General features: G+C 42.3%; 2 protein-coding genes across 4 annotated transcripts in view; both read right to left on the bottom strand.

Annotated features, from left to right (window-relative positions):
* RAB29 (RAB29, member RAS oncogene family) overlaps window positions 1–10,423 on the bottom strand; it is a 15,385-nt gene extending 4,962 nt beyond the window's left edge. The window contains exons 1-4 of one of the 3 annotated variants that reach the window (XM_081323159.1): window positions 10,094–10,423; window positions 9,780–9,960; window positions 3,235–3,306; window positions 791–972 (exon numbers count right to left, since the gene is read on the bottom strand). In XM_081323159.1, coding sequence (XP_081179285.1) covers window positions 791–972; window positions 3,235–3,306; window positions 9,780–9,906 — 381 coding nt within the window. In that variant the 5' untranslated portion in view covers window positions 9,907–9,960; window positions 10,094–10,423. Of the gene's footprint in view, window positions 1–790; window positions 973–3,234; window positions 3,307–9,779 lie in introns of all 3 variants that reach the window. The other 2 variants (XM_081323158.1, XM_081323160.1) reach the window with 2 other exon arrangements.
* Window positions 10,424–24,209: 13,786 nt separating this feature from the next.
* Window positions 24,210–68,617, bottom strand: SLC41A1 (solute carrier family 41 member 1). Its single transcript, XM_081325417.1, has 11 exons — window positions 68,530–68,617; window positions 64,809–66,128; window positions 54,906–55,013; window positions 42,903–42,974; window positions 40,176–40,320; window positions 39,942–40,088; window positions 35,209–35,356; window positions 33,644–33,723; window positions 31,308–31,442; window positions 29,698–29,846; window positions 24,210–27,353 (listed from the first exon to the last, which is right to left on the bottom strand). Exons 2-11 carry the CDS (start codon window positions 65,181–65,183, stop codon window positions 27,168–27,170), a joined length of 1,545 nt encoding a protein of 514 aa, XP_081181543.1. The 5' UTR covers window positions 65,184–66,128; window positions 68,530–68,617; the 3' UTR covers window positions 24,210–27,167.
* Between the last annotated feature and the right edge of the window lie 3,472 nt (window positions 68,618–72,089).

Raw genomic sequence — 72,089 nt, 5'->3', positions numbered from 1 at the left:
TTCATTTTGTCAGTTATAACATCTATTTCACTAACCCTTGCTCAGTTAAATTCCAACTCAGGAATGCTCACAAAATGCTTGAATTTCGCACAAAGCCCAGATCTGAGATGAAGTCCAAAAGTTCAGGAATGCATGCTGCCGTGCAGAACAATGAGTGGTTCATCAGCAGGACTCCCAACTTGGCAATCATAACTTACTGCCAGATCACAATTAAAGCATCTTAGAAAATCATTGCTACCCTACCTTTCCTGCCCTGGAACTGCAGCTGGTGTAGGAGGGCATGCCACTGAGGATGTACCCCTATCCTTGCCCAATACATGCAGCAATTTAATGCCAAGCAATCCAGCCTTACAGACTCAAGAGTGCTTTGCACAAGAATTTATCTATGTGGATGCTAAGAGATGACAATGAATTGACACTTAATCATCCAAAATTTTTATACTACTCTTTTAGTCTTTGGTCTAACATCACACCTGCATCTCCAACATGAGGTTGCCTTTTTTATGAAATCCTTTTCTGATGGAATCCCTTACCTGACTCATCCATTCCAGAGATCCACATACTCTATCTTTAAACAGCATAAACACACACACACACACACACACACACACAAAAACCCCATAGTGATACACAGAAAAGCATGGCAACCCCTCTCTCTCTTTCTAAATGTATGCATCCATTTGTATGCCATCTCCTCAAAAGATTCTATGATTCTACGATGAAGTAAAGAATGCATATCTACAGTCTCTTGTAGTAATTAACAAGTTCTAGTAAGTCAGTATTTATTTACCTTATTAGCCAATAGCAGACAAGGGACAGGACTTCCATCTTGCAGTTTCACCTTGCTGTCCAAATCTTGTTTCCATTTCTGGCAACTGGTGAATGTGCTAAAATTGGTGACATCAAACATGACAACACAGGCTGATGCCTCCTTGTAATACAGTCGAGTCATTGATGTGAAACGTTCCTGACCTGTATGTTAAATAAGAAATGTTAAATCTGTGTCTTAAAGCAAGTATTTTCTGATTTAACTGTTTCAGGGTTTTATCTTTGGTATTTCACATTAAAATTTTCTCAATCAATCCAAATACAGTCACAAATAATCCAAAATAAAATGGAGGTTTCACACCATTAATTGTGCTGTTTATTGACCCATAATTCATAATGTGCTAAGTAAATAAGCATTATGCCTGCCAGGCTGGGGAAATGACAGATTAGGGTCCACTGAGAAATCACTGAGTGGCTTTTAGTAAATTAGAAGGTTGTGATTTCTCATTATTGGGCAAGGGCGTTGACTTTCAAATTTTCTTTCCCAAAATCTAAAATGAAAACCAATTCCTAGGCTAAGCATTTGCTTCAAGATACACTTTGATGTTAAGTATATGTCTGTCTCACTGGATCACCAAGCAGAAATGCCTTCAGATGTCCACTAGAATCCTTGAGCACACCTCTCACAGACGTAAAACACTGGTCAAAAGGAAGAGACTCTCAAATCAAGTGTGACAGTTGACAACTACATGTGTGCAGCCATGAAATTGTGCAAAAGTTGTGCAGAAGTGGCTTGCTTTTGCCTTCTTCCAAAATGTTTTTTTTTATCTTTGCAATTGTACCTATAGCTCTGGAATTTTCTGATGGTCTCCTATCTAAGTATACTTCCTTTTTTGAAACAGCCATATTGCTGTAGCGGCTTCCTCCTGCTCTAGGCTCAAACGCCATTTCCTCGGTCATTTTTAATATAAGAAAAAGAAGGAAATTATAACTATCTGTAAAATAAATAAATATACATATAATATGGTGCAGAGACATGTTTTTACACATTTATAGAGGGCCAAGAGAGCAGCAGCCCGCCTCACCTTGGGGGAAAGTGTTCCATAGGGCAAGGGCAATGGTAGAGAAGGGCAGATTTTCTTGTTCAAACAATAAGGGAGTGCTCAGCTTACAACCGCAATCTGAACTGGAATTTTGGTTGCTAAGTGATTTGGTCATTGATTCATCCATCACCTGACTGGACCTGATTTTATGACCATTTTTACCCAATTCTCCCATCCAAATGCTAACCAGACCTAAGCCTACCTAGCTTCCATAGCTATCAAAATTGGTCAGGCACTGCCACCTGCTGAGACCATAAAAGAAGTACAAGACATAAACATTTAAGTGGAATATTATATGTTTTGAGTCCCCCACCCCTCATAACAAAGCTTTTCAACCTTTTCACAGATTGTACCACTTTTAGGACATGACAATATTCGAGTACCACCAGTGTTTAGCAAGGTGTCAAAAACTTGACTTAAAAAAAGGGGAGGGAATTTTCTGCTATACTGATTAGATTGATTTTTTGTTATAGAAATGGTTAGTTTATAACATTATGGAAAAGTAAAAAGTTGAGGGTCGATGGTAATGCTTCATTCTACTGCAACAGAGGAAGTCGGAAGTCAATGCCTTTTCTTTTCCCCTTCTCCCCCTCACTTTTCTTTCCTTTTCCTCCCCACTGTGTACTACTATTTGCTTTTCTATTTTTGTATTTTGTTCTATAATGTAATAAAATGTTACATTTTTACAAACCGTAAAAAAAAGAGGAAAAGTACTGGTTTAATTCCTCCTTTTATATCCTCTCTTTTCTCCCCCCTCCTCCTTTTCTCTTCCTGGTGCGCTGGAAGCACCGGTCAGCTGGAGCTGCACATGCCAATCCTGAGCTCCCAGCAGAGCTCTGGCAACATCGCAGCTCCAGCCGAATCTACGCCCGAAGACTGTGTGCGGCTGTCGTGTGCATCAACCCTCAGCTCTCAGCAGAGCCCCAGCCACATTGCAGCTCCAGCTGACTCTCCCCACAGGCCTCTCTGGTGCTGCCACCGCGTCAGCTCATTTACTTTTACCCTTTTTTTACAGTGCTTTTCAAACTGTCATATGCGTACCACCTGCCAGGTGCCAAAGTACCACCAGTGGTACGCCTACCACGGGTTGAAAAGCCCTGCCTTATAGTATAGCTTAATTGTTAGGTTGTTTAGGAGAGCTGAACAAGTAAGGTAAATACAATTACTCTAAAACAGGGGTCTTCAAACCTGGCCCTTTTATGACTTGTGGACTTCAACTCCCAGAATTCCTCAGCCAGCTTTGCTGGCTGAGGAATTCTGGGAGTTGAAGTCCACAAGTCATAAAAGGGCCAAGTTTGAAGACCCCTGCTCTAAAAAAAGGATTAGAAGCAAAAAAAAAGGCAGGTAACTTTTTGAAACTCACCAGCAATATCCCATAGCTGTAACCTCACTGTCTCAGACTCTGACCATTGTACCACCTTCAGAGCAAAATCCACTAGAAACAAACACAGAAAGTGAGAGAGAAAAAAGCAAATGCCACTTATTGCTTACAGTACTTTCTTTCACACTTTGTATCAATGCCGATTACCCAGTGTGTACAGATACCAGTACTATAAAATACATTGTCTGTTGCAACAGCCACAACACTTCCGACTTCATGGGGAAAACCTTTGTAAATTACGTTGAAGAACAGTGAAAACAAACAGCCCCAACTGTATTTCCTTTATACTGCATGGGCACTGTTCACTGCAGGACAACCATTAGATTCTCAAAATTGATGGAGTATATTAAGCAATTTTAACTTGAAGGGATGTGCACACCACATAGAAACAGTTTGAATGACATATGCATTATGATCTCTACCAGCACTGATCTTAAATGGAATAAATTTCAAATTGACCCCAATTTTTGGCAGCAGCACATATTTCTTATTTATTTTGAGGTAAAAGCTACATGTTTCTCAAGACAACTTCTTGCAACATTCTTCCTCCATCAGTACACAATAAGTGTACCAACGCAATCTTATCTGCTTTAAGCACCATTGTTTCTACGAGTGATTTAAATAAGTCTTCTACTTAAATGTTAACACATGAAACTTTCCAGAAAAACTTAAGACGAGCAGCTGTGACTCATTATGTCTACTGTCATGACTATCATCGTATAACACAAGTAAATTTTAGAAATATTCTACTACAGAACCACAATTTTATTCAGAAGTGTGCTACCTCCAATTAGTTAAGGAAGGGCAGATGTGTAAGTAGGAAGGAAGGATTGAACAAGCTGACTGAATGTTCCTGAGAATAAATCTATACTTTCCCCCAAAGTGTGCTAAAAGTTTATACACATTATTTATGTGTTTGATTTATATAAATACTCACCTCACTTTTGGGTGGCTGTAGGTAGCTGCTAGCCTTACAAGTTAGACCACACAGATGAGCTATTTCTAGTTTACTATAAAACTTCATTAACAGAAACTTGCAAGTCTGAAAGTACTGTACAACTATCCCCACCTGGGTCTCCTTTACAACCCAAGAAACTAGGGAGGGTCTCTTCTGAGCCTCTTGCCCCACTCACATTCCTGCTGAAGGGTCAGCTGCCTTTTATCAGGCCATTTCCTTGCTTGTGTTTCTTTGCCCTATCTCCCAAGATCATTCCCACATATCATTACAGTGGGTTGCAATAAAATGAGACACATAAAATAAACAATATAAAAACAAATAAAAATAAAACACATAGCATAATCCAACCAATTGTCCACATAGCCAGGAGATGGGCTCTATCATATACCCAGGGCCTCAGGTTTGTTATTGTGAGTATATGAGGGGTACAGGTAACTTCTTTGATATGAAATGGCAGTGCTGATCATCATATAAATGTAAAGAATTGTTTGAACGTGGATCATACCTCTTTACTATCCCTATCTGTCTATAGTCAACTGTGGGAATGGTCTTGGGAGACAGGATGAAGACCTGTAGCCTAGGTAATGAACTGATAAGAAGCAGCTCTGTGTGCAGGTGTGGGGGGGAAGCATGGGAAGGGACCCTCTCTAGTTTTCCAGAGACTGGAAAAAAAAGAGATGAGAAATATTTTCTGTCTTGCAAGATTTATGTCAGCCTTGCAAGATAGTTCAGTCAGGAAGCCCTCTCAGATGAACTAATTCTACTTTTAAGGTTATATTAAGAAAATATTCTAGGCATAGGGAGTGAGTATTCTGGCATTTTTTTTAAAAAAACTTTTTTTACTGGCTTTATTCAGTTTTAACTGTATGCTGTCTAGAGTCATGTATGAGATGTGCAGCCCACAGATTTACTAAATCAATCAATGCACTGGAACTGATAAGATTTCATAGCAACTATTTTGCAAGGGGATCATTCACCATTTTGCAAGAGCACCTACATGGTCTCAAAATTCCAAAGCCAATTACCAAGCCAACTCTACCCGAGTCACAAATTTCTGTGGTCTTTTCCCTCTCACAGATTAAAACAAACATATTTCACTGCAGGAATTAGACTTTTAGGATGCCCACTAACATCCTGCATTTTCCCCCACAATGCAAGGGAACCAACACTTAAAAACTGAGCAATGACTATTATTTAAATCCAATGTTTCAAGTCCAAGGAAGTCTGAGAACAAAAACCTCCTACAATCTGCAAAGCATCTCCATTTTAACTGGTTAGTGTCTATTTCAGGAATGAAACTGTGCCCATTAGCATGTCTTCAGTGGAGCTCTTTTTTACTGATCTCTGAAATTCCTCTTGTACAGCAATTCTGTGGTACAAAAATCAGTTTCAACAAAGGAAATTGGGAGATTTAAAAAGTAATGGTTGGAAACTGATCAAAAAGAGAAGCAACCTAGAATTAAGGAGAAACTTCCTAACACTGAGGACAATTAACCAGTGGAACTGCTTGCCTCCAGAAATCGTGGGTGCTCCATCACTGGAGATTTTAAAGAAGAAGCTAGAGTACACAGTCACTTGTCTGAGATGGTATTAGTTTCTCCTGCTTGAGCTGGGGGGCTGGACTAAAAGACCTCAAAGGTCCCTTCCAGCTCTGTTCTATTCTATTCTAATCTGGGCCAAAGACAAAGAATTATAAATAAAATGGGTGGGATGGAGACAGAGAACTCAGAATGTAAGTGTATGTATGCACTGTATGTATTTAGCTAGCCTTCAAGTCAATGTAGATTCCTGGTGATTGTCTGGTCAATCCAGAATAACTGAGAAGAAACTGATGGGATCTAAGATATGTATCATAGAATGTATAATACATATCCAAGTATGGGATGTATTGGTGTATTGTGGTAATGTATTTATTGTCCCTGCAATTTTCTTGGCAAGATTTCAGAAGTGGCTTGGTTGGTTTCTTCACTGCTCACAGCAGTGATTGGCCCAATGTCACACAGCTGGCTTTGTGCCGTAGGCAGGCCAGAACTCACCTCTCTAGCCTGGTTCTGCAACTACAGAAAAGCTTGTCAGCAGCTATGATTACACCATTGATATAGGCCTGGGGCAGGTGTTAAAAACTGTCTTCAGGACTTCCTGTTCCTGTTTACAGCGAAGCAGTCGGAAGATTCATAATGCCGAACACTTCAGCTGAAATTTCTTTCTGTTGGGGACCCTAAAGGGGCCAGAAGAGGTGGAATGAAGGAAGAAAATCCCAGGAACTTAGGAGAAACGGCGGTCTCCCTGAATGGTCCAGGAGAAGCCTTCCAGAAACCAACAGAAGAAAAGGCTAGCTAATTCCATTGTCTAGCCATAGCTGAAAACAATGGAACTCACAAGCTTTATATTAAGCTTTATATTACGCTTGAATCTGGTAAGAATATTGATTTTCTCTGTCCTACCTATTTTCCTGAAGAAGAAAGTCCCAAAAATAAGAGATCTCCGGGGAAAAAAAGAGGAGGGGGTTTCTACTCCCTCCTTTTGGCTACTGGAAGCTGTGAAACTTAACCCTTAGAGTTTCTCTCTAGAAAAAAGACTAGAAAGATCTGAAAAATGAGCAAACGCTGACACCTACTGGTGGGTGAGGATTTTTGTCTCTGACCTTCAAAGTTCTTAATAAGTACAGCTGTGTAAATAAAGTGAGACTAACAAAACTGAAGCAATGAATACTTCACAAAAGGAAATATATGATAAGCGGCAACCATTTCGAAGGACAATGATTTTAAACTACAAATACAGAACAACTTTTAGAGCATGAATCAACCTATCTCCAATGTAATTTTCACTCCAAGAAATGTCTCAAGAAAATACAGCAGAGATGACTGAACATAATTCTGAGGATAGAGACTTAAAGATGGAACCGTATAAAATAAAAAATCATGATTTAATTCAAGTGGGAGATATTTTAATGCATCCAAGCAACTTTGAAGATAAGAAAAAGAATGAGAAAAAAATACTTTAGAGAAACGAATGATGCAGCAAAATACACTGATTAAGAATGGGAATTGCCAGAGAAAAAGGATTAAAATGGAAACCAAGAAAATAGATGATGGGACTTATCAGAGACAATACTTTAAAAAGAAATGTTTGTTTGAATATGGCTAAAGAAATGGAAAAACTTTGGAATATACCACTCTTAGAGGGATGAATTTTTTAACTAATACGTTTTTTTTCCTTTCTGTCAAAAATAAAGCTGAAATGATTTAAACAAACATTTTAGTTATTTAAATGTGACGATAAGAAAAGCATTAAAATGTGTTTTGAATTAGAGTTAAAGGATTAGATGATTAGATTTATTGAATGGAATGCTTAAAGTTTAAATAGATTAACTATATTCTCAGCAATGGTTAAAAGGAATAAGAAATTGAGGGAATAAATATATATTAAATTAGGAGGGATACATATTTTTAGTAGTATGTTATCTTTTGTATTTCAATGCTTTTGTCTTTTTCCCCCTCTTTCTTCTTTTTCTCCTCTTTTTTGTCTCTCTCCTCTTTTCTTTTCTCTTTCTACTTTTTTATCTGTTGCTTAAGAAATATAAAAGTATGAGAGGGCTTATATGGAAAAAATAGAATTAAATCCACCAAGGTAAATATAATTAATTGTTGAGAAAACTGTCACTAGTAAGAAGATTTAGAATTTGGGGGGAGAAATAAACTGAAATAAGCATGGTAACAGGATTTATGATAAAGCAACTAGAATGATTAATAGGAATATTGGAAACACTATATATTAATTGTTATCAAAATGAGAATTGTTTTAATCTAATGTTTGCAAAGAAGGATACTTTGGTGAAAGGGGAAATCAACTGAAATTAACATATGGAATATAGATTATAGAACTTAATTGTTAAAGATTGTTTTATAAATGTTACTCAGACAACATACTGTTTACAAATTACTGAATGATTTATGTTCTGTTAAAAAAACCATATATATAAAGTGTTTGTTAAGTATTTAGAGTACCTTGCTTAGGCCCCAAACATGGGACAAATCTTATTTCCTGTTTCAGCCTAACCCAAGGCCATCCACAGACAGTAGTCACAGCAGTGACAGCTCATATTTGTGTAAATTTTTTGGATTGCTAACAAAGAATTAAAGGGAGACAGATATGATCATTTCAAACTTATTTGTTCTCATCAGTCAGCCATACCCTTCTGAGATTCGAACCTGGGCCAATTGCACCTTAGGCAATTGTTCTAACCTTTAGGCCACTGGCTCTTTCTCGCTTTGTTAGCTGAGAAGCAAGGGAGATATGTGTTAAGTGTTTGTTAAGTATTTAGAGTACCTTGCTTAGGCCCTAAACATGGGACAAATCTTATTTCCTGTTTCAGCCTAACCCATTTTTATATATATATAAATACTATCTTCAGGGCAAAGATTTCACTTTGCCTTTTGAGTTACAGTCTCCCAGGAATACACTCATGTGTGTTACTGACCAGCACACAAATCTGGTCAGAAACTAAATTTGATTTGATTTGCATCTATCATTAAAAAAACACTCAACCACATTAAAAATTCTAATTTGATAGTGACTTTCAGAAAACTCACAACTAGCTCCAAATTATGCATCTTTGGTATAAATATATCACATATTCTTGGCAGTAAAGCTTACACATAAATCACTGGATACTGATGATGCCTAAATAATGAACTTTAAAAATAATTAATGCCTTGTTTCATTCAATGTGTGCACCCACATTCAGATGTCCTACATACATATTTAGCATTAATCGTATAGAATTTTCATTATTTTCATTACCTATAAAATAAGAATAATTTATCTAAAAGTAGTCTTGAAAAAGAGACTATTTAAATACAAAAATACATGTATATCAGTGGATGTTAAAAAAGTGTGCAACCTGCTCATTTGTGGTATTTGGGATTTATGCTGGATTGAATGGAACTGACAACAGTACATTCTGAGATCATACACAGATTCTTTAGATGTAACAGATTGCTCTGATTTATAGATTTTAAGAAAACATGTAATTCAGATTAATCAGAAAAGAAATGAAATTAGAAGAGCAGAGCAGATAGCCCATCTTAGCATAGAAAACGATGCTTGATTTAGTTTATCTTTTCTACAGCAACAAAAGGCTGCACAATCAGAGCTTATGAAGCAGACTAATTATTTAACAACCAACCACAAACTATGAGTAAGCATGGTCACATTTCACTATGATACTTTAGCAACAGAGTAATTGCCAAAGTGAGGAAAAATAGGGTTTCATATCAAGGATGGAAATTCCGCAACAAAGAGGAACTAAGTATTTGTAGTGCAAACATTCAGATAAACAGGAATTATCGAAATAAGGTAATATCTTCTGGGGTAACTTCTCTTGCAGAAAAGTTTCAATGCAAGTCTTTTCATCAGACAAATCTTTCCAATTGGGGAAGAATTTAGTGCACAAGAACCAACCACCCTGTACATTAAAGCCCTTCCCTGCCACTGCCTCCCCTCCAAATATTTTCACACGTTACTGTAATTTCCTTGCGGAGTCCTGAGAAAAATCCAGAAGACTCACCTCCTACCGTAGACTTGTAGTGCTTGTTGAAGCTATCATTAGCATATCGCTGAACTAACGATGTCTTCCCGACTGTGGCATCACCAATAATTAAGACTTTGAACATGTGGTCGTGATGGCCCACCATGACTGGACACCAAACCCAATTCAAAGAAGCGGGTACTGCCTCCTCTTCCCTTTCCTGAGGGGTCAAACCACGTGAAGGAAAAAACAACAACAACAACCGAAGTACAATTCATGTTATTTACAGAGGGGGAAAAAACACACACACACGCGTACATTCAATCGTAGTTTCTATAATACAGGGAACTCACAAAAGGGTCGCTTCCTGGTCTTTCCGGCTGCAAGGATACCACTTTCCGAGCAAGCACACCCTTAATTTAGGGGCATGGGGACCAAATTTACCACTCCCAGAAACGTTGTTTCAGTCATATGAATATCGGCGGTGCTGCGATAGGAATTCAAGCGAAAGACTCGTCCGCCCTATCTTGCTTGCTTTCTAAGAAAGAAACGAGCACTAAATGATGAAGCACTAAAAGCGACACAACCGCACCCGATGGGGCACCCAAGCGCGTTTACTGGGTAGGCAGGCAAAACTTAAGAGAGGAGTCCCGCGCGCACTTCCTTCTCGCTCACTGCTTCTGACTTTGGTTCGCCAACTCTTTTCCGCATTCGCCTTTCTGTCATGTGAGAGAACCTGGCGGCAGCTCTGCCCCCTTTAAAGCCCCAAACTACATTACCCGGCATGCATTTGGGGAGTGGGTCTCGATTACTTGGTTATAGTGCTTTTAATCTACTCCGGCGGGCGCTGCAGCAAGTGTTTGGTATTAAGTGGAAGTAGTTTTATAAAATCGTGCCCTTCAGCTTTTTTTGCAGATTAACTGCTCTCTGTGCTTTTCTTGCCGTATGAAATGGATAAATACGGGTGTAAGGAAAGCGAACTGAAAATGGATTTAAAGGGAAAAATGCTGATTTTCCATGTCACTCATTGGAAAAAAAAGGGGGGGGGCATATAAAATGTATATAGGCCTAAGGTTTATAGGCAACCGCTAATTCCCTTACTGGTCTGCAACGTTCTACACTACAGAGAGAAATGGCATGTGAAATTAAAGACACGAAATAAGAAACCCAATATTGTTTTACATTATGGTTACTAAATATATGAACATCAAAGGAGAATCCAGACAATTGAAAAGGAGGAAAAATGGCTGGGGAAGAGAATGAGAGGGTACATTAACTGTTTTCTTGACATCTGTCAGAAAATTTGCAATGAAAAACTGTCAAAAATGTACTTTGGCCTACACACAAAAATATTTTCTCCTGTAACAGACTTTTGGTTTTGCAAGGGCAGGAATGTGCTATGTCAGGTTAAGAGGCAAAAAGCCTTCAGGTATTAAGGTCAGTTGCTGGATTTCAAACAGGACAAACTGGCTGCAGGATACTAATCAACTAATGAACAGAGTGGACCTTGTTAATTTGCAGTTAGTATTTATTAGGGAAGCACCTCAGAAAAAAGCTTCTCAGGAAGAGATATACAAAAAGACTGATAATGTTTCATTTTAAAGCTATGCCTGCATACCAGGACAAAAAGGAAGTCATGTCCCTGTTGCCCAATGTCCAGTAACCCTATTTTATATCAACATTATTAATTATTAATCAACATTAATTGGGTATCTTTCTATGTTGGTGGGCCCTGACAGGTTACCTGTGGCCTACCTGTCCAAAACCATGGATGCTGTGGTGAAGGGATGGCCTGGTTGTCTCAGAGCTATTGCGGCTGTGGCCGAACTGGTCACCGAAAGTCAGAAAATCATATTGGGAGCTCCTCTGAAGGTTTACACCCCCCCATGTGGTTCAAGTATTATTGGAGCAAAAATTGCCAGCATAGGCCACCTCTGCCTGAGTTGGACGGTATGTGAGCCAGATCATAGAACAGGAAAACGTTCAACTTTGCCGATGTGACACCCTTAACCCAGCTACATTCTTGCCTGTTCCAGAAGAAAAATGCAGAACCCCATGACTGCTTAGAAGTTTTACAATCAATCACAGGTGCTAGAACTGATTTAAGAATGGAACCCCTTGGAAACCCAGAGGTGTCATATTGGACTGATGGCTCCTCTTTTGTGGAAGATGGGGTCCAATACTCTGGCTATGCTATCGTCACTGATGAGCCCCCTGTTGCTCTTGCTGCCATTCCTGCCTTGTTTTCAGCTCAGGCTGCTGAATTAAAAGCTTTGATCATTGCTTGTGTGTTGGGCCAGGGCAAGAGAGTGAACATTTATACTGACAGCCAATATGCCTTTTTGGCCGCGCACACCCATGCTGCTTTATGGAAGGAGAGGGGTTATACAGGCGCTGATGGAAAGTCATTAAAAATGAAGGCTCTTTTGGAGGAGCTCATGGTTGCAATCCAATTGCCAAAGGACCTTGCTATTATCCACTGTAAAGGACATCAAGTGGATGATGGTTTTGTAACTAAGGGCAAACGAGCTGCGGACTATGGGGCTGGGCAGGCAGCTTATCAGCCAGTTGTCATCACTGCCAAGACTTGTCCCCTGGTACCAGTAGAGGATTGTGACACTTTCCCTCCCATATATGATCAAAGAGATCAACTGAGAGATGGAGGGAAATGGATCAATGGATGGTGAGCAGTTGATGATAAAATCCAGCTCCCTACTGCCCTCGAGTGGAAAATTGTACAGCGAACTCATGATGCTTTTCATGGTTCCCTGAAGAAACTTCATTTTTGGCTAAAACAGTGGTATTGCAATCACAACCTGCGAACTCTGACTCAGCAAGCTTCTTCCCAATGTGAGATTTGTCAACAAAATAACCCCTACAGGAGGTAAACCTCTACCTAAGGGGGCCCTTTGTGTTGCTAAATATCCTGGAGAAGCATGGCAAGTAGATTTTACAGAAATGCCAAGGAATGGGGCCAAGAGGAATCTTTTGGTTTTTGTGGACATGTTCACCGGATGGCCAGAAGCTCTACCTACTACCACTCAAAAGGCTTGTGAAGTATCCCAGGTTATTGTTGACCAGATCATCCCAAGGTTTGGACTTCCTAAATCCATTGAGTCTGACAATGGCCACCATTTTGTCTTTCAAGTGGTTCAGGGGGTGTGCAAATTTTTGCATAGAATGAAGGCTATTGCTAAGCACATTGATTTGTGCTTTAGATTGTAAGCCACCCTGAGTCTTCGGAGAAGGGCGGGATATAAATGGGATTAAAAAAAATTTTTTTTGCACATTGGCTGGCACCTTCACTCATCATACAGGCCCCAGGTGTCAGCTCAAGTGGAACGCATGAATAGGACCTTGAAAGGTCACATGGCAAAGTTGTGCCAGGAGACTTCCTTGACTTGGCCCAAGATTTTGCCCATTGTCCTGACTGTGTAAGAGCAACTCCTCGGGGGAAGCTCCAATTATCACCTTTTGAAATGATGTATGGTAGATCTTTTGTTTCCAAATGTGTTATGGGGGTGGATGAAGGTTACAAATGTAATAAATAAAATGTAATAAATAAGGGGAAGGGAATGTTTCTTTGTATTTGCAGAAATTGCCACAGGTGTTGTCTTCTATCTCCCAAAAGGTCAAAGCTGCCTTTCCAGTGATCCCAGACTTGCCTCCTATTATGGAACCTGGAGAGTAGATCCGTGTGAAAGAACTCAACCCCTCAAGCATTGCTGCCAAGTTGTCAGAACCTGTCCAGGTGCTACTCAGCACTTCAACGGCTGTGAAGGTTCCTGGCATAAAGGCGTGGAGTCACTGTTCCTGTATAAAGAAGGTTCCAGCTCCCAACATCCAATGGCAAAGTCAACAGTTGGAGGGTTTGAAACTGCAGTTATCCAGACTCCCTTCAGATGTGCCTTCCTGCGATTTTCTACTGACCTAAAATTCCAAAGTATTTGCCTGTACCCTCTGAAGAGTGGCATATTGGTGACAGTGCAGAAGAAGAAGAAGAAGAAGAAGAAGAAGAAGAAGAAGAAGAAGAAGAAGAAGAAGAAGAAGAAGAAGAAGAAGAAGAAGAAGAAGAAGAAGAAGAAGAAGAAGAAGAAGAAGAAGAAGAAGAAGAAGAAATAATATAATAACAACAACAACAACAACCACCTATTCTATTAATGGACAAACCTATACTGAAGATGATGAGATGCGAGCTGGACGAAGAAGACTGGGACACTCTCCTTGATTGTGAATTTGGTGATTGGGCTTGTCTGGATCCCGGTCACTGGTTCCAGTCAGAATGTGACTAATGATGTCCTTGGTAGGAAACCAAGGAATGTGTTGTGACTCAGGGCCAGCCTGTGGGTCCGACAGCCGGGTCCGATGTATCGGAGGACTCAGATGTGGGGGAGGAGGGAAACGAACCGGCTGATGATGATTTGGAGGCTTTGCAGAGTCCTCAGCCGGGGACCTCTTCTCAGCTGTGCGAGCCCGAGAGTGCGGAGGATGATGACCCACAGCTGGCCCTGTTCAAGGACGCCCGACGCAGGAGGCAGACGAGCAGGGACAAACAAAGAAAGACTATGGGACTCCTCGGGAGGAGGCACAGGGAGACCACGCCCTGAGCTCTCTATAAAAGAAGTGTTTGGGGAGGGGCTGGTTGCTGAAAGCAACTTTTCCGCTTGAGAAGACAAGCTCTTGTGTTTTTGTTAACTGCGTAATTAAATCTTGGCAGAAGCCTTTTAGCCTTGGACGCTTTCCAGACTCTTCTTTTAATTAGGGGTTGCGAGAAGAGGGCTGGTTCAGAACAGTTTGCTTTCAGCCACCCACCCCTTAATACTACGATGGAGCAGCTTCTTGCCGAGAATGCCCAGCTCACCCAGCAACTCACCTTGCTGGCCACTCAGGTGGCACAACTGCAGGCTCAGGTACATGCTGCCCCCCCACCCAGGAGGAAATGTCGGATAGCTATGCCGGATAAATTTGCTGGTAAACCAGAACTGTTTCCTGCCTTCCTGGGACAATGCCAGCTTTATATCAGCGTGAGAGCAGCTGATTTCCCCACTGACCGAGATAAGGTGGGATTCGTGTTGAGCCTTTTGTCGGGAGATGCAGCTCGTTGGGGCACGCCTCTGTTGGCACAGCCTAGCCCTTTGTTGGATAACTTTGGGGGGTTTTGTGACCATATGCGCCTCATGTACGAGGACCCGATTAAGGCGCAGACCGCCACCCGACGTCTGAAAGCTTTGAGGCAGGGTCAGCGCCCCCTACAGGCCTATATCAGCGATTTCCGGCTGCTTAGCCAGGATTCCGCCTGGAATGAGGCTGCGCTCGTGGATGCCTTTCAGGATGGCTTGTCAGAGGAGATGTTGGATGAGCTGGCCCGCGTGGACATTCCCTCAGACCTGAATGGGCTGATCCATCTTTGTCTGCGGATCGATGCCCGGCTGCAGCAGCGTAAGAGTCGCCGTGCCACCCCACAGACCCCTGCCGCCCCTGTTGTGCGTGAGCCCCCAGTCCAGAGGGAGGAGCCAATGGAGCTGGGTGCCGCCAGGTCCCGTCTATCGGTGACGGAAATGGACAGACGACGATCGGAGGGGTTGTGTTTTTACTGTGGGGACCCTGGACATTTGGCTGCTTCTTGCCCGAAGAAGCGTCAGCGGGCGTCAGTGACCAAGCCTGCCCCGAGAAAGTCCCCTGCTTTGCTATCGGGAAACGGCCCGAGCCCGATCTAGACGGTGTGAAAGATCGGGCGACCCACAACGATCACGCCGAGCGACGCCGTTCCGACGGTGCCTGTGAACCTCCACGGCATTTGATTTTGGAGGCACGACTGATCCTTCCTGGCAAGCCAGAGGGGATTCCGGTCCATGCCTTAATTGACTCTGGGGCTACCACTAACTTTATGGATTCGGCCTTTGTGGCCAAATGGGCTGTTCCCCAGTGTCCGGTGGATCCGCCCATGCTTGTGGAGACCATCGATGGTCGAGTGCTCCTGTCCGGGCCTATCACGGCCGCCACGCAACCCGTGTGTATGGCCATCAGTACCCATGTGGAGGCCATTCAGTTTTACGTCACTTCGGATCTGCACTTCCCCGTGGTCTTGGGACTGGCGTGGCTCCGGGCGCATGATCCACAGATCTATTGGTCTCAGAACTTGGTCACCTTCCCAAGTTTGCAGTGCGTGGACCACACCCGCCATATCTGTGCCGGCCAGGTGGAGGGTTCCTCAGGGGTTTCCTTGCCTCCCGTACTGTCCGACTTTGCTGACGTGTTCAGCGAGTCAGAGGCGGACCAATTACCCCCGCACAGGCCCTACGACTGCTCCATTGACCTAGTCCCTGATGCGCCTCTCCCAGTGGGGCGTTTGTACTCCATGTCGGAGCCCGAGTTGGCTGCATTGCGGGACTTCCTGACAAAGAACTTGGCTCGTGGTTTCATCCGGCCCTCGTCCTCGCCAGTGTCTGCGCCCGTGCTCTTCGTCAAAAAGAAGTCGGGCGAGTTACGACTTTGCTGTGACTACCGGAAACTCAATGCCATCACGGTGCGTAACCGCTACCCGCTGCCCCTCATCCCCGAGCTCTTGGACCGACTCCGGGAGGCTAAGATCTTCACGAAACTGGACCTGCGTGGAGCTTACAACCTCGTCAGGGTTCGGCCGGGTGATGAGTGGAAGACGGCGTTTGGTACTCGCTATGGACATTTCGAGTACACGGTGATGCCGTTTGGCCTGACCAACGCCCCCGCTGTGTTTCAGCATTTTATGAACGACATCTTTCGGGATCTGTTGGACCAGTTTGTTGTGATTTACCTGGACGACATCCTGATTTACTCCCCGTCGCGTGAAGCGCATCATCAGCATCTCCGTCAGGTCCTGCAGCGCCTCTGGAAACATCGGCTGTTTGCCAAGTTGGAGAAGTGCCAGTTCTACCAGGTGACCATTGATTTCTTGGGCCACCGCATTTCTCCTGAGGGCATCGCCATGGATCCAAGTAAAGTTGAGTCGTTGCAGAGTTGGCAACCCCCGTGTCGCGTGAAGGATGTTCAGCGACTTCTTGGATTTGCCAACTACTATCGGACATTCATCCCTGGCTTTGCTGCCTTGACAGCCCCCCTCACCCGGCTCCTGCAGAAGAAGACTCGGTTCCAGTGGAACGCCCCCGAACAACAGGCGTTCCAAGCTTTGAAGGACGCCTTCATGAAGGAGCCCATCTTGAAGCATCCTGACCCGCAACGGCCGTTTGTCGTGGAGGCGGACGCCTCCGACATTGCCATTGGGGCCGTGTTACTCCAGGCAGCGATGCCCAACGGTACCCTTTTCCCTTGCGCGTATCACTCTCGGAAATTGAATCCCTCGGAGCGCAACTATACCATCTGGGAGAAGGAGCTGCTGGCCATCAAGGCGGCGTTCGAGGCTTGGAGGCATCATCTGGAGGGGGCGCGGCATCAAATCGAGGTCCGGACGGACCACAAGAATCTGGAAAGCCTGCAGACCGCTCGGAATTTGAACCAACGCCAGATCCGGTGGTCCCTCTTCTTTGCGAGGTTTGACTTCCGGGTGCGGTACATACCAAGCGGGCACAACCAGAGAGCGGATGCTCTGTCCAGGAAGCCCGAGTACACCCGAGTGGAAGACAAGCTTCTGCCCAGGACAGTGATCCCCGTCGAGTCTTTTGCTGCGGTACGGGAGCCGGTGGATATACGGGCTCGGATCCGGGAGGCGCAGCAGCAGGAGGCGTGGGTGGCTCAGCGGAAGGAAGAGGTGGGGCCAGATTCGCCTTGGTCGGTCACGGATGGACTCCTGTATTATCGTGACCGGCTCTATGTTCCAGGAGGGCCACTCAGGGGACTCGTCCTCAGCCAATGTCATGATAACCCGGCTGCGGGGCATTTTGGCCTGTTCAAGACTCTGAACCTGGTCTCCCGTACTTTCTGGTGGCCCCGAGTCCGACACGATGTCCAGTCTTATGTCACCTCCTGCGTCCCATGCAGGCAGGCCAAGTCAGCGACAGGGGCCCCGCCTGGTTTATTGCAGCCGTTGCCAACGCCCAAGAGACCCTGGGGGGCTGTGTCCATGGACTTTCTGACGGATCTACCCCCATCCTCCGGCTTCACGACAGTGTTTGTGGTGGTGGACATGTTGACCAAGATGGCGCACTTCATCCCCTGTCGCGGCTTACCGTCAGCTCGCGCCACTAGTCGCATGTTCATCCAACAGGTGTTCCGGCTGCACGGCCTTCCCGATAGGGTCGTCTCCGATAGGGGGGCCCAGTTTACAGCCCGCTTCTGGCAGGAGTTGATGCGGGCGTTGGACATTAAGGTTTGCCTCTCGTCCGCGCATCATCCTCAGACCGACGGGGGTACCGAGAAGGTCATCGGCATCTTAGAGCAGTATCTGCGCTGCTACGTTAACCTGCAGCAGGACAACTGGGTGGACTATTTGGCCATAGCCGAGTTTGCCTTTAATAACTCGCAACACACCTCCACGCAGATGACACCGTTCTTGGCCAACGTGGGTTATCACCCCAGGTTCTTCCCTCTTTCTCCCGTGGACTCACCGGAGCCGGCAGCGAACGAATTCATGGCGGAGTTACAGGCGATCCATCGGTTGGTGCGACGGCAGCTGGAGAAGGCCAAGGCCGACTACAAGAGGTTCGCCGATCGGTCGAGAAGGGATACGCCTCCACTATCGGTGGGGGATCGGGTCTGGCTGTCCACCAGGAACCTACCATCCACTCGGCCGGCGAGGAAGCTGGACCACCGTTACCTTGGACCGTTCCCAGTCGAGGCCGTCATCAACCCGGTCGCCTATCGTTTAACTCTGCCACGTTCCCTGCGCGTGCACCCCGTCTTCCATCGGTCCTTGTTGGTCCCCGAACAACCGGCCTGTCCACTTCGCCAAGCGGAACCTCCCCCATCAGGAACTCGTGATGGAGGCAGCACCCCCGAGTACGAGGTCGCCAGCATCAGGGATTCCCGCTGGCTGAAAGGTCGCTTCCAGTACCTGATCGAGTGGAAAGGGTACGGGCCGGAGGACTTCACATGGGAAGACGCGACCGCCGTTCATGCCCCTGCGTTGGTGACTGCTTTTCACGAACAGTTCCCATCCCGACCGCATCCGGATCGGCAGACCCGAGGGAAGGGCCCTGCGGTGCGGGATAGTGTTGTGACTCAGGGCCAGCCTGTGGGTCCGACAGCCGGGTCCGATGTATCGGAGGACTCAGATGTGGGGGAGGAGGGAAACGAACCGGCTGATGATGATTTGGAGGCTTTGCAGAGTCCTCAGCCGGGGACCTCTTCTCAGCTGTGCGAGCCCGAGAGTGCGGAGGATGATGACCCACAGCTGGCCCTGTTCAAGGACGCCCGACGCAGGAGGCAGACGAGCAGGGACAAACAAAGAAAGACTATGGGACTCCTCGGGAGGAGGCACAGGGAGACCACGCCCTGAGCTCTCTATAAAAGAAGTGTTTGGGGAGGGGCTGGTTGCTGAAAGCAACTTTTCCGCTTGAGAAGACAAGCTCTTGTGTTTTTGTTAACTGCGTAATTAAATCTTGGCAGAAGCCTTTTAGCCTTGGACGCTTTCCAGACTCTTCTTTTAATTAGGGGTTGCGAGAAGAGGGCTGGTTCAGAACAGAATGTTTCCCTCATTCATCAGGGTACACCACACTGTACCCTTTGTGTTTAAACCACCTATACTATGGAAAAGACCACCCTCACAATGGTTTATCATTCCTTTTATGACTGTAGGGGGAATGTTTCCCAATATAGGCATGGAAATAATTCTTATTCCATGTGCACAGAAGCTCACAAAATAACCTGCTTTAATCCACAGGGGGTGAAGGTAACATCTACTGTGAAAGTTTACCCTTATGTGGGAGGTTCTGATACACGCCCCCTCCTCACTCATCCTGTCGCCTCAAACTGGTCAACGTCACATAAGGTATCAGTTTGTTTTGATGCTTGTGAAGCCATACGGCGAGGCCAGGCTCCATCCCGGACCCTTGGAGTCCTGTGTGGAGATCTTTCATGGGAAAGAAGTTGTCTGGTGCAGAGAAAATACCTATACCAGAAACTGGCTTCCACGTCTTCTGGATATGGTGCTCCCACTTCGGGATATGTTTATTGGTACACTGCATTTAATTCTCTGAGTGAGGGTCCGGGCAAGGGAGGAACCTCTTGGTTTACCATGACCGAGGGAGATGCCTCTACCTCCTGTCGCCCTGGTTCCTGCACCCCTAGATGTTTCCACTTTTCAAACACATCCCCTCGCACAGAGTCATATGGTATTGGCATTGATGGGACAGGATGAGACCCTCATGGATGGATAATTATTCAGACCACTCTGCGTCATAGTAAACCTGAACAATTTCAAGTACATACTGAATTTTGGCATGAATTTGGTACTCTAATTGAAATACCCCAGGTTACCAAAAATTTGTTTATTGATTTAGCTGAGCATGTTGCTTCTTCCCTAGAGGTTAAAAACTGCTTTGTTTGTGGTGGCACTAACATGGGAGAACAATGGCCATGGGAAGCTCAAGAGATTCAGTTGGACATTACATCTCATTTCAATTTGACTTGGAAAGATAAGGATCGTCCAACCAAATAGGCGCTCCATTCCATCATTGTGGCCCAGAATTGCATTATTAGGCCACAATCCAACATTACATATAAGGAATTTGTTGGTGAAACTCTCTGTGAGGGAGGTTGGTTCTGCAATAGTACTTCAACCAACTGTACTTGGCAGGGAAATGAGACTGAACCATCCACCTTTTCCCACTCGGCCCGTTGAAATGTTTATGGTCCAACAAACAAGATGCTTTTATTCCTTGGCCCGCTCCTGATAATCTTTATTGGATTTGTGGAAATTTAGCCTATGCTGAACTTCCCAAAGCCTGGGCTGGAGCATGTGTCCTGGGCGATGTGAAGCCTAGTTTTTTCCTTTTGCCCATCTCTCAAGGCGAACGCTTGGATATTCCTGTGTATGTTAATGTTGGAGATCCTGCAGATAGAAAGACAAGGGATGTCTCAAATATTCAGATAGGAAATTGGAAAGATGATGAATGGCCACTAGAGAAGATAATCCAGGTATATGGTCCTGCGATGTGGGTGCCGGATGGAATGTGGGGATACCGGACGCCTATTTATATGCTTAACAGGATAGACTGCAAGCAGTTTTGGAAATCATCACGAATGAAACCAGCTCTGCCCTTTTGGCATTGGCAAGAACTGATACTCAACTCAGAACTGCTGTATACCAGAATAGATTAGCTCTGGATTACCTATTGGCTAGGGAAGGTGGGGTCTGTAGAAAATTCAACCTTAGCAATTGTTGTCTCCATATTGATGACAGTGGCAAGGTCATTGAAGAAATCACAGACAGAATGCGCAAGTTGGCTCATGTCGCTGTCCAAACATGGACAGGTGCACTGGATGTTGGAGGATGGTTTTCGGGTATGTTTGATAATTGGAAAAGAATCCTGTTCATTGTGAGTTTGGACCTCGGAGGATTGTTGTGCTTACCATGCCTTATTCCGCTTATTCAAAGAATTGTTCGATCCACTATATCTGGATTGACTTTTGCTGCCACTCCTGTTTTTAATGATAAACCTGCTAAAGCTATGGTTTTAAGACCTTTACCTTCTTATTATACCCCCATTTTCCAGGGTTCTTAGTGCCTATTCGGCTTTTATATTAAAAAGGGAGGAGTGAAGGGATTTTACTGTGCTTATGATTTTAGTATAAGTTTGACATTAGCAGCTATTTTATATAGTAACCATTAGTAACCATTTTATACTGATATTTGTATTATTAATTAATCATTTTTGTTATTTTGTAATCATTTTGTAATCATTTTGTAATCAAGAGCCTTGGTGGAGCAGTGAGCTAATGCCTCCTTAAGTAACACCAGCTGCCTGCAATTAGTGCAGGTTCGCATCCCACCAGGCTCAAGGTTGACTCAGCCTTCCATCCTTCCGAGGTAGGTAAAATGAGGACCCAGATTGTTGGGGGCAATAAGCTGACTTTGTAATAATGCCGCTTGGGGTGTGTGTGAAAGCCCTAATAAGCAGGCATATACATAGAATGAAGGCTACTGCTAAGCTTGTAAGCCGCCCTGAGTCTTCGGAGAAGGGCGGGATATAAATGGAATTAAAATTAAAATTAAATTAAAAATTAAAAAATTATTTTGTAGTCAGATGCTTTATCTATTTTGGAAAAGTAAAAGCCTCATGTTAAAGGGGAGGGGGAAAAGGAGCTGTGGTGGAGCCTGGGTTGTTGTGTATAAGTCATCATCTAGGAATTATTTTTCTGTACCTTTTGGTTCCTAGTACCAAGACCAGATCTCTTTGTTCTGGAAAGGTATAAAAGGTGGAAGACATCTTTCCTGGTTGTTGCCCTCATCTCTCTACCAGCCACGAAGAGAGAGGTGGCCACCCAACTCTATTTTTTATTTATTTATTTATTTATTGAAATTATATACCGCCCTATTCCCGAAGAACTCAGGGCGGTTCACAGAGCAAGTTAAAAACAATACAAAAGAGAGAATAAAATTAAATTAATACAGCCCACAATCAAGATAACATTAAAAATTAAAATTTAAAATTAATTTAATTTAATTTAATTTAATTTAATTTAATTAATATAACTTAAAATCCCTCAGTCCAGGCCAGACAATTCAAACAACCAAGTATTAAAATCTCGGCGAAACGAGCGAAGGTTGGGGGCAGTCCGAAGCTCCATCGGCAGTTTGTTCCAAAGGGCGGGTGCACTCACAGAGAATGCCCTCCCCCTGGGAATCACCCGCTGGCAATCTCTAACCGGCGGAAGCCTAAGGAGGCCCTCCCTGTGGGCGCGCACAGGACGATGGGAAGCTGATGCTGGCAGCAGGTGCTCCCTAAGGTAATCCGGACCCATGCCATTTAGGGCTTTATAGGTCATCACCAGCACCTTGAATCTCACCTGGAGGGCAACTGGAAGCCAATGCAGCTCATGGAGAAGAGGTGTTACATGAGAGTATTGGGAAACTCCCATTACTAATCGCGCAGCTGCATTCTGCACCAGCTGAAGCCTCCGAGTGGTCCTCAAGGGCAGCCCCATGTAGAGAGCATTGCAGTAGTCTAACCGGGAGGTCACGAGCGCATGAGTGACTGTACGCAGGGCATCCCGGTCCAGATAGGGCCGCAACTGGCGCACCAGGCGAACCTGGGCAAAAGCCCCCCTGGTCACGGCTCCTATATGATCTTTTATTTTGATCAAAATAAAAGTTGTTTGCTTGCTGAAACCTCAGCTCAGGAGTTTCTTTTGGCTCTTTTAAATTCCTGAGTAATGCTGGGGCAATTGTGAGGCTAAGTGTAAAACTTTACACCTTCTTTTCTCACATCACACTGATGCTGTTTGTATTTTCCTCTCTTTTATTTAGGTTACAATGAGTATAGCCTGATCAAAGGGGTGGTGGTGTACGTTACATTTATTTCTTTCCTTAGTTATCATACTTCTACCTTGCCGCAATCAAAACAACTATCAGTTTACAGTGTACATAAGCAAAATTATCCTTGGTTAGCTTAATCCAACAAATTATAACTGGCCATAACTGTGCTGATACTCTAAAAACTTAAGACACAGCAGCAAACGAGGAGAAAACAAATACATAGAAAAAAGCTTCTAAAACAACTAGGTTTTTAACAGTTTCTGGAAAACCAACAAATAAGGGAGTTGATAAAGGATAAAGAACAGTAGTACAAAATCAACTCTTTGTTCTTAACCTACTAGGAACATTAATCAAAGAATTTCCTGGATACTGAAAACCATTCATTAAAGCCTGCCCACCTCTGCTACTGCCATCAATGTGACATTATACAGGTCAAAAAATTGGGCCTTGAATAAGCAAGATAGAAAGAACATTGATACTTCTGAACTTTAGTATTGGAGAAAACTCCCGAGAATAACATGGATAACTAAGAAAACAAACAAATGGACTGTAGAACAAATCAATCCAGAGGTGAGACACAAATGGCCAAACTTGTAAGTATTACATTTTGGACTCATTATGTGAAGACCCACTCCCTTGAAAAGTCCATAATGCTAGGAAAAGTGGAAAGAGAAGAGAGTGATCAGCAGCAAGGTAAATTTGGAGACCTGGTTGGACAGATCTATGAATGTGGTTTTTAAGAGCTGACGCCGACTTCATGATGCATAACCACTTAATCACACCCTGAGCAAAGAGACATAATAATCTAAGCTATGTAAGTTAATTTAGATAAGGTGTATTTTTCTTAGGTGTTAAACAATACTCACATGTGTCTCCTTCTTTAAAGAATCCCTAAAATATGCACGTAGCTTGGAAATAAAGGACAAAATGGCCAATGAATAAAACTGAAGGAAACCAATGTGGCCTAGTCTTTTTTTTTCTTATTAATACAAACATCAGCTAAAATGTCAGCTACAAATTGTTGATAAAAATGAAGGACCAAAAACCATATAAATAAATGTAAATATTTATTTTACCAAATATAATTTATCAGTTAAATTGGCATTTGTCAATTCAATTACAGCAACTATAAATAAGGAATTTGTTTTCTTTGTTGAATAAGGTATAAACCAAAAGCTTAATTTTCATTTGCAGCCAAGTTTAAATATACATGCATTTGAGTGCAACTTGTGAGTATAAAATTATTTTTTTTACAACATTCTGTTCATAAACTTGCACTTTGCTTCCCACCTTACCACTTTCAAGGCAATAAAATTCAGGGATCTCATCCAAGCAGCACAAACATTTCAACTCCTGGATGAAAGACTAAATTTAACTAGGAGATATATATCCACTAATGAGATCTAGTGACATAGATATTAATCAGAGAGATAAACACAATGAAGAAAAATGATTATGTGGTATTATATACATATATAAGAAAAGTGCTTAGAGTGTTAGATTAAAATGAATGCATTGGATTGGACATTTAGATAAGGCAGATGAAAGTTTTTTTAAAGAGCTTACGACTTAATGCTTTATGTAGACTTTTTTTTGAAAGTAATTAGTAACTTACTTGGAAAAAGTCCATTTCTTAAAAAGAAACTAAGCATTGGCACCTACTGAAATCTGAAGAAACCTCAGTATAAATACTTGTATTCACAGAGGGCAGGCAAGAACAATATCTTAAGCCATATCCATTACTTCCAAATTACTGAAGGCATCATGCACACAGAAGGATTAACACACAAACAGTTGCAGCATGAACCTGAAGTCTCCCCTGATGACATATTAAAATATGGTTATGGCAGCACCCAGGCTGTAAACTAAAGTAGGTCACAGGATTATCCTAAAAATAGTTGCAGTCTACATAAGCTCCTGTGGAATACATTGAACACAATATATTATATTCAGTTCCACTCCAAATTTTAATTTTGGTAAATAGCAACCACATTGTTTTTAAGGAAAACTTGCAGGAAAGCTGCTGTTACCTTCCAGATAACAGCTTGTTTCCAGCGAAACAGACTCAACACTTTTCTGAAAGCCACAAGCATTCAGTTTCATTACTTGAGCAAGTTTAGGACTGCAACCTCCCAGGCAACCACAAGAAGACAGAAAAAAAATGCTAAAATGTTTAAATGTTGTTGCCATCTGGTGGTTCTGGATTTCTGCAATCCATATCTGGTAGCCCAATGCATTTTGAAGGTAGTAAATCAAAGCTAGGACACAGCATTTTCAAGGGTCAACACTGGTCCATCCCTCCTTACTTCAGCTTTATTGGTAATTAAAGCAATTATTCGAAAACAATCCTTTGATTATAAGAGAAGCCAAAACAAGAGAACCTTAAAAAAAACAAGCTTTAATGGAGTTCTGTGTTGAGGAAATGTATATGAGTAGTGAGTCATATACAAAAGAGGTAGGTGTCCCAGCAATTTTGGTTATATTGTTGAGTTCAGTAACAAACAACATTCAGCACAATAGGCCTCCACTCTCTCTGGGACAGCACAGAATCTTAATTTCCATTCTTGAATAAAATGAAAAATCCCCCTTTCACATTTTGTTTTATGCAACAAATTTGGCATTCCCTATTTAAATATTTTGAGCTACTTATGCTCAAGTTCCATTTATACAAGCAATATAGTGTGAGAAGATAAATTCTAAATACCTCTATAGTAAGAAGAGTGTATTTCATACAAAAACTCCCTACTTACAGGACCTGATATTTTGTTGCTTCCACAGATTCGATTGCTATCCAAAACATCCAAATGATCTGATTTCAGTCTGGTTTTTTACACTTCTAAGACACTCAAGATCTCATTTTTCATGAAAAAAATATAAATTAAATGCCATTTCTTCAGATTCATAATAGCATTTATCTATTTATCTAGATGTTCTGACGTTTGACCTAGGAGAAAACAGAACTTATGTTGAAAATATTGGATCTCGCTACCATGCAGGTAGTACCTGCTAGTTTTTATAACTAAACTATGCAAAGACAATGTTTCTATACAAACTTCAAGATAAGACTATGAAATATATGTGTGTAAGGAGCTTTCATTTCTAATTATATTTCATCTGAGGCTTTTGAAATGAACCAACTCCATCTCGATGTTACAATGCATCAGATCTGCTCTGGAAAACATTTCACAAATTACTTTAATTTTACTTGAATTCTATAGATTTGAGGAAGTGCTAAACACCTATAGTTGCCTTCAACTGTAGTATCAGGATTTGGCATCAAAACATCAAGTGTCTCAATCCCATATATTGAAAGTTTTCAGATCCATGAAGACCTGTCTTTTGGTCAATTAGATTTATTATATTATCAAGGATAAGAAAGGAGGGGTATGTGTGTGCCCAAAACACCTGATCTGTTTGTTGCTACTTGCTACCAGTTGTAGTAACTGATGAAAAATATGAGCCTAGTTTAAAAACAAACCAATTACCAGCTGCATCTTAACTATTCACATACACATATATTACACACAAGTGATAGCCTTGTATATCTAGTGTAGTGTTTTTCAAACTTGATAATTTTAAGATGTGTGGACTTTAACTCCCAGAATTCCCTGGCCAGCATATTTGCTGGAGAATTCTGGGAACTGAAGTCCACACATCTTGAAGTTGCCAAGCTGGAAAAACACTCATCTATGCCTTAAGTGGGTACAGATGATGGAAGGTGGATGTCTTTAAAAAAAAGTTCAATTTTTCACTATTTTCTCTATTATATATAAATAGTTAACTATTTTGAAATTGCACTTGGTGATTGTCTTTATACATTTTCTTCTTCTTTTGTCCTTCTTAAAACTAATTCTCCTGTATAGACTTGGCTTGAAATATAAACCACATAAAATTCCCATTGAAAATAATGAGAATCTAGTATCAAAGTTAAAGTCCCAAAGAACAACTTTGTGGGGGCAGGGGAATGTGACTGAAGGAGATGAACTGAGGGCTGAAGAAGCTGAGGAAGGTTGCTGTTAGTCTCCAACATCAGTATCCCGATCCCCAATTAGCCAGAGGATGTGGAAGCTGAGTGCCAGGAGACCTGTTCCAAGCAAGTCACCCAGTGCTGTCAAATAAGGTATAGAAAAGTTGTCCGGGTCCAGGCCTCGACCCCACATCCAATGAACCATCCAGTCAGCAATGTAAAGAAGAATGAGAACCTGAAAGGCACAAGCATAATGGTCACATTAGCAATGACTAGGTCAAAACACCAAGGCACCTGTAAAGACTACTTCCTATACTCCTCTATATTACTTCAGCAGTGGGAAAACATCCTGTAGATCCCTCCATGCATAATGGATGCCATTCATGATTAATTCTGTCTTCTCTGGTAAAACTGAACTATGCATTTCTTACTTTACTATACTTTAGGAAGAAATGCATATATTTTTTTCAAAACTTTTAGTCGTACTGGTTTAACTTCTGTGTTTTTATCAGTCATATGTTTTAAAAAATAATTGTATCTTACATTACAAAAGGTTTTTGTACCGCTTGATTCTGGGGATTTTCCATCTTTGGTGCTGGATGGGTGTGTGATCTGGGGGTCCCTTCTGGACGCATGGCTGCTGATTTATAAAAATGCATCCAATGCTTGTAGCATTGATAAACTTGGGAGAGAGATGAAGCTAATATTTTTTCACCTATTGTACCTAATACCTTGAGGAGAGATGTTTTTTGGAAAAATAAATATTCTATAAATAGATACATGCTGTGAGATGGCAATAATAGTTGTATTCAACTTGTTATTGCACCTCAGCAGACAATTTCTAAAAGTTCCTATTACACTCTTAAAGTCATAATCCTTACAGGCAATCAATACAGAAATCAACCGTAGTGCCCTAAAATTATATTGTGTCCCTGGAACAGGATACAGCTCATTGTTCCAATTTTTCAAATGCAAACACAACAGAGTCCCGGGATGAGCTGTATTTATTAGCCATATCTCCATTTTTTAGAAAAGCTATACCTTGCTTTATGAATTTTAGCTCAATTGTATATTGACTTCAAGATTTCCACAGGCATAGAAAGCCAATTTCAACCAGAAACATTCTGGGATACAAGCACTGCCCTCCCAATGTTGATGAAGATGCATGCAAAGCCAAGATCCTACTGGGACAGTTCGAAGTAATTGGCCTCCCCAGCACCCACTGCGCATTGTCTCTTCTATTTGATGTGGCAGTTTACTATCAGGTAGACAGAGGAAGGCATGAACAAAGAGAGAAGCAATTTATGTAAGATTGCACTGTGTGCTTCACATCCCTTCCTCCCTGCAGGCAATCTAATTCTTACTACCACATGGCTATGAAACGTTGAATACAAAAGGGGAGAATGCTTTCAGTTCAGAGGAGTATACAGCTCTACGTCTAATCTCTCACATATATTCAACCTCAAAGCTAGCATTGTACCACGTGACATATACAGTTATCTTATATAAGGAATATTAGCACCTCAGAAGAAATTACTCCTTTAAAAAAATGTGATTGTAGTTTTATTGCATGGCACTTCTAAGCTTAATCCACACAACTTCGGATTGTACTAACATACTATAGCTCTTTTCTGGCAATTCAACTTTCTTTAGTTTGTTTGCAAATAACTCAAGCTAGCGAACATACCCAACACACTTTTCTCCTGTTTTCCCCACAACTACTATCCTGTGAGGTGGGTTGATCTGAGAGTGAGTGACTGGCCCTAAGTCACCCAGCTGGCTTTCATGGCTAAGGTTGGACTTGCACTCACACTCTTTCTAGCCTGGTGCCTTAGCCACTAGACTAGACCAAACTGGCTCTCATATGCAATACAAATTATTTGAATTTATTCCAAGAAAGTTTTGCTATTTTATTTCTGTATGTATTTTAGTTAAGGTATAAATCTTGCCTCTTAAAAGCTTAAGATGTTGCAAACAGTACTTCTTCTCTTAACAGTACACAAGGTGTACCCAAGGTACACATACGTAGTTGCAGAAGAACAGCATCTGGTCCAAATTAATTCAGTGAGTTTCATAGTTGAACGTGGACTTGAATCTGGATCTTCTCAGTCTGACTTCAATGCTATAACTATACTACTACACAGATTCTCTTTTTTACTCTGCAGTGTAATGGCTGCAATGCAAACTATGTTACCAAAGAACTAAACAGTGAAATCTGAATTTCTTGAAACTCAACATAATTTTTTTTAAAAAAGAGTCTGAGAAAGAAGCTATCATGAATCCAGGAAAATGTATAAATATAATTTTTTGGGGGAAAAAATGCCCTTCTGGTTATCCATATGTCTCCCAAGTGAGTAGAACCGTTAAAAGTCCCCTTTGCCCATGTGTGTGAAAATATGTCAAAAACATTTGGCCCTGCTCTGACACTGTAGAAGGAGAAAATATAGATCCTGAGTCAAAACAGTTACCCACTTTTGTTTTAACCAAATCATGTAGTAAAAGATCCCTTTTTAAAAATAACTTGTCTCGTCTTTATCCCCACTGACACGATAAGCCAGGCAACTGATGACAATTCTTACCTGGAGAAGTGCTGCGGTCATGTAGAAAACTATAAATATCAGAGTGAGGGTAGTGTGACCTCCCTGCATGGAGCTGATGGTGTAAAGGAAAACCAAATGACCTGGCACAACCAGAAGGAAAAGCACACGAGCAGACCGGGAATTCACATCTGATGGCGAGATGGATAAAGATTTAAACTGACATATACTACATATGAAAGGAAACTTCTCTATGTGGTTTTAACTGTAAATTGGAAAGCGTACATTCGTTGTTGGGGCTATTTGTCAGAATTGTATACTAAAAAGAACATTATATCCTACTATTGTAATATGACACTGTATTTCATTGAACTCTACAACTAAGACCCATGCTGCTATTATCCAAATATTTCTGTAAGAATTGGATGTTATGCTTCCAAAAATTGGCATCAAGTGTCAAGCCTAGCCCAGGACAATGAAAAACAATTCAGCAAAGTTCAGTTCTTTATTTGCTCACTCCATAGAGATAGACTCTTGACAAACTAAACCTATACTATCATAACCTAATGGGCAATTTTAGGGAATGGCTATCCTAAATCTCTTCCTCTTCCCATGATCCAGCTCTGGATTATGCTGTCTCTCCCCCCCCCCCCCCCAATGTGCTCCCTCCTTCCTGGGAACTGCTGTGTTAGTGTAATCCATCATATCATCTCCCCTTTCATAGACACATTCCACAACATCAAGTCTTCCTTCTTCATTCGTAAATATGCTGGTTACCTATAGCACTTCATCTTAGTTAATTGGATAAAGACACTGCATTCTATTGTAGCCAAGTACTGTTCTTGCTATGTCCTTCCTAACTATAAAAGCAACATTGTTCCTTTTTTGTTTATCAAGTCTTGTATACTAATCAGTGTGATCTTTTGACTAAAGGGCTCAATTCCAATCCATCTCAACTTGCTAATGCCTAAGATGCCAATGTGTTGATTTATTTCATCTTTCACTGTGTTGAGCTGTCCCATGTTGATGTTTCTTACTTTCCACGTTCACACTGTAATTCTAACTTCATTTCTTGCATGACAACATCAGCAACTAGATGTCCCAAAGGCTTTAATCTAGCCATGACATAAATACCATTACTACTTTAAAAAAGTTTGAACCACTACCTCAGTAGCATGCTGAATGCCATCCAACCTGAGGATCTCATCATCTTGCACTATATTGTCAATATTTTTGTATTTTCTATCCATGGGGTTTTCTTAGTAAAATACAGGAATGGTTTATTATTGCCTCCTGTCACACAGTATGAAATGATGTCTTAGCTGTTGTATTATTCTTCTCTCTCCAGAATCTTTCCATATCATTGCTTCCAATACTGAGGCCTATTTGCTTTAATTGAGCAGAGGATGCTCTTCAGACTTTCAGTGTCCCTGCCTGGATTGTATATCTTGGCATATGCGCCTTCCTTCCTTCCTTCCTTCCTTCCTTCCTTCCTTCCTTCCTTCCTTCCTTCCTTCCCTTCTTTCCTTCCTCCCCTCCCCTCCCCTCCCCTCCCCCCAATGGAGCAGCATGGCCGGGCTTGGGCAAGAGGATTTTAAAATACTATGATTCAAAGGGAAGTATTCAAAACAAAGCATGCTTCATAAAGCTACCTGAACTGAAGAAGGTGCTACAGGGACTTGGGCACTTGCGGGGGGCTATCCCTGAATTCTCTCCAGGCACACCACTCATATGGAGATAAGTGGAGATGCGGCTAGCCTGGACAGCCACCAGATTGCCACCAACACCTGTAAGAAAACAGACCCAAGATATGATCAATTATATTGGTGGAGCCTTGGTGGAGCAGTGGGCTAATGCCTCCTTAAGTAACACCAGCTGCCTGCAATTAGTGCAGGTTCGCATCCCACCAGGCTCAAGGTTGACTCAGCCTTCCATCCTTCCGAGGTAGGTAAAATGAGGACCCAGATTGTTGGGGGCAATTAAGCTGACTTTGTAATAATGCCGCTTGGGGGTGTGTGTGTGAAAGCCCTAATAAGCAGGCATATACATAGAATGAAGGCTACTGCAAAGCTTGTAAGCCGCCCTGAGTCTTCGGAGAAGGGCGGGATATAAATGGAATTAAAATAAAATAAATAAATAAAAAATTGGTGCCAGTGATTCCTCAACAATGCATCCAGAAATTCCTCCCATACTTGTGTTCAGCAGACGATTGGCACAATCTGAAGCTGATCACCATAACTTCTTATGGGAAGTTCTACACTATCTTATAGGAGGCACATCCAATTTCGACTGTGGTTCCAGCATGGTGAAGTGCAATACCGTATCAGTGATGGACAGAATTCATGGTTGAGAGTTTCAAATTAATAATGTAAGTGAAGAAGAGACATGTTTTTACAACTATTAGGCCATTCACATGAAGAGAATACGAACAGAACATAGAAAGAGAGTTGGTGATTTCGGTAAGGTTATATTAGTATTCATTTCCTCTTATTTAACTTTTTGAGTCAGCCAATAATCAATTTCCCTCCAAATAGATCACACTTCTACTAAGCATCCTACTACTAGGATCACCTACACTACTCACTTTCAGACTGGCGCTTTAATGTATAAACATTTTTCTAAGGACTTAAAACTCAGTTAAGGTGCCACTGACCAAATCATTTCACACACAAAAAGCAATGCATGCTATGACACAAGCCATTGGAACAAGGAGAAAACTCCCCAACTTTAATTCATTTTAGAAGATATTGATAGAATTTACGAAGTAAAGGGGTCCCCTTTTAACAACCAATCTTTCAGTGACTGTTCAAACAGTATGACTGTACTGAACAAGTACAATTCTACCAATTCTCTGACTGGTCCCCAGAGTTCCAGCACTCATATTATTCTCCTGAACACATGATCTAGGTGCTCGTTAGTTGGCTCATAATCATGTCACAGCAAGCCACAATTATGATTACGATTTATCATGTTCCCTGCTGGCTTTCTACAAGCAAACTTGTAGAAAATCAAAAGTCACAATCACTGGAAATCCTTGCTTAATGACTCATGTTATTTTCTCTTAAGGATGGCAACTAGGACTGCCATCAATAAGTGGCGTCACTTTTGATATCTTTTTCCCCAGACTTTTATTGTAATGTTTTGATTAAGTTAGTTGCAAGTTAAGTTCTTCCTCCCACCGTGCCCCCAGTATAGATCTTTCTGCCATTTAATTAAGCATATGAGTTCAAAAGTATGTCCCAAAACATTGTTACATGTAAGGTGTTATATCTGGCACATACATATATGATCTTCTACTATCTTAGCAATGTTCTGTCTCTGCTCCGTTTGTTACATTCACATTTTTCATTTCTTTTAGGAGCAAAAGACAACATACATAATATTCAGAAGTCCATGCAGTCCTGATACTGCTGCAATTTAATAACAAGTTAAAACTCCTTTATTCCAAAATGCTTTTGATCCTAGCTGATAGTGTCTATCTTGAATTTTATCTTTGCTTTTTTGTATATGGTTAATTTCTGCCTTTGATGTTCATTTGGATTTATTTATCCTCATATTTTTCTTTGATATTGTATATCTCCAGGGTCCTTTAGGATTGGGGTGAGTTATAAATACTACACATAAATAAGTAAATATAGCATTCCTTCCTCCCGTTTTAATCTCTCAATAACCCTGTAAGGTAAGTTGAGATTAGACATCATGGCTGCCCATCATTTAATAACATACAGCTAAACATGGATTTGATCCTAAAACTTCCCAGTGTAGTTCAGAATCTTAACCAGCATGCATCACTGGCTCAAGAAAGTTGAAGATGTTCCTAAAGCAGTAATTTCTACAGTTACCCATAGACTATAAACAAGATGTAAGATACCGTAAGTCACATGAGTTTTCATTCCAAGATACAGGAATTGAGTATTTAATATCTCACTAGCTCTCTCACTGTGTTAAATATATTGAAGTTGAGTGTTTAAAACAAAGAACAGCTCACCATTTATAACAGGAGTAAAGACTGCCATTCCTGCAAAATTTGGATCTGACACTGTTTTATCCAATATCAATCCTCCAACACTGAAAGAAGAAACATTGAAAAAAATTGGAAGATATAATAGCTAACTGCATAAAAGAATTACTGCTACAGCCTCAAAAACTTGTTTTTTGTGATGCTTGGAAAATATTGAGTCCATTCTAAAAGTACACATGCATTCATTAAATAATTTTCTCCAATATTTGTTTCTTTCAAGCACAACTTGTAAAATGTTTTTTAGAACCTAAACACTTGTAGTTTGTTTCTAGGTAAGAAAAGGAGTAAGAAAAAAGACATATTAGAAATTAGGTTCTTTAGCTCATTTCATCACAATACTGGAGGATTCCATCTATTGAAAGGTGCATCTAGATTTCTTTTTAAAAAATTGTTTTCCTAAAATCAGAATATGGAGAAACGATTACAAATATACAACTCTAGATTTGTTTAGTTTTTAAATTTGAATAAACTTCCAAAATCATTTTTTTCTGAATTAAAAGAAAAAGGTAAATTTTATCATTGTATTATAGTGTTAATACATGACACCGAACAAGATTCTTAATAGTTTACTGTAAAGTTTAAGGAAGACAATTTGCACTTTTGTAGAAGTTTGTTAAAAAAGAGGATTCCATTACATTTGATCAAGGAATATCAGTATTGAGATTGTTAGGATGGTATAATATTAGTCTATATATTACTAAAACTCTTGTATCTGTAACCATTAACTGGATGAAACGGTGCATCATAGGGCAACACTTTTTGAACCAAGGTACCCCAAATGAGCTAAGTTACAGAATACATCCAAAATCTGGGACCTATGACTTTAGTAAATTTTATAAAACTTTTTATGACATAAAACCATAAATCATTTTATGAACAATACAAAATGTCATAAAACATTTCCTATTGTCAACTCATGATGTTTGACTGTTATACAGTTAAACATTTGACTAATTTCAAGGCAGATACATATCTGAATATCTCCCTGAATTTTTAAGAATTTTTCAAGTACATTAGGTCTGCCATTGTTGAAGGCATTGAGGAATCTGGTAAGAAAATATCTCTGAAACAATGACTCAAGGGGTCATAAGTGGTCTAGTATATAATACTAATATTGAGCTTTGGAAATGAAATAATAATTACATATCTAAGTGAGCTTTTTAATACACTTCAGCTTTTGAATGGACTCAACTATGTTGAATTTAAAAAACTCAAACATCTGTTTTGCCTTTTCAATTTAATTTGGTTCACTGAGCCCTATTTCATGAAGTGGGGAGGGTACTTTTGCAGTCCATGAGCCTTGGTGGCACAGTGGTTAGAATGCAGTATTTGTAAGCTAATTCAGCCTACTGCCAGGAGTTTGATTCTCACTGGCTCAAGGTTGACTAAGCCTTCCATCCTTCCGAGGTTGGTAAAATGAAAACCCAGATTGTTGGGGGCAATATGCTGACTCTGTAAACTGCTTAGAGAGGGCTGTACAGCACTATGAAGTGGTATATAAATCTAAATGTTATTCCTATTACTATTCATACCTGCTAATTGCCATGGCAATGATGACTGGTTCCCAGCCAGAATATAGTACCTCCTGTGTTGCTGGATTCCGCTTAGCAATGATGATCCAGAGGGGCAGCAGTGCAACAAAAAAAGCACACACCAAGGGATTCACATAAGGCTTGTCTTCTAAATAGAAGAAAAAGGATTTGAATGAACAATCAGTGCATGGCAGATAAAGCAGATGAAAGCAGCAAGTGAAATATTTATCATTATTTCACCTAAAGACGACAATCATTCCTTTTTAGCCACAGGCAGAAGAGTTTAAGGTCAACACACAAACTATCTACAATTTGTTTTAATGAATATAGATTTCTAAATCTATATCCCCACACTTATATCTTAGAAATTCAAATGGATTCCATTGGTGTAGCTGGTCCCTACAGTATATCTATACTACTTATGTAGTATAACTGCTATTCTCTTAGCTGAAATTCTAGAAATAGCACCCATTGCACAGTTTGCACAGACAGGTTTCCACTTCATTTATGGTGGTACCTTGCTCAATAGTAGTAACTGTGAGAGGGATCTTGGAGTCCTAATGGACAATCAGTTAAAATATGAGCCAGCAGTGTGCTGCAGCTGCCAAAAAGCCAACACAGTGCTAGGTTGCATTAACAGAGGGATAGAAATAAGATCACGTGAAGTATTAATACCACTTTACAATGCCTTGGTAAGGCCACACTTGGAATACTGTACCCAGTTTTGGTCACCACGATGTAAAAAAGATGTTGAGACTCTAGAAAGAGTATAGAGAAGAACGACAAAGATGATTAGGGGACCCGAGGCTAAAACATATAGGGAACGGTTGCTGGAATTGGGTATGCGTAGTTTAACGAACAGAAGGGTGAGGGGTGACATGACAGCTGTGTTCCAATATCTCAGGGGCTGCCACAAAGAAGAGGGAGTCAAGCTATTCTCCAAAGCACCTGAAAGCAGGACAAGAAGCAAAAGATGGAAACTAGTCAAGGAGAGAAGCAACCTAGAACTAAGGAGAAACTTCCTGACAGTTAGAACAATTAACCAGTGGAACAATCTGCCTCCAGAAGCGGTGAATGCTCCAACACTGGAAATTTTTAAGAAGAGACTGGACAGCCAATTGTCTGAAATCATATAGGGTTTCCTGCCTGAGCAGGGGGTTGGACTCCAAGGTCCCTTCCAACTTTATTATTATTATTATTATTATTATTATTATTATTATTATTATTATTATTATTATTATTATTATTATTATTATTATTAATTAATTAATTAATTTATTATTATTATTATTATTTGCTGGGAGATTTTTTTTTGGTCCCTTCAAGTAAGCATGGTCTCCTAGTAACTGCTTGGGCAAGTCCCTGCAGTTTTCTTGGTAAGATTTCATAAGTGGCTTGCCATTGCTTTTTTCCTGGGGCTGAATGATTGGCCCAGGGTCACCTAAGGTGGGACTAGAACTCACAGTCTCCCAGCTTCTAGCCTGCTGCCTTAATCACTACACCAAACTAGCTTTTACTACATACTACTATATGGTAGCTATGCAACCTTTGAGACTTGATTCCAAAAATGTGTTTCAGAGAGCATGATGATAGAAACATTTGACTCCTTAACTTGCTGTGGATGCTCAGAAGATGCTGATTTAAGGAGCTATAGGCAGGTACTGTTTGTGCCTCAGCACATCCACATTGCTTCAGAAGTAGATAGGTAATTCTAAGATTGCCCCTTGATCTGCAAATAATCTGATCTGGATAGTTCCTTTACTCTTTCCATTAGGGAGGAATCTCAGAAGAGAGAAGCAGGCAGGCAGGCAGAGAACATTTGCTTCAGTTGGACTAATTCGCCTGTCTAAGATCACGACGACCGGTACTACCAATTGCTCAATGAGAAGAATCCCAGAAGAGACAAAGGGTCAATTGTTCTACATACACAGAAACAAATACCCATATTTGTAATAAAGCTGCCTAAAGATTGATATTACTTGTAATATATGTATTACACTATTCCCTTTAGGGGCAAGCAACATCATGCCTCTAATATTCAAGCCACACATAAAAAATAAAAACTTATAACTATATACATATACATCACCATGCAAGCATAAAAGCTATTAGGTTGAATAACAGGATAACAGAGTTGGAAGGTTTTTTAAATGTAATTGAATCTTGACCAGATGGAGTGACATTGAGTAAATTCAAAGAAAGAGAAGGAAAATGTATCTTATATTTTAAGTATGGAGTGATAGTATCTTTCCAGTGAAGCAAAACATTTCTTTTAGTTATTGTATACTACATGATGGAAAAATTCAAAGTTCTTCACCAGCAGATAATCAGAATTTCGTTAAAAAGAATTACAAAAATACGAAGCAGAATAAACATACAGTGAGGGGAAAAAATATTTTGATCCCCTGCTGACAAAGAAATCAGTCTATAATTTTAATGGTAGCTTTATTTTAACAGTGAGTGACAGAACAACAACAAAAAATCCAGAAAAACACATTTCAAAAAAGTTATAAATTGATTTGCATTTTAATGAGTGAAATAAGTATTTGACCCCTTTACAAAACATGACTTAGTACTTGGTGGCAAAACCCTTGTTGGCAATCACAGAGGTCAGACATTTCTTGCAGTTGGCCACCAAGGTTTGCACACATCTCAGGAGGGATTTTGTCCCACTCCTCTTTGCAGATCTTCTCCAAGTCATTAGGATTTTGAGGCCGACGTTTGGCAGCTCGAACCTTCAGCTTCCTCCACAGATTTTCTATGGGATTAAGGTCTGGAGACTGGCTAGGCCAGTCCAGGACCTTAATGTGCTTCTTCTTGAGCCACTCCTTTGTTGCCTTGGCTGTGTGTTTTGGGCCATTGCCATGCATGACCCATTTTCAATGCACTGGCTGAGGGAAGGAAGTTCTCACCCAAAATTTAACAGTACATGGCCCTGTGCATTGTCCCTTTGATGCGGTGAAGTTGTCCTGTCCCCTTAACAGAAAAACACCCCCAAAGCATAATGTTTTCACCTCCACGTTTGATGGTGAGGATGGTGTTCTTGGGATCACAGGCAGCATTCCTCTTCCTCCAAACACGGCGAGTTGATGACAAAGAGCTCAATTTTGTTTCATCTGACTACAACACTTTCACCATTATCCTCTGAATCATTCAGATGTTCATTGGCAAACTTCAGACGGGCCTATACATGTGCTTTCTTGAGCAGAGGGACCTTGCAGGCGCTGCAAGATTTCACTCCTTCATGGCATAGTGTGTTACCAATTGTTTTCTTGGTGACTATGATCCCAGCTGCCTTGATATCATTGACAAGATCCTCCCATGTAGTTCTGGGCTGATTCCTCACGGTTCTCATGCTAATTAAAACTCCATGAGCTGAGATTTTTCATGGAGCCCTAGACCAAGGGAGACTGACAGTTATTTTGTGTTTCTTCCATTTGTGAATAATCACACCAACTGTTGTCACCTCCTCACCAAGCTGCTTGGCGATAGTCTTTAGCCCATTCCAGCCTTGTGTAGGTCTACAAACTTGTCCCTGACATCATTGGACAGCTCTTTGGTCTTGGTCACGGTGGAGAATTTGGAATCTGATTGATTGCTTCTGGCTTTAAGAGAGTGCTCCTAATCTCAGCTGGGAGCCAGAAATCTTGCTGATTGATAGGAGATCAAATACTTATTTCATTCATTAAAATGCAAATCAATTTATAACTTTTTTGAAATACGTTTTTCTGGATTTTTGTTGTTGTTATTCTGTCTCTCACTGTTAAAATAAACCATCCATTAAAATTATAGACTGATCATTTTTTTGTCACTGGGCAAACGTACAAAATCAGCAGGGGATCAAATAATTTTTCCCCCACTGTAGAAAGACCAAGATATTTATATGAACAATAGTAACATACTTTCTATCATCAGACATAGATGCAATCACATACGCATCATCCACTACTCAAATTATACAGCCACTCCATAAGACTATATTTTTAGCAATCTCTAGTTATACCATTTATACCTGCAATCTTCCCATTGTTCACTGTTCACATTTTTTCCTGAGCACTAGCATTTACAGCATCCATTTCACTCCAACATACTTTTATTTCCATAGAAATCTATGAAATCCCCCTTTTATCATTCCCTCACTTCTCTTTAATCATTTCATCACATTTTTCATTCCAATCCCTTTGTTAGACCCTTTTCAACTCTTTACCCATTTCCAACACAATTCTTTATTTTCATCAAAGTTACTCTGCATTCTCTCTCCCTCTTTTATTCCTAACCATTTCTTGTTCTTTTTGATTACTTTCATTGCTTACTAGCTTTCTTTAAGGACACACCATACAATATATCCCATCCATCTTTTTTCCAGCAATGATTTTCTTACATGCATTTTCTCACCTCCTGCCCCTTTCATTCACCAAGCACCCTTTTTCATATTTTCAACACTTGGAATATTCTGCATCTTAATTGGCACATTGGCCCCAAGACTGACTGGTTTATTACTGTTAGCTGGGAATACTGCATGTGGCACATGGGTAACTGAGAGTGGTGATGTAGTCTGTACCTTCTCTGTATTACTAAAAAGGATGATGTGAAAAAGGATGATTACAATTATACGATTAGATATTAAAACTAGATCAAGAGGAAGGAACTACAGAGTTCAAGATACTTAAATACTATAAACTTTTGGCACATACAGTATTTCCTACTGAACAATGTAATCTTCATAATCTTACCCAGTTCTATATAGAGGCCCCAGCTTATCCCAGAAAGCAGAGCCAGGGTAATGAGGTCACCAAGACTGGCAGCAATAGGCGTAGCCACATTGTCAGGATTGATACCCATCTTTCTGGAACCAATGATTACACCAATCATGATCATGCCTAGACCCGATAGAAAGGAGATGTTAGTGTTACTACACAATGAACTATGGTTGAAATCTCTTTCTCACGGAAGCATTTGTTTCTTACCCAGCACAAGGGAGGCAATGAAGGCAGTGGCCACACTACTGGCACAAAGGAGAATGGCATGGCCAACGCTGAAGTGTCCATCTGGGATCCAGCCAAATATCACTGCAGCAATTGAAGCCAGAAAACCAACAACTGTTGCTTGAACCTAGAAAATGCAGCCATGTTTATTTGCAGGGGAGAAAAAGTTTATTGATTAGAAGAATATGCTGCCTGATTAATCACACACTAGGTAGCTCACATAGATAAATCATAACCACTAATAATAAAATATAAAAGACAATACACAGTGTCCTGGTATCCAGTTAAAACTTTTCCATGGAAGAAAACTGATTTCACTGACCTTCTAAAGGAAAACTGGATGAGGGTCAATCTGATTCTGGGAGGCAAACCATTCTACAGGTAGTCCTTCGAGTTATGAATGCAATGGAGTCTGCCCATTCCATTTGTAACTCAAAAATTTGTGGGAGTGAATCTCATACCTCAAGCAAGATAACTCCCTGCTCGTTAAGACGCACATGGCTCATTAAGTGCACATGAGGTATCTTGGGGTGGGGAAGGCCACGGAGGGCCTAGTGATGGAACTCCCCGACCCACTAAGATACCTCATGCTTCCCCTCCTTCCTGCTGCGTCAGACTCACTTACCTTGCAAAAATCCGCTCTGCCAAGGTTTCTTTCCCTTTGAGGGAGAGGAGAGTCGGCTTGGAAATGCTTTTCATGCTGGCAATGGAAGTTCCTGGGTGCTGTAATATCACGTGACTTCAAGAGATCATGGCTCCCAGAAGCTTTCATTCTGGGGGGGGGGGGGGAGTGTTTGCTTCATTTGCTTGCCTATGGGGCAAAGTGTGGAATTGGAGTCGGCCGGGCGCAAGAACCAATGCTGTCCGTGGCCTGGGTGTACTGCTTGCTTGCGTTCGCCAGCCTTAGTTTGAGGGCAGGAACAAAGCCTTTAACTGAGCAGGAAGGCATCGCGGGGCGAGTACCCCTGCACCTGCGGTGGTGGCAGCCACCTCAGTGGCCACCCCTTCCCAGCCAGCCACCCAGCCTGCCCGACCTACTCCTTGCCTGACTGGCTGGTAGCCCAAATCCTGACCCCTCTTCTCCTTGTCATCCTCCCAACTCAAGCAGCAGCAGCGGCTTGAGTTTCTCCACTCCATCCGAAAGGAAGAAACTGGAGGCACAGAGCAGGATTGCTGTCAAGAAGACGCAGATGCGCTGCTTGCTCGCACGCGCCGGCCTTATTGAGAGCAATCCTGCTCTGTGCCTTCATTTCCTTCCTCTTGGATGGAGCGGAGAAACTGAAGCCACTGTCGCTCGAACACTTTTTGTTCAAACAAGAGACCTTGGGGAGCTCCATCTGTGTGCAAATACAATGCTTGAAAACGCAGCGGTTTGTTGCGTTTTCAAGCATTGCGTTTGCTCATAGACGGAGCTCCCCATCTCCCCAAGGTCTCCATTCAGATAAAAGTATTTGAGCGCCTATGGGACCCTTGGAAACGCAGCACCTTTTATCTGAACGGTGACCTTGGGGAGATTGGAAGCTTCGTCTGTGAGGAAATGGGGTGACTGAAAATGCAGCAAAAACTTTCTCAAGCATTGCATTTGCTCACATACAGAGCTTCCCCATCTCCACAGGATCTCCTTTTGGATAAAAAGTGTTCCAGTCGTGGCGGAAAGGAGTTGAGGGAGAAAGGTACAGAGTTTGTGCCGAAAATGAAAGTTTCTGGGGTCTGTGATCTTGCGAGAGTTCAGGTACCCATTTTCTGCAAAAGAGGATGGGTGCCTGAACTTGCGCGATGTTACGGCATCCAGGAGCTTCCTCTCCCTGAAAGGCAGAAATCATGGCAGAGAGGAGACAGATCTTCTCAAGGTGAGTCCAGCGTGGCAGGGAGGGAGGGGGAAGCAGTTGTGGGGAGCGGTGTGGGATAGAGTGAATGTTGCAGAGCCTCTGCAGTCATTCGTAAGGGCAAACAACTGCTGTGGTGCTGCAACATTCGTAATTTTGGGATTTCCTCGTAAACATTAGGGGGCACTTATCGCGTAACTTCAAACGAGCGTTTAGTGAAGGCTCATAACTCGGGGATTACCTGTATTGCAAAGCTCATCCTTGGAATCCCAGGAGGCATTGGGGTTCACCATTCTACCCAAACTGCTTAAGACAGAAAAATTCTACTTATAAAAATGATTTCCAACATAAGGTCCAGACTATTTGAACTGCACCTGCTTACCATCTACTGGCAGTCAGTGCAGGTCCTGAAAGATAGTTGTTACTCTATTGAAATAACACTTCCAGTTGCAGTTTCCAAGTGCTCTTCTACGGCAACCTCACGAAGAGCAAACTGTATTCTCGCTTACATGGAACCATGTCAGAGACTAGTAATTGTGGTGACAGATGCAGAAATTGTTGGGTGTCCTAGGTAAGTCTGCCTCTCCAGTGCTTCCAACTGGTACTTTCTCGGGTTCCTGCCATCACTGATAAATCCTGATTCTTTTGCTGAGTCACAGGAAAGGACTCAGAAAGGACTTCTATTACACTTCAACAGAAACTTTTTCTAGGCTGTGGCAGTAATGGCTGCCAACAGACTGCTTAACATTCTTTGGAACAGATGATTATATTGCAGATGTATCCAGAAATTGCCCAGTAGTAGAAAGCTGGGATTTCCCCCTCTCCTACCGGCTTCTTTCCCTGCCCCCCCTGTCAAGAAAGTGTCAGCTTCTCCAAAATTCACCTGTATCAGAGCCATGTTTCCTATTATCATCTTCCAGAGCTCTTTTGGTGTGTCCATTTGTCCTATGTTAGCCTACAAGATAGACAGATAGAGAGAGATTAAAAACAAGTAGCTGAAGTGATGCTTCCTGAATCATTTAAAATGTATTTAGTATGATAACTACAGAAGTATTATGAACTGGAAGATAGACTCACCATTACAACCCTAGATTTACTGCTTCAGCAAGTGTCTTGCTTATCATATTTTTAATAAATAAATAAATAAAATATAGCTTTGATTAAATATTTTTTAAAAGATTAAAAATTAATAAAAATTAATTCAGAGTAAAATAGAGTATATTTTACTCCAATTACTCTAATATAGAGTAAAAAAAAACCAACAGTACAAAAAAGAAAGTAGAAAAGAAATAGAAAATAGTAGTTTCCAATTTTCTTTACAGCAGTTATAAGTACAAACAGAAAATTACCTCTTGCTCTATGGTTGCAAATAGAACTTTTCTATAATTATTTTTTCTAGTCATCAAAACCCATAAATGTGTTTATTTTTCTCTATTTCATGCAAGATGTGTATAAGGCATTTCCAGTCAGTGATAAATATATTATCCTTTCTCTTATCAAGGAATTTAGCCATCTCTGCAAGTTTCGTCGTCTTCATCAACTATTCCTCCATTATGGGTAATACTAAATCTTTCCACCTTTGTTTTTAGACATGACAACTGCAGCAAAATTATTATATTCACAAATTTCCATAACTTTTTTTTCAGCTGTTTGTCCATCAATCTGAAAAGAAAAGGGGCGTTGTCTTACCTGAACGCCTTTTCTCAGCATGATGATGGAAAATCCACGAATGGGTTAACTCTGTCTTCCCACCCAATTGGACTAAGTCAGTCAAACTTGCCACGCCTCTCCTGGGCCAGGACACCTCCCAGTCATGACAAAGGTGAAGCAAATGATGACAGTCCGACGTGTTGGCTCCCATACCCCTGACACAGGACCTGACGGACACTGAAGGGTGGGTGTGGATTCTCCATCATCATGCTGAGAAAAGGCATTCAGGTAAGACAACGCTCCTTCTCCAGCATGATAGATGGAGAATCCACGAATGGGACATACCAAAGCTGCCCTGTCGCTATGGGAGGGAAGCAGTTTGGGCCTGTGTCCCACCCTGTGGCACTACCTGTTGCAGCACTCTCCGGCCAAATGAGGCGTCTGCGGAGGCAAACCTATCCAGGTTATAATGCCTCACGAAAGGGGAAGGCGAGGACCATGTCGCTGCCCTACAAATGTCCTCAATGGACGCCTGTGTCGCCCAAGCCGTAGAAGTTGCAGCACTAAAAGTGGAGAGAGCAGTGATATGCCTGGGAACTGACAGGGAATGAGATTGGTATGCCCTGCAATACAAGTCCTGATCCACCTGCCTATAGTGGAGTCAGAAACCTTCCGCCCCATAGTAGAGGGTTGAAAGGAAACAAAGAGGGCTTCCGACTCGTGAAAAGACGCTGTCCGCTTAATATAGTGGTGCAAAGCCCTGCGGACGTCCACAGTGTGCCATTGCCGTTCCAAGGCAAGAGATGGATGAGGACAAAAATCCGGTAAAATGACTTCCTGCGCTCTATGAAACAAGGTATTGACCTTAGGAATAAAGGAGGGATTCAATCGAAGGACCACCCTGTCAGCATGAAAAACGCGTAGGTCCTGTCTGACAGAGAGAGCTGCCAATTCAGAAATGCGTCTAGCCGACGTGTCGGCTATCAAGAAGGCCACCTTAATTGTCAAGAACCGCAGAGTACAGGTCCTGATGGGTTCAAATGGAGGAGAGGTAAGGGCCTGCAAGACCCGTGACAAATCCTAAGAGGGATACCAGTGAACCACTGGAGGTTTGGTGTTGGTTGCTCCTTTGAGAAATGAGCGTACCATAGGATGTTGAGCCAATGCCTCTGAATTGCCCCAAGTAAATATGGTGGAGAGAGCTGCTACTTGTCATCGGATGGTATTGGGCGCCAAGCCCTTGTTAAGCCCCTCCAATAAATAGTCCAAGATCCTCAGGATAGTAACAGCTGAAAGATCTAACTGGTTCTTATCATACCAACTACAGAAACTCTTCCAAGTGGAGTCATACATCCTGTTTGTTGTAGGCCATCTGGAGGCCTGAATCGTTGTAATTACCTCCAATGAATAAGATTCATGTGTCAGGAGCCGCCGTTCAAGTGCTAGGCGGCCAACTGAAGCCACTGGGGTTCTAGATGATGCCGAGCTCCCTGGATGAGTGGAACACGATCTGGAGGAATCCTCCATGGGGGAGAGAGTGACAGACTCACGAGGTCAGCAAACCACGGCCGTCTTGGCCAGTGTGGTGCAACAAGTATCACCTCTGCCCGCTCTTGCGGTAACTTGCAGATGACTGCCGGGATCAGAGGGAGAGGTGGAAAGGCATACAGCAAGTCCCTGGGCCAAGGGCTGCAGAGGGCATCCATCCTCACTGCCCCCGGAGAGGGGAACCGGGAGGAAAACATTGGGAGCTGGGAATTCGCCGGAGAAGCGAACAGATCCAGTACTGGCCAACCTAATCTCTCTGATATCTCCTCGAAGAGACCGGGATGCAGGCACCATTTGGAGTGAGCCACTGTCGACCTGCTGAGAAAGTCCGCCTGCTGATTTGCCTCCCCCAAGATGAGAGGTTGGTCTCTGTCCAAGAGCCCAACAGTTGGGCCTTGGCCATAAGGGACCTGGAACAGGAACCCCCTTGCCAGTTCACATGGTCTTTTGCTGCTACATTGTCTGTGAGGACCAGGACATGTTGTCTCGCCACCCTGTTGCGGAAGTGGCATAGGGTCAGATGTATGGCTCTGAGCTCCAACCAATTATGTTGTGCTTCAGGTTGGACCGGGACCACCGGCCCTGAGCCAACTGAGACCCTAGATGCGCCCCCCCACCAAACAGGCTGGCGTCCGTAGCCAGGGTGATCCGAACGGGCCCCTGGCTACCGCTGGCGAGGTCCACCACTGGAGGGAGTTTAGGGTCTGAGACGGAACCCTTACTCTTTGGTTGGAGGAGCTGGTGTCCAGTCTCTGAATGGGAGCAAAAAAACCATTGCAGGACTATTTCCATGCAGGAAACCAACTTCCCTAACAATTGGGAAAGAATGGCCAGGGTGACTACACGCTACCTCTGGACCTGAAGGACCAGGGCTCTGATGCTGTCCTGACGGTCCTGAAATAAACAGACCCTGCACAGTTCGGTGTCTATGACCGTGCCCAAAAAAGAAGGCGGGTTGAGGGAACTGTCTGGCTCTTTTGAAAGTTCACCAAGAACCCGTGGTCCTGGAGAGTCTTGATAGACAAAGCCAGGTCCGATTGAGCCACCTGGACCGATAGGAACTGGATGAGAATGTCATCCAGATAACACTGGATGCATACTGGACGGACCTCAAATGTGTGGTCAGCGCCAGCAAGATCTTGGTAAACATTCTTGGGGCCTACTAAAGGCTGAACGGTAAGGCTCTGTACTGGTAATGGTGAGTCTTGTAGCAAAACCTGAGGAACCTCCGGTGGGCGGGAAGGATGGGAATGTGAAGGTATGCTTCCGTGAGGTCGATGGACGTCAGGAAGTCTCCCCATCTGATGCTGGCCAAGATGGACTGTAGTGTTTGCATCTTGAACTTCTTGTATGCGAGATGAGCGTTCAGCCCCTTTAGATCGAGTATTGCCCTCCATCCTCCAGACGTCTTTAGAACGACGAAGAGGATGGAATAGAACCCCCTTCCTAGCTGCCCATCCGGGACTGGTTCTATGGCCCTTATTTCTAACAGGTGCTGAATAGCCTCTGACATGAGAACCTTCCTGACTGCATTTTTTGATAGCAAACAAGGAATGAAGTGCTCTGGGGGGACGGGCATGAATTCTAGGGACAGACCGCTCTTGATAGTGTTGAGGACCCAAAGCATCTGTGATGGTGATCTCCCATTTTTGAACAAACAATGTCAGTCTGCCACCAATTGGGAAGACCGGCCTGAAGTCATTTACACTTTCTGAAGGGATGGCCCCCCGTGCCTTGAAAGGGCCGCTTTGCTTGGAATTGCGACCTGGGTCTGTCTCTGGTTCCCGGTCGGTCGAATTGACGGTCAGACCTGGGAGGAAAGGGATGGGGGGTGGCTGAGCAAACTCCGATCCTGACCCTGACTGGAAAAATTGTCTGTGGACGTATGGGGTAAGCTGTCTATCTGCCCATCTAAGAAGATGAGACATCACCTTACGCTTGTCCTTGTTTTCCACCAAATAAGGTGTCAAGGCCTCCCCAAAAAGCTGACCACCAGGGTAAGGGGCAGCCGCCAAGCGCCACTTGGATTTAACATCTGCTCGCCAGTGTTTGAGCCACAGGAGTCTGCGAGAAGTAACACTGGAGGCTATGGCCCTAGAAAAGAACCTGGCGGCATGTAGAGATGCGTCCGCCATGTACTCCGAAGCAGCCACTAACTTGGCTAAGTCCTGGTGCATTCGGACTTCCTCCAGGGGTACTCTGGCCTGAAGTTGGTGGACCCAGAGAAGGGAGGTTATGGCAAAGAAAGAGGTAGATGTGGCCGCCCTCACTGACCATGCTGAGGCCTGGTGGGTCCTGCGGAAGGAAAGTTTAGATTTCCTGTCCTCCGCCTTCAAGGTCTCTGCCATATCACCGGACACCGTGAAGGAGAAGAGTGGAGTCAGAGGTTCATCCACAGAAGGAATCTCTAGCACTTCCGACAAGGCCGGGTCAACATTAAAGAGATTCTTCTCTGTCCCCCCCTGGAGAGGGAAAAGTGCCAGGTGGTCCCCATTGCCTCTGTACCGTGTTGAGGAAGAGAGGGGGATGGGATGTGATGCTCAGTGACCACATGCTCTGAAAATACCGGCCTTGCGTCTTGGCTGGTGGACGGAACAGGATGTGGAACCTGGTCAGGAGCAATCTTAGCAGTAGCGCTGGCCTTATGAAGCAGAGATTTAAAGAGCACCGGATTGAATAGACCAACAAAGGGAGGAGGGTCCGGAGTAAGATCCTCATCCTCCGAAAGTGGCATTTCCATCGGGTCGTACTCCTCAGAAAAAGATATTCCGCTGCGAGGAGACTGGGCGGGAGAAATAGAGTCAGAATAATCTGGTGCTCCCAACTGGGGGAGATAAGGCGGTGTCACTGAGGCCACCGATTCGGGTGCATACCTTTGTTGACATTGTAAGACCAATCCCTGGGCGACTGCCTGGGAGATCAGAGCCTGAAACTGCTCTGGCGACCACACTCCCTGCGCCTCTGAGGGCCGAAGCCCAGCTGCTGTGGGCGTAAAGGTGGCCTCAGGCCTGGGCTGCATTGCTCTTGGGACTGGGGGTTTCAGTTGGATAGCTGGTCCCTGGGTAAAGGAAACCATCTGCTCCTGCTCAGCCCTGGGAAGATAAGGTAATCATCATCCCCCTCCGGAGACCAGACCCTCTGGGAAGACGAGGGAGGAGGAGCAAGCTGTGGCCCAAATACAGATTCCTCTGCCAGAGGAGAAGAGACCTGTTCAGCGCCCATCGTGCCCTGTTTCTGGGCCTTGGCAAACTGCCTTTCTAAGACCTGGTGCCTCCTGCTGGCCTCTTTCTCTGCCGCTTTGGAGAACCTTTTGCCAGAGATGGCCTTGGCATTGGCCTTGAGCTTTCCAGCAGCCTCTGGTTTGGAGGACTTATGCTTTGATTGCGCAGGAGTGTTGGGGGCACCGTGTGAAGCCTGAGGTGCGGTGTTGTCTATCATCACAATTGGGAGATATCTCAGTGGAATGCTGAGAGGGATCTCAAACAGAGCAGAGTACTGATCTGAGGCTGTGTGACACTTCCAGGGATCGATAATACTCTATGGCAATGGTGGCTGCAGGACCAACTTAATAGATAACTGGCACACCTGCAAAGCTCCTGATGGACTTAAGACCAGTTGAAGCGCCTTTGGAGCACAGGCCAAGTCTACTGTGGTGGCAGATCACCTCGGTGATAAACAGCCAGCTCACATGTAGAGACCTAGTGGCAACAGATCACCTCAGTGATAAACAGCCAGCTCACTAGTCCTAGTTGGTGGCGGCGAGGCCAAGAATGGCACGGCCAGCACACATCTTCTGTTGGAATGGACAATGAGACAGCAGGTTGAGGCCTAGCACTACAGTTGAAGCCTCTTGCACTTGACCATCCACTTTGAAAGGTTTTGGGCAAGGCAAACAATGATTGTGCTACAGTCAGAAGGGATCTGAACTCAGAACCCTCTGCAAAGATTGTGAGAGGAGGAGCCTGGAAAAGGACCCCTGCGAACTGACCAGAGGCTCAGGGACCAACTTCCTTGAGCTGGAAGGCAAGGTAAGCACCTTTGAAGTCTGTTTTCTTTCTTTCTTTCTTTTTTTGCCCCCCCCCGAAATCTCCCCCCCTTCTCAGAAGCTAGCAAAGAAGGCTGCACAAGACTTTTCAGAGGAAAAGCAATGCGAACGTGGCACCCAAAATGGCGGCCGCTACTGCTGATAGTGAAAGAAGAGAAGCAACCTGTCCTTCCCCCTTAATTCAGGAGAGAAGGCAGGCAGTTCTGAGAGTCTTTGCGTGCCTCTGATGCTATCAGCACGCTTAAAAAGGCAGCTTAAAAAAGGCTTTCTGACGAAGAGCCTTCTCTTGGCCAGCTGCTGGTAAGCCGTAATTCAAAATGGCGGCCGCAACTAGCGTGCCGTGAAAGAACAGCCTGGGGCTTCTGAGAGAAATATAAGGCTGGAGCATCTAATTGAAGAATCCACAATATCTCTCTCTCTCTCTCTCCTCTCTCTCACTCTACACACACACACACACACACACACACACACACACACACACACACACACACACACACACAAAGTCATGACTGGGAGATGTCCTGGCCCAGGAGAGGTGTGGCAAGTTTGACTGACGTAGTCTAATTGGGCGGGAAGACAGAGTTAACCCATTCATGGATTCTCCATCTATCATGCTGGAGAAACCCTTGCTTACAATTACACATTAATCTTTTAATGTCATCTGAATTAGTATACTGATATCCAAAGATTTCTCTTTTTTACAAGTCTAAACACACTGTATGAATATATGTATATGTGTGTATCACAAATACACTTAATTACTGTTATTACTGTTATTTTTATTCAAAATCATGAGTTCCATAAGTGCCCTACCTCTAGAGCAGAGGTCCCCAACCTTTTGGGCACTAGGGACTGGTTCCGTGGAGAGAGGTTTTTCCGCAAACAGGAGGGGGTGTGGTTTTGAATACTGCCTGCATCCTGAGGATGAAGCTTTCCTTCTTTGTGCGGCCTGGTTGCTGGCATGCCATGGCCTGGTACTGGTCCATGAACCGGGGGTTGGAGACCCCTGCTCTACAGCCATCAACCTAATCTCCCAGTATTTCAACCAGTGAAATCCTGTTTTGTTTTTGATTTAAATGGAATATAGCTAGAGATAGATGGATATTGACCAGGGCTTTTCAACCTTTTCACCCATTGGACCACTTTTAGGATATGGCAACATCCGAGTACCACCAGTCGCCTAGCAAGGTGTCAAAAACTTGATGACCCGAAAAAATAAAAGGAAAAAAGTGACGAAGTACAGATAGTCCTTGACTTATAACAGTTCGCTTAGTGACTGTTTGAAGTTAGAATGGCACTGAAAAAAGTGCCCCCCAAGCCACAGCCAAGCAAGACACCTGCCTGCCCACCTGGCGGCGCTCTTCCTCCTGTCCGAAGTTTTCATTGTTGTGAGCATTTCTGTTGAGGATTGGCAGTGGGGGTGGGTGTTTGGTTTTTATTCCCCCCCCCCCCCGTCTGCTGGGTGGATGCAGCAGGTTTTGGTCACTTCACATGAGCCTGGGACACTGTGACCGTCATAAATATGAATGAAATATGCCAAGCATCTGAATGTAAATCACAAGACCCTGGAGATGCTGCAACATTCCAGTTGATTGGCACTCTTCTGGGTCTCAGCAGAAGCGCCAGGATCAGCGCCGAGCTCCAGCTGGAGCCTGGCGCTGATCCTGGCGCTTCCACTGAGCCCTGACAGCCCCGAAGAAATGCTGATCCTGGTGCTTCCGCTGAGCCCTGACAGCCCTGCAGCTCCAGCCATCTCTCGCTCAGGCTTGTGCAGTGCTGCCACCAGTTCACCTCATTCCCCTCCCCCCCTGCCACTTTTCTAGGATGGTCGCGTACCACCTGCCAGGTGCCAATGTACCACAGGTGGTACCCATACCACTGCTTGAAAAGCCCTGATATAGACAGAACCATTAAAGCAGCCATCAATCATGAATCACTTCCACTCTATATTGGCATGGTTAAAATTTAATATTCAATGTGAACTCACTAGGGCTATGCATAATTCATAAAGGTTTGTTAACAAGCCATGATAAAATATAATGGCTTAAGCTCATAATCTTAAATCATGTCATATGAATGTATGAAGATCATCAGGATAGGAGCAGCACTTACTCATGGCAACGGGACAATGTTATATCAATGGCTTAAGAATGATTTATTACCAGACCTTTCTATAATTCCCCTTTTCACATTTATGTTTGCCTGTCTACTAGGTGAACTGGCTCTTTGTCTCATTTATGCTTCTCTCATGTTTCACCAGTAGAAATAGAAAGGAAAACATCACCAGCAACAAAACTGCTTCAGAGGAGAAGACACATAAAGCTGCTGGCAGTCCCAAATCTGGCAAGGTCCAAAGAGAAAGATAGGACACAAGTCATTCAGCTTACAAAATTGTATTTAGTTCTACTGTTGAATTTGGCTCAGGGATTCCTTGTTCTCTTGCAATTAGGTTAGTGATCCACATAACTTGGCTACTGGCAAAAACAAACGCTTCATCTCCTGTACAGAATGAATGTGTTCTCCTTTCTTAACAAAAGAAAATTATTTTGGAAGTGTCAATGCACAACAAAGGAGAACCTGGAAGTAATTCTAAGCTTCTTTTGCATACAGCATAAAGATCAAGCAAACTGATTTTTAAAAGCCACTCCAAAATACTTCTGATGGCTGTTGACCCTCCCTTGGATGGCTTTGATTAAGAGGGGATTCATGTAACTTCAACAGACATATTTACGTCCTTTCAAGGCAGAAGAGATACTCTTTGAGGTCACAACTTACTGCCAGCTCAAACTCACAAAATCTTATTGTGAAAAAGAGCAACACCTTTGAATCCCACTTGATGCATTTTCAGTATAAGTCGTAAGCTGGAAGTCATTCTTCCTGCACAGACTTAAATGCTGAGGAAGCATTCAGGTCTCCGTATGTGGAATTCCCCCATCCAACATATTAATGCAGTAATAGCACACGCCTTTCCCCCACCCCCATAGCAGAGGAGAGCAACAAGAAGAGGATGAGAGAGAATAAAAAGCTTTGTTTGTTTCCCAGCCAAGCTCCTCTTGTTGCCAGCATCTTTCAGCAAGAGCTTCAGTGGTCACACTGTGACTCATGTTCCATAGAAGCACAGCTCCGAGCAGGACTGAGGAAGGAAACAGTTCTTCAGTCAAGGACAAATAAGAAACAACTGTAGAGTTCTATAGTAGATTTAAAGTTGTAGCATTTGTATAGGGCAGGGGTAGGCAACCTTGGCTCTTTTATGACTCGTGGACTTCAACTCCCAGAATTCCTGAGCCAGCACAGCTGGCTCAGGAATTCTGGGAGTTGAAGTCCACGAGTCATAAAAGAGCCAAGGTTGCCTACCCCTGGTATAGGGTAAGCCAAAGCCCTCCCCATAATGGGTATCTGTTAACTGCCACAAACAAACAAACAAACAAACAATTGCAGAAAGTAGCAAGAGCTGATTACATGGAGTCTTCAATGTTGGGGAATATCTTCTACACTACAATAACCAGAGTTACATGTATAGGTTTGTATACTGTATTGCACTAAGCTGTGTTTACTTTTAACTTTGGCCAATGGAATAAGCCATACTTGACAACATTCATATGTAACATTAAGTGATAAACCATACTTTATCAACTGCAATGGTTGAGTAGTCACGTCCTACTTTGCCAAAATCAGACAATCTGATTTCATATCCCCAGAATCACCATTTATAGATTTGTGCAATGTTAGTTCAAACCATGAGTACAAACTGAAGATGTATCTCAAAACCAGTGCAAATTAATCTGCTATTTGGGTTCATACATTATAAACAGGCAGACAATTTACTGGCTGCTGGGTTCACACATCTCACTAAACTGTAACAGTTTTAAGTTAACATATTATATGATGACAATCCCTGTGACTTACTTAACAATCCACAGCTTAGTAAAATTATGACCTAAGCCACTGAAAGCCAAACATCATTACATTTCTACTAGAGTTCTCTTACAGCAAATGTTTAAAACTGTAGTAAGACAGTTGTATTGATTAACTGGCCTTTATCATTGGTGACTATCATTGCTATTCCATTTGAACCAAGATTTGGCCCCTATGATGAAAAAACTTCTGAAGCTGTAACAAATATTTTGCTATATCACTCTTACACATGTGCCATTTCAGCAATGATTCCCTATCTAATCAGCTTTCTCTGAATCTACTCCATATATTACACTTTGATTATATCAATGCTACGTTATGTTTTACTATGCTTTTTATTGACTGTCTCAGAATTTATTTGCTTTTGAGTTGGCCAATGACTATAATAAAATTTACTATTACTGTTTAATGTTGGTTACACCAATTTCATTGACAGGTTTTCTAAAGGTTGAAGTAGATTATCTTGGCAATGATATAATTACACCTGATATTTTCTGAGTACAGAAAATAGGGATAGGGAAAATATGGCAAAGAATAAATTGATTTAAGGAATATTTAACTGCTCCATTCAGTAGGAAAATGTTTACTCTGAATTCTGCAACCTTATAGAATTAAATAGACAGAAATATTAAAATTTAAGTAGAATGTGCTTTTGTATGCTGACATAATGGCAGTTAAGAAGTCCTGGAAAATTACAAAAATATCAAATCAGTCATATTTCAGAAGAAGAGGTAGTCATACAATCAGTGATCTTGGAACTTGAGATCAAGCCCAAAAGTAAAGAAAGAAAATGAGAAAAGGTGAAAATTAGCAAAATGTGAACTTACATCATTAAAAAAACCTGACACGCTCTTTGCCTCCATTCTTTCATTATTGAACTCCTCCAACTATACCTTATACCAGGGGTGTCAAACTCAATTTCATTGAGGGCCGCATCAGCATTGCGGTTGCCCTCAGGGGGCCGGGTGGGTATGGCCAGGGTGGGCGTGGCCTACTGGGTGGGCGTGGCTAGAGTGCGTATGGCCTACTGGGTGGGCGTGGCCAGGTCTACATTGTTCTCATCAAGGGTGCCTATGGGGGCCTGGGCAGGAGTGGGACAGATCTGAGGGTCTCTGGCAGGAGGGGGGTCTCTGGGCCAGGGCCAAGGCAGTGGGGGACGCTCCCTCACTGTTTCCAGGATGGCTTCGCGGGCCACATGAAACCACTTCGCGGGCCAGATCTGGCCCCCGGGCCTTGTGTTTGACATGTCTGCCTTATACCTTTCACAAGAATTTCTAAATTTCTAAATCTAAGTAGGTTTTGCAGTAACAGGGATCAAATGGGAAGGCAAGGATAATTGGGAATCTAAGACACTGTTTTTATATTATTCTGTCCACATCTGGAGAAAATATGTGACAATACACTACCTGTTTACACACAGTCTATGTTCTTATTGCCTAGCAGTACTAAGTTATGTCATAACAAGGTAGAAAATAATACTGTGGTTCTAAAACACTGGTCATTATAATGCTTCCTTAGTGAAACTGAGAACAGTTGCATACATATACATCCCAAATGTAGATAATCTTCACTTGTAAGAGTACATGTAGTCGTTTAACTTTTTACTTGAGGTGACCGATACTGCTTGAAAATGTGTTCACAGAAAATCTCTCTGGAACAAATGCTCTTTCTATATAAAAAAGTTAGAAAATGAAGGCTGTTTGCCTGTCGAATGATCAAAATACTCACAGCAGTAGAAAGGCGAGAAGCTAACGTCATCTCCAAATTCCCTTTCAGCCCCAAGAGAGCTGGAACCAGGATAAATACTTCGGTCACATACCTGAAGACATCCCAGTGCTATAAAACCAAGAAAATCATCAAGTTCTAATAAGAGATTGTTCAGCAAGGACTTATTTTTGAAATATATCATTAGAAATTCTAAGATTTTTCAACACTTACCAAAAGATTCTGCCAAAGCAGACTGGTTATCAGAAAAAGAACTTAACTTGTTATGTTCTGCTGCTTAGAACAGAAGATATTTGGCTATGCTTGGAAAATAGAATAAATTATTTTTATGTTGAAAAAGGGCAATAGAATATACATGGTGTGGAATGAGTCACAGAATCTTTTGCAATGGGTAAGAACTTCATGACTAATTATTAAGGCTTATTTGGCTTTAAAGAAGCTGAATCAATTGCAACAAATGTATAAAAATGGGCATGGGAAAATTGTTTCCTGCTTAATACAGAGCAATCATCATCCTTTTGAAATGACGATCTAGAACATCTATGTTCTTAAGCTTTTAGAGCAGAGAGATATGAACGATACACTATGGTGTACCTTGTGTGTGAAGTTTTATATGGTATAACATAACATCTGTATCTCCCTACTCTGATAGCTTAAGCGAAGGTAAAGTATATATACTATTCTAACAGATTCTATATTTTCTTTCCTGCAAATCCCAAATAGCTCCTAAAGTTAGTACCATCTATATAAACATCTAAAGTTCAAAGGTTCATGAGTTCAATTCATGATAGAGGATTAAAATCTCACCAAATAACATCTGGCTACCAATGTTTCATGAGTTCCAAATAGGACAAAATTGGTCACATAATACCTGCTTCTCGGTAGTCAAGGTCTAGTTACAGAATTCAAAGTGATTAAAGCTACAATCTGGTCTACAAGGCCCTGGGAGTAAAATTTACTGATCAGAGTTGAGCATGTAAACACTGATAAAATTGCAGCTTATGAGATTTAGTGTAGATAGGAGCTTATGAGATTTGGTGTAGATAGGAGTCAAACATAGTAGTTCAGAACTCTAGATCAGAAACAGCAATAAGAAGAGATTTTCCCCCACACTGAGCATTATTTTCATTTTTTAAAATTATGTCTCGCCTTTCTTCCCATAAAGAGATTACAGGATCTACATTCCAAGTAAAACCTACATACACAAAGGAAAAATTGAGGTAATTAACAGACATAAACTCATTTCCACTATCCAAAGACTTGTAAACATCCTGTCCCTTTATCCTGACCCTTCCAGGATAAACTTGAACACTCTATATAAAGGGCAAAACATGGTTTTTTTTCAGAAATGATAATTACAGAGCAAAGAGTTTTTGGAATAGAAAAGAAACCACAAAGGCCACAGAGAAGGCATAAAGCCTTCAAAATAACACAAAGTTAACTTTCCAGTAAGAATGGATCCCTGAGTTAAGAATCCAAAAAGAGCTGTGCTGGATCTAATCCAGCCTTCTGTGTCCTCACAGCCAACAAGATGCTTATGCGCGATCCACAAACAGGATATGACACAACTACTTTTTTCCTCAACAACTATATGGAATAACCTATTGCCTCTATCCCAAACTACCTATAAAGGCCTAACCACTGATATTCTTATCTTTCTTAGATTTGTCTAAATCTTCATCATTGGTTTCTATCATAATAGCTTGATTCACACATTGCAATAAGCCACTGTTTATTTAATCATGCTTGTTGATTAAGCTATAGTTGCTGAATTTACACATCGCCTTAGCAATAAGACTTCCACCATGAAATTCTTTTCAAGTTGGTGTTTGCCAGGCCAGGATATATCAGTACTTTCAAAGTGAGATTTTGTTTTTACTTTACACACACTGACATAGAGATGCAGATATCTTTACCTTTACTTAATTATTACTTTTAGTATTATCCTGTTTAGTTCCTATGCTGCAATATCTATGGCCCAATATCTATCTCCCACACAGGTCAGTTGTGCTTGGACAGTAGTAGTTCTGATTAAGTTCCAGTAAAAAGCAAGAAAAAAGTTTAGTTTAGTTTAGTTTTATTAAATTTTTATACCGCCCTTCTCCCGAGGGACTCAGGGCGGTGAACAGGGCATATGATAAAAATACAAAACTACAAAAGTTAAAATAGAATTAAATTAATGCCCAAGATAAAACAATAAAATATACAAATATTTAAAACCCAAATTAACTCCCCATCAGGCCAGGCCAGCTTGTTCAAACAGGTGGGTCTTTAACCCGCGCCGGAAGGAGCGGAGATCCGGTGACATCCGGAGCTCCACCGGCAGTTGATTCCACAAAGCCGGGGCGCCCACAGAGAAGGCCCTCCCCCTGGGGGCCACCAGCCGGCATTCTCTGACTGGAGGCACCCTGAGGAGGCCCTCTCTGTGGGAACGCACAGGGCGGAGGGGAGTTGACGCCGGCAGCAGGTGGTCCCCGAGGTATTCCGGACCCATGCCATGTAGGGACTTAAAAACCATCACTAAGACCTTGAACCTCACCCGGAAGACAACTGGTAACCAATGTAGCTCGCGGAGCAAAGGTGTAACATGGGAGTACCGGGAAACTCCCAAGACAACTCTCGCGGCCGCATTCTGTACCAGTTGGAGCCTCCGAGTGGTCTTCAAGGGAAGCCCCATGTAGAGAGCATTACAGTAGTCAAGGCGAGAGGTCACGAGCGCATGAGTGACCGTACACAGGGCATCCCGGTCCAGATAGGGCCGCAACTGGCGCACCAGGCGAACCTGGGCGAAAGCCCCCCTAGTCACAGCTGCTACATGATCTTCCAAGGTAAGTCGTGAATCTAGGAGGACTCCCAAGTTGCGAGCCCTATCCACGGGGGGTAACAGCTCACCCCCCATAGAAAGGGATGGAACATTTTGAATGTCCCGGGATGCCGGAATGTACAGCCACTCAGTCTTGTCCGGGTTGAGTTGAAGTCTGTTCCTCCCCATCCAGACCCGAACCGCCTCCAGGCAACGGGACATCACAGCGAGGGCATCACTGGGGTGGTTTGGGGTAGAAATGAAAAGTTGGGTATCATCAGCATATTGATGATACCCAACTCCAAAACCACGAATGATCTCACCCAGCGGTTTCATGTAGATGTTGAACAGGAGAGGCGAGAGAACCGACCCCTGAGGAACTCCACAAACGAGAGACCTAGGGGCCGATCTCTGCCCCCCTGCCAACACCGACTGCGAACGTCCCAGGAGATAGGAGGAGAACCACCGAAGAACTGTGCCTCCCACTCCCAATCCCCTGAGACGCCGCAGCAGGATACCATGGTCGATGGTATCGAAAGCCGCTGAGAGGTCTAATAGGACTAGGACAGAGGAACATCCTCTATCCCGAGCCCTCCAGAGATCATTCACCAGAGCGACCAATGCCGTCTCCGTGCTGTACCCGGGCCTGAAACCCGATTGGTATGGATCCAGATAATCCGCTTCATCCAGGACCAGAGGGAGCTGATGCGCCACCACACTCTCAACAACCTTCGCAAGAAAGCGAAGGTTGGAGACTGGACGAAAGTTGTTCAACACAGCTGGGTCCAAGGCAGGCTTCTTGAGGAGGGGTCTCACCACCGCCTCCTTCAAGACGGTGGGGAAATTACCCTCACTCAAAGAAGCAGATATCACCGCCTGGAACCAGCCTCGTGTCCTCTCCCTAGCTGCATAGACCAGCCAGGAAGGGCACGGGTCCAATAAACATGTGGTGGAGCTCAGCCTCCCCATAATCCTGTCCACTTCCTCAGGGGTCACAGAATCAAACTCCTCCCAGATAACATTGACAAGACCGCCCGTGTCCTGATCGTCAGACTCTGCCCAGCTGGAGTCCAAACCGGTCCGAATCCGAGCGATTTTATCCGACAGATGCTGACCAAACTCCTCGGCACGACCCTGTAAGGGATCCCCCCTCACCTCCTGATTAAGAAGTGAGCGAGTCACCCTAAACAGGGCGGCCGGGCGATTATCTGCGGACGCGATGAGGGTGGAGAAGTAATTACACCTCGCCACCCTCATCGCAGCGAGATAAGACCTAATATAGGTTCTTAACCGCAATCGGTCGGATTCGGATCGGCTGGACCTCCAGCAGCTCTCTAGGCCCCGTTTCCGAGGAGAAAGTGGCAAGAAGGTGACATTTTCAGTAAACCACAGACTATTTTCTTTCCAGAGACCTGTTCTTCAAAAACAGCTTTTTCAGTTAAAATTGAAAATTTTAAGATATCTATAAAGTTTAATGTTACTTTTTACCCATAGAAAGAGGGTATTTAACCATGACCTCTATAGATGTTTTTTTACCCACTGTAGTGCAGTCTTTTAAAAGTCATGGACTGCAGCCAACAAGTTCTTCTACCTCAATGATTATTTTTAGCACTGACTGGCAGAGAATTATGTAAGACTACAGTGAAGACTTCTTGGTTGAATATCTTGGTTTCTACATGCATGAAAGCACTGTGGGATTTTGTCTGACAACATTTGTGGTCATATTTATTAAATCTGTATGCTACTGAATCCATTCAGAATTACGGTGTTTTACAGTTAAAAAAAATACTTTGATGAAAGGGGAAATTTCAACTCCTAGAATGCATTGTTACATTTAATTGTTCAATTTACATTTCATGTTTTTTTCAGCTGTGAAATGATTAGTAGTTTCTAAGGATAGTTAAGAGAAAAGACTTGTCTTAGATTGAAAAGGATGGAAAAGATGTATGGCCCTCCAATAACAAGTCCATATATTTCAGGCCCTTCCCTTTATCCTTATGCAATTTTCAACTAGCTAAAGTCAGATCTGTTCAAAATTATGCATTTTCTACTGTAATCTGTGACTAGAAAATCTCAAAACACATTGTCTATTCCGGGTACTATCAACAAAGACCAATTCATTCATCAACCACTTTTGCCTCTAAAGGGGATCTAAATTATCTGACATATAAAAATCCATCAATATCAATATCCAAGCTGCTTTAAGAGGCTGTACAGGCCTATTTCTGAAATTTATCTGCATGAGATGCTTAAATAAATAAAAAGATATGGATTATACTGAACCATTAATACTTGTTAGTTCTTAAGACTAGCTCAATAGCAATTTTGCATTTTTGTATTAATTACATCCTATTCCTGTAATCACATGTTGGTTCTCTTCAATTTCCATTCACAGAACATTGTATTTGTTCCATAAAAGAAAATCTATTCTGATTTCAACATCCAAAGACCAGACAAGTTCAAGATCACCTCAAAAGGATGGGAAGGGAGAGGAAGGGAAGAAAGAGAATATAAACTGCACTTATTCTGCCTCAGGCAATACATTATTTACAGTTCACCTCCCATGAGTGATCATTACAAGCAAAATAGGAGGAAAATTACAACCATTAGACAGTAGTTCAGCTTTGTGTCTCAGGAAAATTAGGTAAATAAATAGAAAGATTCTGTAAGTAACAGAAATGCCATGCATGCCACTTTTGTGTACGTGGGACACAAGTTTGTAACAACAGCAAATCAACCTTTGGCATAACTTTAACAAATTCATCTTCCCTTAGTTATCTTACATGTATTTTCACAGATCACTGCAAATATCAATAATGAATTATGTATTTTTTACTTGGGGAAGGGCATCTTCTAAATAGCAAGTAACACTGAAACCTGATATACCCAAAGCACATGACCTGTGAAACCATAGTACAGATTTCTCAGTAACCATTCCCAGAGTCAGGCAGTGGGAGGGTAAGTGGGTATTAATGCAGACAAACCCCCTGGATAGAACTTTTCCTGTTCTGAAATTTAGTGCCTCACAATCCATTAGCTTAGTGCTCTTGAGCAGTACTGCAGCTTCAACACAGTTCTAACATTTTATCAATAAATAAGCATGCTTTGGTGATCAAAGCAACTCTTTTATATGCTGGTCCCCAAATACTATAAATTCTGATCAGAAGTTAAGTAGGATTGTGGGTTACTTGCAGGTCATTTTAAAAAATGATCAAATCATAATTTGTATATTATAGTTCTTCAGAGAATTTCCACATCAAATTGAAAAACTGGTTCAAATTGAAATAACACTGGATTCCCATCTCCATTAAGACAACCAAAACATGCTTCAAGAGGTGTTTCACTGTATTCAAAATAGAAATACAATTCACTTTATATAAACAATACCTATTATCCATCAATTCACAAGGAGATAAAAGTCCTTTTACATTCTCCTATCTGTATTTTTCAGAATTAGTGTTTATGCATAACCATCTTAAGTCATGTCTTTACCACACCCCTTTAGCAAACCAATCTTTGATTAGTACCAAGAGATACTTGAAGATCTTTAAATGGCTAAGGGGGAACCTGATCATTACAGAGCCACTATTCATCACAGTGCTAAATTACTATATTCTATCACAGTAATCTTTTGCCCAGGATTCTCTCCATTAAGGATAAAATTGTACATATTTCATAATACCAGGAATTTTGGCTTCATGGAGTTGATGAACAGAGCTGCAGGAACAGAAATGTTAGCTCTTAGCATGCCTGAAAAAAATTAACCACTAGAATTTAATAGCTTGTACTTGTATAGCCTAATCTACTTTTCCTAAGAAAAATTGTCTTCTGTTAGTTTAAAGTCTTCTTGACCAATCTTCCGCTAAAGGTCATTCAGGAAAAAAACCTACAGCTTCCTTCAACTTGTTAAAGGCTGAGCTATTCAAACGTTTTATTTTTCTGAATCCTAACATAGCTCTTAGATCTCAAAATAAGTCATCTCACTATGACTTATTAAGATATTGGAATATTATTCATAGCTTTTATATAAGCTTTCTGACAATATGTACTCAAGGCAGTCCACAAGTATAAAATAAAGAAGCACCATAAAAGAAATTGCAGCTTAAAATCAACATCTGTTTCACACATCTGGTTACAGATAGACCATCTAAACACGGGGTTTCAGTTCAAAATGCTAATCTGAAGCACAAAAAAAGTCATTGTAATCAAAATGACTTTACAAAAAACACTGCTCAACTGCTTTAGGTAGGGACATTCCATTTTATGATGTTTCAACCAAGAAAGCTTTATTGTTCATTGCTATCAATCTCCCTTCACTGGAAGGTGAAGAAAACTGGAGCAAAGCGTCTGAAAAGTACCGTATATACTTGAGTATAAGCCGAATTTTTCAGCCCACTTTTTGGGCTGAAAAATTCCACTTCGGCTTATACTCCAGTCAACAAAAAAACTTACCGAGGACTTGTGCGCGGCCGAGGCTTTGGTGCTTCCGGGATCGCGCGCACCTCTCCCAAGCCACCGCCGTCCGAGACCTGCCGACGTTTGGGGAGGTTTGGGCGCCTCCCCAAACCTCCCCAAACGTCGGCAGGTCTCCGTTCCTCCTGCCGACGTTTGGGGAGGTTTGGGGAGGCGCCCAAACCTCCCCAAACGTCAGCAGGAGGAACGGAGACCTGCCGACGTTTGGGGAGGTTTGGGGAGGCGCCCAAACCTTCCCAAACGTCGGCAGGTCTGCGCGGAGGAACGGAGACCTGGGGAGGTTTGGGGAGGTGCCCAAACCTCCCCAAACGTCGGCAGGAGGAACGGAGACCTGCCGACGTTTGGGGAGGTTTGGGGAGGCGCCCAAACCTCCCCAAACGTCGGCAGGTCTGCGCGGAGGAACGGAGACCTGCCGACGTTTGGGGAGGTTTGGGGAGGCGCCCAAACCTCCCCAAACGTCGGCAGGAGGAACGGAGACCTGCCGACGTTTGGGGAGGTTTGGGGAGGCGCCCAAACCTCCCCAAACGTCGGCAGGTCTGCGCGGAGGAACGGAGACCTGCCGACGTTTGGGGAGGTTTGGGGAGGCGCCCAAACCTCCCCAAACGTCGGCAGGTCTCCGTTCCTCCGCGCCCTGCCTGCCTGCTTCTTTCCGCAGCGGAAAGAAGCAGGCAGGCAGGGCGCGGAGGTCCGGAGACCTGCCGACGTTTGGGGAGGTTTGGGGAGGTGCGCGCGCACCTCCCCAAACCTCCCCAAACTTCGGCAGGTCTCCGGACGGCGGCGGCTTGGGAGAGGTGCGCGCGATCCTGGAAGCACCGAAGCCTCGGCCACGCGCAAGTCCTCGGTAAGCTCCGGGCGGTCACTTGCTTCGCGTCTCCTGAGGGAAGGGGGGGCGACTGGAGCGGGCGTGTTTCCTCGCCTGCTGGGCGCCGCGATTTGCCCAGGGAACGCGCGGGCCCCGAATGGCAGCGTGGAGCGAGGAAGCGGACAGCCAGGGCTTCCCCAAGAGCCGCGGCCACACAGGGTATTCCTGTGTATTCAGGCTTGCAAAATGGCGGATCGAGCCTCTGCTGGCGGCGGAGGCTTGCAGAACGGCGGATCGGCTTATACTCGAGTCAACAACTTTTCCCAGTTTTTGGGGGTGAAATTGGGGGTCTCGGTTTATACTCGAGTCGGCTTATACTCAAGTATATACGGTATCTCAAGGATACATTAGACCCTGATCTCAAGCTATAAAAGTTATCCTGTATTTTAGAATTTCCTATTCAAGCTCTATGTCTGACAGATGCTAGAAATACAGGTAGTCCTTGATTTACACCAGTTTGTTTAGTGACTATTCGAAGTTACAATGGCACTAAAAGAAGTGACTGTTTTTTCCCCACACTTATGACAGTTGCAGCATCCCCATGGTCACATGATCAAATTTCAGACATTTGGCAACTGACTCATATTTATGTCAGCCGCAGTGTCCTGGGTTCATGTGATCCCTTTTTGATAGCTTCTGACAAGCAAAGTCAATGGGAAAGCCAGATTCACTTAACAAGCTTGTTACTAACTTAACTGCAATGATTCATTTAACAGTTGTGGAAAGAAAGGTTGTAAAAGTACATTTTTTTCCTGAACATAGTATTTAATGCTGGCTCAGTTGAATAGATGTTGTAACAAAAGGAAATATTATAACTGCCTAAGAAATAATTGTTATTCCTTGGACATAACACTTAAAACCAAGATCACTTGATGATAGTATGCCAATGACAATTTCCAATAAAAGTCACAAGTTAGATTCTGCAAATCCAAAGATCTACTCCTGAATAAACAAACAATAATCCTGAACTTTAATATGACCCAATCACAAATTCTCATTGCCCAGTAATTCAGAGGACAGTGACACTGGAATCATAGAAATTCAGTTACTTCATTTGAAAAGTGGGTTACTCTCATGTCAGCTAGGATTTCAACATCTGTGGGAAGCCTCAGCTGGGCTTGCCTTAATATTTATTGTACAGAAAGAGGAATTTGGGCACTGCCAAATGAGTATTTAACACTGCAAAAACTTTAGGATGCTTCTGAATTCTCAGCTGTAAGATGTCTTTTGGCCATCTAGCAATTGCTCTGATTTGTCAATATTTAAATCATTACTAGTTTTGATCACTGGCTTCTTAATTACAAATTACTGCAACTGATAGACAATTTTGAAGATACAAAGAAAATACTGAAAACGTTCTAATGATTTAAAACATTTTCCTTCTATTTAAAATGAGTTTTGAGGAGAATCCTGAAAGTATTGTAAAATACTCCTTGATAACAAAAGATATAAACTTATTGGAATTGCTTAAAATTGAGAATTATAAGAAGGATCATAAACAAATAGGAGAATAAAGAATGAATAGAGTTTCATTTAGGAACTGCAAATATTCTTTCCCCTTTAATCCTTAAGGTGGGATTCTTATTTAAGAATCAATTAAGGAATAACAGCAGTATGTCTGACTCTAGAATGTGCTATTTACTAACTTGAAGCAAAACTTTTAAGTGCTTGCTTAGTATTTAGCTGATACAAGGAATGGGATCAAGCCACTTGCAGTACAGACTCAGAAGGATCTCACACCGTACTTTGTGAAAGAGTTCAGTCTTACCTGCACAATATCCAGCACCATCCCAGCAGCTACTGTTCCAAACCCTGCCAGCAGGAATGGAAAAAGGACTTGTAGACCAATAGAAAAGGAAGTCTCTTTGAGAGGAGAGGTTGGTTCTGGACCCCGGTCTGTACTAGTATCATCACTTTCAGTAGCTTGACTGCCATTTTCCAGCAGGGCATCCTCTTCACGCACCCCTTTTGCATTGGCTCGGGATTCTATCACCACCACTTCCATGCCTCGTCCTCCTTCTGGTTCTAAAAAATCAGAAGACTCAACGAGATGTTCTCGGTCAGGACTGGATAGACAGTCTATAGGCCCAGCCACTATGGGCAGCACCACTCCATTGGCATGATGAGCCTCTTTTAGTTCCATCTTAAACGTTATGTTGCACAATTATGTAGTTCTTTGTTATGTAGTACTGAAGCCAACTGTTAGGACAACAGACTTCTGTTTGTGGGTTAAGCTGATATGGCTTTTGGTACATAGAAGCCAAGTCCCCCAACTCTAGTATTCTGTCCTTAATTGAAAGGTTGGCACCCTTAAGAAAAACCCCCATCAAGCACAATTCAGAACTGAAGATGCCAGACAAAGAGCCAGCAGAGAAACTACAATAGTTTCCAATCAAATCAAATCCACTATGGTTTACTTTTCCTGTAATTTAACTTCCAGCAAGGAATATCCAGCACACTTAAAACACAACGTAAAACACCCGGATTATTGATTTCTTTGGTCTGCAATTTTCCAGAACATAATCCAAAGTGGTGTGCTGATTTCAGGGTCTGTTTCACTGTGACTGCTAGAAACAGTTCAGCTGCTCTTCAGAGTGGAGAAGAGAGATCCTTCAACAAGGCACTTTGTATAAAAGTCTTTAAAAATAGCATGAAATGAATTTGGATCCAAGCTTTTAAAATAAACAACCAAGATAAATAGAATAAAATCTGAATTCAGCTTTGTAAGTCAGTTTCTACTATTGAGAATCAAATTCTTATATTACCTCTTTTCGAGAATGGAGAATGCTAGTTCTGTCAGAGCTGACATGCTGGTATGTGACTCTAGGCGATTATGAAAGGCTTGGCTAACATCTTGCTGTCTCTCAACTCCAAGTTCGTGTTCTTGTAGGGCAACTAGGTTATTGGTTGCCTGTAAGAAGAGCCGCCCTTTTCTCTGAAAGGATATCTTGCACTTTACAACCGAGGTCAATTAAGATTTTTATTTAAAGCAGCATGAAGTCCCTGGATAGGCTTACACTGCAAGCTTGTCCAATGTTAGCAATGACCAAGTATTTCATAGACTCTTCAAGGATTATACTGGTCTCACCTTAAATACAGAAAAATGGAAAAGACAAAATGTTCAATAATTACAGAAAAACTGTTTCATTTCATTTTGTTCTCCGTTCCATGTATTAGCTTTACTTTCCCTATGCTAGTAAAAAGCAAAAAACCCTACATGCATACATATGGCAATATAACAGCAGATGTAAAGGTGCTGTCACCATCCTATCTGCCCAGCCCCTACTTCTCTCTTTTATGTTAAATGTCATTTAAGATCCTTATATATTAGAGTACCAGGACAGCTTCCATACATGTATTTCATGCAGAGGATGAGACTATTACAGTATTTGTTGTGTACACTAGTGACCTAATGTAACTTCAGCCAATGAATATTGTTGAAGTTGTAGGTAGTAGACAAGCTACATCTTTGGAGCATTTTGGGGACATGAAGCCAAACCTCTTGACAGTTTTTCTCTGGAATAAGTATAGAAGTAGGGAAACATGATGCAACAGAAACATGAATGTGTTAATGAATGTACATTACTGCCCTCTGCTGTGCTGTGTGCTTGACACTTTTTTACTCCAACAGTTAATTGTTGTGAACAAATTTTACTTTACAGCCTAAAGTTCCATGTTCTGTTTTCTGACCCTGTTTGCAAACACTCTAATCCATATTTTATTAAATTAACCCTACCTCATAAGCTCACGCAACACACTAAAACATAGATTGACCACACTAGAAGAGTTTGTAATAAACTTTGGATCCAAGCTTTACACAGCAATACACTGAATTACAAATTATCCAATCTCATTTTAGACCAACATGTGCAAATACCCAGCTATAAATTAAAAGATATACACCTACCATTGTGTTTTGTGACTTAGTATGCTGTATTAATTCATCAATAATAATGAGTAAATCATGATTAAGTTAGTATGACTTAGTGCACTATATAAAAACACCCAGAGTTTCATTATATTAACAGGGCCAGGTAACAGTTTCCTTGAGCTTTAGTTCTCCAACTTCTCATGTAGGTGCAGTTCCCCAAATTCTTACACTAACTTAGTGAAGTGGTTTAATGAGCTACTTTTATATGTGTACAAGAAATCCTACAGGTAACAGGTCACTTCAACACATCATAGCCCAACATATTTTAAACTGCTTTTTACTAAATTCTAAAAGCAATTATATTGTCATTAGGTAGTATTTTTAAACCCACTGAACATCAACCAGTCATATTGTCAAAGTTCTGTAAGTATATATGAGCTCCCACTGGTCCATGAGCATAATATTTTTGTATTAAACTTTGAAACTGCAAAGCTTCCTTATGTTCTATTTGCAATTGGCATTACTTATTGATTTATTAAACAAACCTGGGAACTTGCTATGCTAGTATAAGCAATAAATAACATGTTTTTGAAAGAGGGCCTTCAAGAGACTTTAAATCCAAGGCTGAAAGTTCATGCATAAGGAATGAACACTGGGCAGACTTGCGCTCAGACAGCTATGTGATCCAACTTTATATTTAAAGAAAGTTGGAATGTGCTGTCTTCACCTAAGCTTTTAAGTGAGGGAAGAGTCAGACCCATCACTTCATTGTGCTTGCCATCTTTTCTTTATTTTACTATAATTGATTGTTGTGAGCCGCCCAGAGATGTGTAGCATTCCCTTTTAATAAATTATGTATGAGTTAGGCAATGGCTTCTTAATCATTGTCACATGAAATAAAGATAATCTAATATGCTATCATCAAGTTTCACAAATACTTTCTGAAAGTGACATTCTGTCTTATCTCAATGTATCTTCTTTCCTTTCTTAGCATCTCTTAGCAGCCCATCCACAGGCCTTGATATTTGTGTATGACTTTACATCTTCCACCAGAAAGTCAGATTCACTTCACCTAGTTAGAAACATCCCTTAATGGTCCTTATCGCACTCTAATCCCTATTGACAACATCCTAATCCAGGGAAAGATCCCAGTTACTCGACACACACATCCTAACCTGCTTATCCTTCCCTTTCCCGTATCACTCTGCCATCAACAAAATCTTCCCCTCCCTAAAGAACTGCATCCCTATAAGTGGTACCCACAAGCGACTGTAAGCCCCACCCCCCCAAAGACGTGAAGAGCCGTCTACTTTTAATGTGGACTCCATTTCTTTAACCAGCATCTACAGCCATTATCCAAAATAAATCAGGCTCCGTAGCTGGTCCTGGCACCGAAACACAAGTCCCTGGTGCAAAGAGAAGGCGACTGTGGAAAAAAAAGAGGCAGCAGGAAGAGGGGGGAAAAGCCTACCACTGAATAGACATTTATAACCCCCCAACACACACACACTCCAATTCCCACTGCTTTATACTTTTAAAGCCTCTTCTGGAAACAGGCATCTTTACTCCACCACTTAGTACCTTGCCTTAGTTCCCTTTCAGCAGCGAACGAGCCTACCTGCATCCCAATTCGGCTTCCTGATTCCACTTCTGGGTTCCGCTATCCGGCTTCCCACCTCGCTCACCTCTCCTCCCTACAACCGCTGGCTTATAATTAAAGCTGGGACCGACAAGCGGCTGCTGCGAGCTGAGCAAGGGGTGGGGGGGCGGGTTAAATATAAACCCCGCCCAAACTCGGGAAACTGACATCACCCGCCTCCAATGCTTGCCCGCCTGTTTATCGATTATTGGTTCTACGCGAACGACGATTCCAAACCCCTGGATCGGATTGGTCGCCGCTCCAGCCAACTGCAGCAGGGGAGGAGGCGGACTTTGCAAGGACGCCTTCCCTTCTTGCCGTGAAGAGACGCGGAAAATGGGCTGCGGGCTTGGCAGAGTGGGAGTCAATCACGTGTTGCCTGCGAATGCCGCGGCGTTCCTTTCCTGGGGAGTTTCGGCAGCTGATCGGAATGGGGTGTGCGAGGAACTGGCGCCTTCGGGAAGAGCATTTGGATAGCGGGCACTACATGGGGAAGGAGAGCGAAAAGCAGTTGTCAATCGGAGGTAGCGGAATAAAACAATTACAGCTTTAGAGCGCAAGAGGGACAATGACCTTTTAAAACAGGGGTCTTCAAACTTGGCCCTTTTATGACTTGTGGACTTCAACTCCCAGAATTCCTCAGCCAGCAAACCTGGCTGAGGAATTCTGGGAGTTGAAGTTCACAAGTCATAAAAGGGCCAAGTTTGAAGACCCCTGTTTTAAAATATCACTTACCTAAAGCGAACATCCCCGAAAGCGGAAAACTAGCTCTTCAGGGAGAAGGACTTTATTCCCAAAGAGACTAGTTTTCTGTTCCCCAAAAAGGGAGTGTTTTCTCAACGGGTTTGTATTTTTCAACGGGTACTTGGCAGACCTTATTAGAGCCCAGAAGCAGGCAGGGTGGAGCCATGTTAAGATTTGGCTGGTAGACCACCAGGTAACTCCAGTGTTGTAAATTACTTTGGAGAAATTCATTAGGGGAAAAGGCAATGGCAAAGCACTTCTGTAAGGCTGCCTAGAAAACACCATGCTATGGCTAGTAACACTGACTGGTCTTTCTGTTTAAGTTTGCAATTAGTATAAAATGATTTGTTTTACTTTGAGGTAGAATGGTCCAGTGTGCAAATGCTACTGTTATGTTGTAGCACATGTACAACCAATCCTGGAACTCTTGAAAATAAAAATAAAGGAGTTAACTGCTAAAGGTACAGATTTTCATTTATTTCAAGGCAAAGGACTTCCAAGGAGAATGCTTGAAAATATAATCTGAGAGCATCAATTAAATGACTTGTGGAAAACCTTTCAAAATTTCCACACCTCCTTTTTTTAAAAAAAATAACTAGCTTATTCACTCTGCATATGCTAGCTAGAAGAAAGAAATACTAAACTAGAGCTAAAGAAATGCTATTACTTTATTATACAGTATTACTTTATTATACAGTATTACTTTATATATCCATAGGGTATCTGGACATTGCAAACATATTTTTAATTGAATCTGATATATTTAGAGGAATTAGCTTCCCCCCTTTCCCCCTTCTTCCTCTCCCCTTAAAATAGCACATTCTTTTCAAAGTAAAAATACAATACATAAAAATTATATCTTACCAATTATTATCAGAATTGTAAAAAACACCAAGAATCATCAGAAGCCTGTCCAATAAAAAATAGGAAGATGTGTTTCTAAAGCTTAATTAAGGCTGTTCCTCATTTGAACAGTTACCATACAGGTAGTCCTCGACTTGTGATAATTGAGCTCAACATTTTTGTTGCTAAGCAAGACAGTTGAGTTTTGCCTTGTTTTATGACCTTTCTTGCCACACTTGTTAAATGAGTCACTATGGTTGTTAAGTTAGTAGCATGGTTGTTAAATTAATCTGATCTCACGATTTACTTTGACCCAGAGACACTGCAACCATTTTAAAAAATATGGAAAGGGGAACACTATCATAAATATGTTATCCATGCTAAATGAGAGAGAAAAGGCATTTTTAACATTTAATTTTCTTACTTTTTATATTTCTCAAAAGTTTGTACTGTTTGTAAGCCACCCAGAGTTACTTATCAGTGAGATTGGTAGCACATAAATTTAATAAAAAGTCATTTTTTCTGTGATTATTATAACATTTTGGGGGAATGATGGAAAATTGCTTGATTTTTTTTCCTTATATTTTTACAAAAAAATGGTTAGGAAAACTGGCTTTTTTGTTAAAAACAAAACATTCAAGACATTCAAGAAGGGGGAATGATCCCACAGAATATTCTTTCTTTACCACTGTCATAGAGACTGAGCTGAGTAAGATGCCAAGGTTTTCAGATATTTTTGAAAGCAGAAACCACTAATAGTTATTAACTTTTCTCAGTCAGATACATGCTCTCACTGGTTCCATATACTAGATCACATAGATATTTCTAAATTTCTTCACTTGTGATTTATAGGAATTTACCCATTTATAATAGGTTCTGGCACCTACCCAGCTTTGGCTGATCTTGAAAACCTAAGGAATTTTGGATTATACTTAGATAAGAAATCACCAGACTATCCCAGGATTATAAAGTTGAAAAAATATGTCAGGAGATGGTAAGAGCAAACTACTTCCATTTGTTGCCAAGGAAACTACATGGACATTGTGGTGATGTATAAAATTTATCAGTTCAGAAAGGAACATTTGGAGAACTCCATGCCATGCCAAGCATTCTTCTAAACCCTGACATTCCAGAGGTAGTTCAGGAGTTTTGTGGAAGTAAATCCTAGAACCACTTTTGCTTTAGAGGACTTAATTGTAAAAATTACTGTATCACCCTCAAAACAGGGTCCAAGAGAGGATTCAACAGGATCTAGAAGTAAATGGAATGCTCCAGAATGTTCCACCAGGTCAACAAATTTTGTAGATGCTTTATAGTAGAGTGACAAGCTGCTGAGTAGTTAAGATGCTGGTCTTCTTGGTTGGAAAGCCGGCAGCCCAGGTTCAAGACCCGAGCACCATGTGATGGAGTGAGCTCCTGTCCTCGCCCTTCTCCTGTCAACCTAGCAGTTCGAAAACATGCAAATGTGAGTAGATAAATAGGTACCATTTTGGTGGGAATGTTAACAGAACTCAGTGATATGCTGGCCACATGACCATGGAAATATCTTTGGACAGCGCTGGCTCCATCTCTTGAAACAGAGATGAGCACTGCCTCCTATAGCCAGCAATGGCTAGTGGAGTAAAATCTGCAGGGACTACTTTACTTTATAGTATCATCTAGCCATTGCTGTGGCTAGATGACACTAAATAGCAAAATGTACGTTTGTTCTTGATATTACTCATTGTATAGCATGCATAAATACTACTTATAAGTAAATATTTATTGGGGAATATATCAGCATTTTTACTATTCACTTTTCTTGAATTTGGTGTCTCTCCTAATATGTCTTTTTTAGTATCTATCATTCCCAACTTTTCTGGCTGAGTCTCATAAGGTTTGTGTAGTAGACATTAAAATCCAAACACTGTGGAGCAAGAAGACAGCCATTGGGATATCAGGGACTCTCCCTA

The sequence above is a fragment of the Vipera berus genome (assembly GCF_964194415.1).
Source record: "Vipera berus genome assembly, chromosome: 3".
NCBI lineage: Eukaryota > Metazoa > Chordata > Lepidosauria > Squamata > Viperidae > Vipera > Vipera berus.
The sequence above is the reverse complement of the archived record's forward strand: the minus strand, read 5'-3'. Positions and strand labels throughout refer to the sequence as shown.

Excerpts from the sequence above, each read along its gene's own strand:
- SLC41A1 (XM_081325417.1), bottom strand. The coding sequence starts at position 65,183 with ATGGAACTAAAAGAGGCTCATCATGCCAATGGAGTGGTGCTGCCCATA. Across the intron at positions 40,321-42,902 it reads GAAACATGGCTCTGATACAG|GTTCAAGCAACAGTTGTTGG; the intron begins GTGAATTTTGGA and ends TGCATTTTCTAG. Across the intron at positions 29,847-31,307 it reads TAGCACCTTCTTCAGTTCAG|ATGTGAATTCCCGGTCTGCT; the intron begins GTAGCTTTATGA and ends TCTCGCCATCAG.